The sequence below is a fragment of the Tamandua tetradactyla genome, chromosome 2 (genome assembly GCF_023851605.1).
Source record: "Tamandua tetradactyla isolate mTamTet1 chromosome 2, mTamTet1.pri, whole genome shotgun sequence".
Classification (NCBI taxonomy): Eukaryota; Metazoa; Chordata; class Mammalia; order Pilosa; family Myrmecophagidae; genus Tamandua; species Tamandua tetradactyla.
Genome location: NC_135328.1, coordinates 20,556,383 through 20,628,471, shown reverse-complemented (window position 1 = coordinate 20,628,471; position 72,089 = coordinate 20,556,383). Strand labels below are relative to the sequence as shown.

Here is a 72,089-nt window from a genome sequence, read left to right as displayed (position 1 = left end):
AGCATCTTCTAGAAGTGAGTTTCTTTTAATTTATTGATTTCCAAATATCATTCTCTAATTCAAGAAACCAGGACTACCTGGAGAATTCCTCGATTTCAGATTCATGGCAGAGGAAATATTGATGAGCCCAGAGCAAACTGTCAGCTAAATAAGTAAGAAAGAATTCATGTAAAAATATGCAAGCGTGTGGAAAACACAAAGGAGTTGAACTGAAGAGTTCCCAAGGGATAAAGCTGGGATACTTTGAGCAACAAAATAAATAACCCATAGAATAAAATAAGGGAGGAGTTCTTCCTTAGAGAATAATTAAGTTAATAAATGAAAAATTAATAAAAGACCCATTAAAACAAAACATTGATAATTTTTGCATGAAAGATTCACTGCTGAATCCAAAAACTAGTGAATAAGAGTTTGAAGAAAAGAGGATATTTGCATAGATTCCCAGAATCCCTCTCCCCATGATATTTATTAATTACAAAAATTAAAGCAGCAATTATATATTAGAGAAACAGACAAATACCATATAAACCAAGGGATAGATGTTAACATTGCCATAAATATGAAATACTGACATCATGTACTTCCAATATGATACACTGAGGACACATTCCTTCTTTTGTGTACTTGTTAAATATTCATGCCATGGATCGGTCTAATAATGAGAAATCATGGGACAGACCCAAACTGTGGAACAAAACACATTCTACAAAACAATGGACCAGTACTTTCCAGAAGTGTTAAGTTCATGAAAGCTAAGTAAAGACATAGGAAATGTCACAGATAAGAGAAGATTAAGGTGGCATCAAAATTAAGTGCAATGTAGAATCCTGGATTGGTTCTAGAACAGAAAAATAACGTTAGTCAAAAGACTGGTTAAAACCTGAATGAATTTTGTATTACTTTACTGGCATTATACTAATAGTACCTTATTTTTTATTAGAGGAGTGCAGGTTTACAGAACAATCATGCATACAATATAGGATTCCCACACACCATCTTATAATTAACACCTTGAATTGGTTTGGTATATTTGGGAAAATTGATTAAAGTACACTTTTATAAGTGTATTATTTACTATAGTTCATGGTTTAATTTAATGCAGTTTCATGGATTTAAAAAAAATTCTACTCTATTACCATATATTACAGCCTAATCTTTTCCCTTTTAACCACATTCATATATATTTCAGTGCTATTAATGACATTCATTATATTATGCTACCATGGCCACCATCCATGACCAAAATATTTCCATCATTAAAAATAGCAATCCTTTGTGTTTTAATTCTTAATATCCCATTTTCCAAGCCCACCTTGTCCCTTAGTAACCCATTTATGCTGGTTTGAAATGATGTACATACCCTAGAAAAGCCATGTTTCAATCAAAATCCCATTTCGTAAAGGCAGAATAATCCCTATTCAATACTGTATGTAATTAGATCATCTCCCTGGAGATGTAAACAAATCAAGAGTGGTTATTAAACTGGATTAGGTGATGACATGTCTCCACCCACTAGGATGGGTCTTGATCAGTTTCTGAAGTCCTATAAAAGAGGAAACATTTTGGAGGAAAGGAGATTTGAGAGAGCAGAGAATGCTGCAGCACCACAAAGCAGAGACCATCAACCAGCAACCTTTGGAAATGAAGAAGGAAAATGCCTCCCGGGGAGCTTCATTAAGCAGGAAGCCAGGAGAAGAAGCTAGCAGATGATGCTGTGTTCACCATGTGCCTTTCCAGATAAGAAAGAAATTCTGTGTTTGCCATGTGCCCTTCCACTTGAGAGAGAAACCCTCAACTTCATTGGCCTTCTTGAACCATGATATCTTTCCCTGGATGCCTTAGATTGGACATTTCTATAGATTTGTTTTAATTGGGACATTTTCTCAGCCTTAGAACTGTAAACTAACAATTTATTAAATTCTCCTTTTTAAAAGTCATTCCATTTCTGATATATTACATTCTGACAGCTAGCAAACTAGAACACCCATACTCTAGATTATGAATCTATGAGTTTGCTTATCCTAATTATTTCATTTCCATGAGACCATACAATATTTGTCCTTAGTTGTCTAGCTTATTTCACTCATCATGAAGTCTTCTTCATTCTTTTGCAAATGGAGATCCAGCTCTACATGTTGAAGCCATTATTCTTTTCAATTGAGTGGTCTTTGCTCCCTTGTCAATATCATTTGACCCTAAGTGTGAGGATTATTCTGAGCTCTCAATTGATTTCATTAGGCTATATGTCTGTCCTTATGCCAGAACTAGGCTGTTTTGATTATTAGGGCCTGATAATAAGTTTTAAGATTGGGAAGTTGTGAATCCTCCTACTTCATTCTTCTTTTTCAAAATGGCTTTGGCTATTTGGAGCCCTTTACCCTAACATGTAAACTTGTTGACTGGATTTCCCATTTCTGCAAAGAAGGTTTGTAGGAATCCTGATTGGATTGGCATTGGATTTGTAAATCACTTGGGTAGAATTGACTTTTTAACAATATTTAGTCTTCCAATTCATGAACATAGGTTGTCCTTCCATTTACTTAGGTCTTTGATCACATTTTAGCAATGTTTGCAGTTCTCTGTGCACAAGGGCTTTACATACTTGGTTAGATTTATTCCCAATTAATGGGAAGTAATTCCTGATTATTTTAGTAACTATTGTGAATGGAATCTTTCTTGATTGCTTCATCTGATTGTTCATTGCTTGTGTATAGAAACCCTACTGAACTTTGCATATTGATCTTGTACCCTGCCATTTTTCTGAATTCATTCATCAGCTCTAGGAGACCTGTTATGGATTTTTGAGGATGTTCTGCATATCAGATCATGGCATCTGATAATAAGGAGAGTTTTTATTTCTTCCTTTCCAATTTGGATCCACAGTTGATTCATTTTAAGCCTTTTAGTTTTTCTCATATAATCATTTAAAGTTAAAATATCTGCTGAGAGAACTATTTAAGCTATTACAGTTTAAATTCCAAAATGAATTCTCCTTTAACTTATGTATTATTTAGAGGTATAGTTTTTAGTTTCCAAATTTGGTGGCTATTTTTGTTAGGTTTTGTCCAACTTAATACCATTATGATCAGTAAATCTAGTCACTGAAATTTGCTGAGACTTGCTTTACAGTCTAGCAATGATCAACTTTTATAAATATATCTGAGAAGTATATTCATATGTATACATAGAAAAACACATAGCTGTGTATAAATATTAGAAAAAGCTTCTTAATTTTGCCATTCAAATCCTATATGTTTATTTACTTTTGTTCTTCTTAGTCATTCATGTGTTGAGACGTGTTGAAATCTCCCACTGCTATGGAAGATTAGTTGACTTCTCCTTGTAATTGCCTATTTTTACCATTTATTTATGTAGCCATATTATTGTATATATATATAAGTTTAGAATCTGTATGTAGAGGAACACACTTAGTAAGGTTAAATAAAATAATAAATTTGCTTAGATTTTATAGTACATCTGTAATATATTACTTCAGCTTTGTTTTTAAATGCAATTTTATTGAGATATATTCACATACAATATATCATCCAAAATATATATTCAGTGGTTCACAGTATCATCATATAGTTGTGCATTCATCACCACAATTAATTTTTGAACATTTTCATTATTCCAAAATCAACTACAAAAAAATAAGAAATATAAAAGTAAAAAAGAATACCCCAGACATCACATACCCCCTTTCCCCACTGTTATTTATTTTTTTGTCTTCATTTCCTTCCTCATCTGTCCACATACAGGATGAAGGGAGTGTCAGTCACAAGGTTTCCATGACCACATGGTTGTACCATAAAGCTATATATAGTTATGAAATCATCTTAAAGCATCAAGGCTACTAGATTATAGTTCAGTGGTTTTAGGCATTTCCCTGTAATTACTCCAATACAACAAAAACTGAAAAGGCACACCTATATAATGCATAAGAACGACCTTCAAAATGATCTCTCAACAATTTGAAATCTCTCAGTCACTGAAACTTTGTTACATTTCTCTTCCCCTTTTTGATCAAGAAGGCTTTCTCAATTCCACAATGCTGGGGCCAAGCTCACCGCTAGGAGTCAGACCCCATATTGCCAGCAAGACTTATACCCCTGGGGGTTATGTCCCACATGAGTTTACCTGCAGAGTTGAGAGAGAGGCCACATCTCATCTGAGCAACAAAAGAGGTTCTTTGGGGTGACCTTTAGGTATAATTATCAGTAGGCTCAGCTTTCCTTTAAAGGAATAAGTTTCATAAAGGCAGGCCCCAAGATTGAAGGCTTGACCTAGTAAATTGGTAGTCTCCAATGCTTGCAAGAATATCAGGTCTTCCTCAGGGGGGGATGTTTAACATTGTCACATTTTCCCCCAATCTCTCAAGGGGACTTTGCAAATACATTTTTATCCTCTGCCCATATTTCTCTGGGATGTATGAGGGCATCACTTCTAACCTATAGAAACCAACAAGATCTCACACCATATTCAAGTTTCCATATAATTATGGTATTTGAATAAACTGACTATACAAGTTCAATTATTCTGATACAAAAATGTAAATTTTGTACCAAATAAACATCTCTTTCTTTGTATTCACACAGAAGTTGATGTTTTAAAATGCAGTTAATATCATACACTTTGCCCTTTAGTCTGATTTACTTTAGTCCTAACCAGATCAGCTTCATTCAAATCTCTAATTTAAATCTATCTCTTTTTCAGCTTTTTAAATGTTGCTACATGTGTTAATGCTGAATTTCATAGATGCAGAACTCTAGCTCTGAGTCTCAAGTGACACAAAGATACCCAAAGTTCCAGGGAAAGACCATGTTATATACAAATGGCTCTGGATCTCAGATTGTAAAAATAACAGCTATAACTCAGGAATAAATGTGACTGTTGAAAGAGCTTATAAACTAGGAACCTTTGCAATAAGTCTTCCCCTGATAGCCTATGGTTCTGAACTCAATTCTCAGAGTATGTACATTATTGTTATTCCATATTGGTGAGGCATTAAAATATTTGTCTTTTTGTTTCTGGCTTATTTCACTCAACATAATGTCCTCAAGTTTCATTCCCTTATTTGTATAGTTCCCAACTTCATTCCTTCTTTCAGCTCCTCAATTGTAGGTGTGTGCCACAGTTCTCCCTTCCGTTCATCATTCGATGTACCCTTAGGTCACTCCCATCCATTGCAAATCATGAATACTGACATCATAAATACCAACATGCAATGGTCTATTTGAGTCCCTGCTTTCATTCTTCCAGGTATATACCTAATAACAGGGTTGCAAGATCATATGGCAACACTATACTTAGTCTCCTGTGGAACCACCACACTGCATTTTTTCCACATAAAAGAAGAAAAAATGAAGAATAAAAAATAAATAAAATATTTATTTATGCAAAAACTCAAAAATGGACAGCACAATACTACCTAACTGTAATGTAATTATGTTAAAACACTGAATGAAGCTGCATCTGAGCTATAGTTTTTTTTTGTTTGTTTTTTTATATATATTTTTTTATTTTTTATTTTTATTTTTTTCTCTATATTACATTTTATTTCTTTTTCTGTTGTCTTGCTATTTCTCTTTCTAAATCGATGCAAATGTACTAAGAAATGATGATCATACATCTATGTGATGATATTAAGAATTACTGATTGCATATGTAGAATGGAATGATTTCTAAATGTTGTGTTAGTTAATTTTTTTAATTAATAAAAAATAAAACAAAATAAAATAAATGAATAAAATAAAATAAAAAGGAGAAACAACAACAGAACCAAGAATCCCATAACCCTCCTTTATATTTCTTCCATATCGACATTTAGCTTTGATATATTGTCTTATTATATTTAATGATAGCACATTATAATTTACTGTTAACTATAAACCCTAGTTTGCATTGATTGTATTTTTTCCATATATCACCCCATTTTAAACACCTTGCACTGTTGACATTCATTTGTTCTAACTCGTGTAAAAACACTGTTATATTTTGAACACTTAATCACCATCACTGTCTACTCTAGATTTCACTAAGTTATACAGTCTCAGTCTTTATCTTCTTTCTTTCCTTCTGGTGTCATACATACCCCTAGCCTTCCTCTTTCAACCATACTTAACACTTAGTTTTATTCAGTGTACATACAATATTTTTGTACCATCAGATAGTATTGTGGTATTGATTTTGGGATCTTTAAATCAGTTATCCTTCATGTTATCCTTCAATTCCCTGAGACCCTGCTCAAATTTTTCCATTGTTTTCCCTCTCTTTTCTTTTGTGTGTGGGATTTCACATGTCCTTTCTACTAGTCCATTAATCTTTTGTTCTTTCTCTTACAATCTGCTGTTGCAAGTCTAAATTGTGTTTTTCATTTCTTCTATTGTGTCTTTCATTCCCATGAGTTCTGTCATTTGAATTTTCAAGCTTTCGAGTTCTTCTTAATTGTTGCTTAATGTCTTATTTATATCCTTCATCTTTTTTGCCATATCTTCCTTCAACTCATTGATTTGATTTTTTAATTGATTTAGTGTACTTGTTTGACCATTTTTAATTAGTTATTTCAACCCCTGTATCTTGTTAAAATGTTAAAATGTTAAACTTCCTGTACTCCTCCAGCATCAATACCCATTCTCTAGCCTGTTTATTTTTCCTGATAACCAGTGCTCTCAAATTTAACTTCAAAGTTTGCTCATTAATGTTAGTTTATAGTAATGAGATCATATAATATTTCTTTTCTATTTCTGGCTGATTTTACTCAACATATTATCTTCAAATTTCATCCACATTATTGCATGTGCCATGACTTTAATTTGATATATCATATGTTGTTTTTCTTTTTTTACCCTTACTGATAATCTTCATTTCAACCCTGTTCTCCAGACTTCTTTCTCCTGTCTTTTCCTATCTGCCTATAGTTTTCCCTTAGTGTTTTTGTAGGGCAGATAACTTGTTCACAAACTCTCTCAGTGTCTGCTTTCCAGAAACATTTTAAACTCTCCCTCATTTTTGAAGGACAGTTTTGCTGGGTATGGAGATCTTGGTTAGCATTTTTTCTCTTTCGGTATTTTAAATGCCACTATCTTCTCACCTCCATCGTTTCAGCTGAGAAATCTGCATGCACATAGTATGGCAAGCATCCCTTGTTTTTGTTGGATCACTTTTCTCTGCTTTCAGAGTTCACTCTTTGTCTTTGACATTTGACCACCTCTTTATTAAGTACCTTGCAGTAAGTCTATGCAGATTTATTCTATCTTGGGTATGCTGTACCTTTTGAACCTGTAATTTTTTGTCTTTCATAAGAGATGGGAAATTTTCAGGGATTAGTTCTTCTGTTATTCTTTCTGCTCATTTTCCATTCTCCTTTCTTTCTGGGACATCCATAACCTGCATATTTATACACTTCATGTTATCCTTCAATTCCCTGAGACCCTGCTCAAATTTTTCCATTGTTTTCCCTCTCTTTTCTTTTGTGTGTGGGATTTCACATGTCCTTTCTACTAGTCCATTAATCTTTTGTTCTTTCTCTTACAATCTGCTGTTGCAAGTCTAAATTGTGTTTTTCATTTCTTCTATTGTGTCTTTCATTCCCATGAGTTCTGTCATTTGAATTTTCAAGCTTTCGAGTTCTTCTTAATTGTTGCCTAATGTCTTATTTATATCCTTCATCTTTTTTGCCATATCTTCCTTCAACTCATTGATTTGATTTTTTAATTGATTTAGTGTACTTGTTTGACCATTTTTAATTAGTTATTTCAACCCCTGTATCTTGTTAAAATGTTAGTTTATTCCTTTGCCTGAGGCATAGCTTCATTTTTCCTAGTATGGCTCCTAAGTGTTTACTGTTGTCTAGACATCTGATTTCCTTGATTAGTTTACTCTAGAGGTCATTTTCATTATTTTGCTTAGGGTTTTCTTATTTGTTAGCTTTGTTCTGTATCTTTTATTTAGTTAGTTAATTTGGCATTAAGTTCAACTTATTTTAGACCTCTAGCATAGCTTCTGTTTTACTGACAAGAATATTTCAGCTATTGATTTTCTGGTTCTTGTCATGCCTCTATGGAATATTTTTTGAGGAAGGTCTCCCCAGATATGATCGACCCCAATTAGATTTTCCCAGACAAGACAAGCCAGATTTCAGAAGGAAGGTGTAATCAGTATCATTTCCTTGAGGATGAGACCCAACAGTGTCTGACTTTCCTATGGAACCCCCAGGCTTTGTACTTTTCCCATCCTGCCCAACAGGTGGTGCTTTTCAGCCCTTAGCTCCCCACCAGCATTAAGTGGTATGGAGCTTTTAATTCTCAGCCTGTCAGAGGCGTGATTGAGGTAGAGCCTGTTTCTGATTTCCATTCCTTGGGTCTGAATTCTCTTATGGAGAGCCACTTGATCTGGGCCCCACTCTTTTTTTTTTCTTGGGGAAGATACCTCCTTTAGGGAATTATATCCTTCACTTGTCTAATAATTTTGTCTCTCAGACTTATCTTTACTCCTTTCTTGCCTGGGTCTTTGATGTCAACTGAAAATGCCTGAAGTTTTCCTAATGAGCTACTTAGAATACTTTTTAAAATGGGAAAAAGAGAGAAAGAGAGAGAAAATAAAATCCCTTTTCAGAGCCAGTCCCCAACCTCCAAGGTTCATCAGTCAAAAGCCAGAGTTGCTACCTTACTCTATGTCACCCTTTTCTTGGGGCACAACCCTTTTTCAGTATTCTGAACTTGGCTGACTCCTTTTTTATTTCTTCGTTAGTCCCATCTCCTCTCTGCTGGCAGAAAAGTCAGGGTTATTTTCCCACTTTCTCTGGGCCTATCTGTGTTCAGGGCTTGTATTCAGCAGTTCAAATTTGTTAATGTAACCTGCAGTTAGAGCTTGGTTTGCTTACTTTCCCTTGCTCTCAGCAGAGACTGTGTCTTTTTCTCCAATAGCTTGTCATGCTGGTGGGGGAGAGGTGCCAGCTCCACAGTTTGGGGGATTTACTTACAGTTTCCTGGTATGATCTCAGTCCTTCCACCCATTCCAGATTGGTACACACTGTGTGTCCAGTCTTGGATGTTCCACAAACAGTTGTTCTTAGCTGCTCTAGAGGACTAAGTAAACCCCACACTTTCCTATGCTGCCCTATCTCTTCTCTCTTCAGCTTTCTTCTATTGCTATTCATGGTCTTTTTTAATCATTTTATTTGATTCTTCTAGAGCTTCTATTTTTACATATATTATATTAAAATGTATAGCTAGATTTACTTTTCTTTAATCTGACCATTTGTTTATGTATATTAATTTTATATCATTTAATATTTATTGTGGTTACTAATAAATTTGAATTTATTTCTCCCACCATATATTCTGCTTTGTATTTTTCTCATCTACTCACTCTTCTTTTCTTCTATTTATTTGCTCCTTTCTCACCTTCTTTCGGATTACCTTTATGTGATGATTAAGTTGACATGTCAACTTGGCCACATTATGGTGCCCAGTTGTTTGTCAAGCAAATACTAGCCTGATTGTTAGGTATTTCATGTATTTAAGCCATCAGTAAGTTTATTGTATCTATGGTGGATTACGTCTACAATCAACTGAGATTGTCTTCAACAATGAGACTGGTCTCACCCAGTCAGTTGAAGGCTTTAAAAAGAGAAAGGCTGATTTCAGCAGTCAGGAGAGGGAATTTCCTTCTTTACTTCAGCCAGCTAGAATGTCCTGGGGAATTCATCAAAAATCTTTTCCAGATTTCTCAGCTTGCATCCTGCCCTATGGAATTCAGATTCATGCATCCCCACAGTCGCATGAGACAATTTTTGTAAAACCTCACAATATTTACAGATAGCTCTTGTCAGTTCTGTTTCTGTAGAGAACCCTGACTGATACAGGTGGACTGATGGATATATTGTCAGGGGTAGATACATAAAAATAGATTAATAAAAAGAAATAAACCATATATAGAAAGATACATACATATGCATGTATAGATACATAAACATGTGAATTAATAAAACCATCACAAACCTAGGGTATATTTCAGTTACTTTGATTTCATATGAACATTATATAGCATAGTTTTGCAATTAGATAAATTATTGCAAAATCTCAGGAACTACCTCATGAATATCAAGATCCTCCTTTCTCAAACTTTGTACAGTGTTATTATAAGAAATAAATGAGTTAATATTTACAAATTGTTTTGGAATCTGTAAATCCCTCAATATACATTCTATATTTTGCAACTCTGCAATATTTATATTTGAAGATTTGTTTGTTGATCTCAACAGCTTTGGACACAAAGCTTGTGTGATGATAGGGTTGATGATGTATAAACATTGAGAGTAACTTAGAACATAAAAATAATATATCTGGGGGCAGTGCCACAGTGGCTCAGTGGCAGAATTCCTGTCTGCCATGCCAGAGACCTGGGTTCAATTCCCAGAGCCTGCCCATGCCAAAAAAAAAAAAGTATACATATATATATATATATATACATATATATATATATACATATATATATAATAGAGCTGTAATATATATATATATATTTAATATATAATATATTAATATATTGGATGATATATTTATAATAGGCCTTAAATACTAAAGCAAACTTTGACTCTCATTTTGACTTTGTGGTAGGTAGAATTCTAGGAAAGACCCCCAATGGCTCTTTACTTTGAATGCGGGAACTTGTGAACATGAAGAGATATCATCCCCAGGATTATGCTGTTTCATGGCACAGCTGACCTCAAAATACATGCTCTCAGTGGGCCTAATCTATCCACATGGTCCCTGTGAAACCATTTTCTTCACATGTTAGCAGGAGAGAAAGGCAGAAAAGGTAGAAAGCTGTCGCGAAAGGAGTCAATGCAACATTGCTTGTTTGAAAATGGAGGGATCCACATTGGAGGGAATTTGGGCAGCTTCAATGACCAGAGAGCAACTTCCAGCTGAGGGCAAGCAAGAACCTTGCCCTTAGACCTACAGCCACAGGACTGTATTCTGCCAACTGGACTCAGTTTGAAAGCTATTTCTCCTTGAGTCTGCAGATAAGAGACCAGTTTGGCTTACAACTTTTCAGCCTTGTAAGGCCCTGAGTAGAGGACGCCTGGGTGGCCTGGATGTCTGAATTATAGGACAATTGCATAGTAAACGGAAATTGAAGTCCCTGCCTCACAGAGTTGCTGGGAGGATTAATTGAGCTAATACTTGTAAAACTGCTTAGGCTGCTGCCTAAGTTGTATTGAGTAGCTATGCTTGGATATTGGCATTTAGCAAATATTTCTAAAGTAACTTCAACAGGCTTGTATAGATTATGGGAGTGGGGCGTTTAGGGCATAGATGAAGAGCTGTGGTGCCCAGAAGTAAAATAAACAAATAAATAAATGGATTTTTTTTTAAACCATTATGTTTGTGGTAACTTGTTTTGCAACAACAGGAAGCTAACACTGGTTTATTATACAAAGATCATTAGCTCTTTAAGATTATAAAAGATCACACATTTAACAATGAAAAATTAATTCAGCATGGTCATGATATAAAACAGAAAGCATTGTTGGTTTCCCAATCTGGATTTGGATCTTACTGCATTCTGATAGAACAAATGCATTAGGTATAAGTAAGGTACAGACTATAAAATACTAAATAAAATATCAAGAAATAATAATTTTCTTATTAAGTCACCATCTAAAAGAAAACATCAGCTTCAGTAGTGTTATGTAAGTAGATAGTGAAGCAATTACCTGCTAGAAATCTGGATTCCTGAATAATCTATGGAAATTACCAACTCCCAATGCCCTAAAAATCTATCATGGTCTGAGATATGAGAAAGAATCTTTCATTGACTCTAAACCACTAGAGCTTTTGTAATTTATCTCCGAAAGTTACTGGAGTTTACCCAATACAATTTCTCCTTAATGAGAAAAATCATCTGAAATTCCCTAAATAGACAATGCAAACATGTTCAAATACTACTCTCTCTATATTTTTTATTTATCTATTAGTGGTATGGAGTAGTGGGTGGACTGAATCTTACCTAACTCAGGCTTTTCAGTAACTATATAGTTTTAATACACATTTTGACTTGCTTAAAACTTTTTATCTATGAATAAACCAACAAGTTAAAGTGGAAATAGTCAGTACAAAGTTACAGAAATGATATAAATAAGGACACAAGTGATTTTTTTTATGTAAGCCAATAAAAGCCCATGAAAAATCAAAACAACTATTTTTAAATGTAAAGTCAATTGGTTATTTTTAAACTAGTGGTTTAATTTAGTCTGTGAAAGAAGACACCAATCTTATACTGAATAATAGAAAAGGTAAAGCATAAGTAAAAGTGGCTCCACTTGTTTTTCTCCTTTAACTCTCAGTGCTCTTGGCCTCTTTGTGATGTCACATCTCAACATCACTAGTTTGAACTTAGCAAATGTTAAGTCCTGGTAAATCATAGGTGGGGGAAATGTCTATACCAAGATTGTAAGTCCTCTTCTCAAATTTTACACCTTTTAAAATTACTGAGATAGTCTAATTTGCTTTGCAGTTATTCTCTCTAATGTAGAGATGTGTTTATTATATTATGATGCCATTGATTAAAAAGGGGGTGTGTGTTGTGCAGAGACATATATTCTCAAGCAATATCATAGGCTGCTTTCACTCTAGTTCATTTACTTCAACAAAAGAGCTACTACATAATTTTGATAAGACTTTTCAAATGTGATTCTTCATTTCTTATCACATTGTGTTTTGGGAACTAGAGAATCAAATAATTCACAGCTCTTGTACAGTGGGTGTATCACATCTCTGGCAGATACTTGGAAACCTATGAAAACATTTTTTGTGTGTGTATGTGAATGTCAAAGTGACTGAGGTGAGCTGCTCCTTTAGAATGCATGGCTAAGAGGAGCCAAATATTTAGTAATAAATGGGCAAGCCCTACACAAAGACCAACCAAAATGCTAATTGAACCCCCAATAAGAAACAATATGTGAAAGTATTTTGAAATCTAAAGTAACTTATCCAGACAGGAATGTAAATTTCATTATGTGTGCTGGTTTGAAAAGATGTATGGACTCTAGAAAAGCCATGTTTTAATCAAAATCCCATTTCATACAGGCAGAATAATCCCTATTCAATACTGTATGTTTGAATCTGTAATTAGATCATCTCCTTGGAGATGTAACCCAATCAAGAGTGGTTGTTAAACTGGATTAGGGGAGATGTGTCTCCACCCATTTGGTAGGTCTTGATTAGTTTCTGAAGTCCTATAAAAGAGGAAACATTTTGGAGAATGAGAGAGATTCAGAGAAAGCAGAGCAGAATGACATAGCCATGAGAAGCAGAGTCTACCAGCAGCGACCTTTGGAGATGAAGAAGGAAAATGCCTCCTGGGGAGCTTCATGAAACAGGAGAACAGGAAAGAAAGCTAACAGATGATGCCTTGCTCATCATGTGCCCTTCCAGCCAAGAGAGAAACCCTGAACTTCCTCGGCCTTCTTGAACCAAGGTATCTTTCCCAGATGCCTTTGATTGGACATTTCTATAGACTTGTTTTGATTGGGACTTTTTCTCGGCCGTGGAACTGTAGACTAGCAACTCATTCAATTCTCCTTTTTAAAAGCCGTTCTGTTTCTGATATATTGCATTCCAGCAGCTAGGAAACTAAAACATTATGCTTCCTTATGGTTAATTTGCGTTTTAATGAGGCAGATAAAGAAAACATTTCAATTGTGTAAACTAGACTGAGCAAAAGCCTTCGCATTCTGAAATATGATGGGTAATTGGCTTATCTTTTAATGACACTGTTAAAGAGAAGATAAACACTAATCTTAAGAATAAATGAGGGCCATGGTGGTTCAGCAGGCAAGAACGCTTGCCTGGAATGCCAGAGGACCAGGGTTTGATTCCTGGTGCCTGCCCATGTATTAAAAATAATAATAATAATAAAAAAAAATAAATGAGCAACCTTTCCATAGACACTGGTGCCACTCCAACTCGATCATTATTTTAAGACAGTCTTCGGTAAAAGGTTGAATGTATTTTTCAGCAAACATAATAATCATAACAAACATAAATATCTGTTATTATGTGTCAGATGCTCTTCTAGGCATTTAACATATTTTAACTCTAATCTTTCCAACTTTGTGACACTGATGCTGTTATCATCCCACTTTCACAGATGGGGAAACTGAGACTCAGAAAGCCTGAGTGACTTGTACTATTGTGTACTATTACACATTAATCTGTGTTCAAAGCCAGGCATTCCTGCCCACTTGGTATACACCGTGCACTATTCTGCAGTACAGAATATGAAAAATAAGAAACTTCAGCAATACCAATATATCATCATACCATCATGCTTCATAAATGTTTAGGCATTTATAATCCAATATTCATCACATATATAACCTAATTAATATAATATTATAATTAAATACCACATGGTATATATCATGTTGTGTTATAGATAAGATATAACACAATATTTGATGCATTATTATTGCATATTGATATATAATAAATGAACGTGAATATGTTGTGTTGATATTTAACATACAATAAACCATGACCTTCACTATACAGTATATAGTATACTATAATATATAGCTTTTCATTTAATGATTATATTGTAATAGCATAAAAATCATGAAAAAGTCAATATAAAAATGGAATGCCCCAAATAATTATACAAATGAAAAGATGGTCATCTACAGTAATAATGAAACAAATGACATCAAAACATGAGTTCTCCTTTTAGTATTCTATTTTCTTACCTTTTATTCTTTTTAAAATATTTTAATTGAAGAACATAGAATTATGGAGTAGAAACAACAGAGAGTAAAATGAGCTCTATCCATCTATCTCTTATTCAAAATCAATAAACCTAGACTTTGAACCTCACATCATATGCAAAAATCAACTCACAATGGATCATAGACCCAAACGGAAGAGCTAAAACTTTTAGCTAAAAAACCATTACTTTTTCCCATGCAATCAGAATAAAGTTCAAAGGCCTACAGGGATATTTTCTACCATGCTCCTTTTCTGTCTCTCCTGTTCATTAATACTAGCTTCCTTGCTCTTTTAAGCAAATTCTTAAGAACTTGTATGGCTTACTCCATTTTTTTCTGATCAATGCCTTCTTGGTGGAGAGGGTTTTCTAAAACTCTCTATTCAAATTAGCATTCCTTATTAGACTCTATACTGTTACTCAGGTTTTTCCTGTAATACACACAGTACCTGACATAGGATCATTATCACTGTTTATTTTCTGTCTTTACTACCCACATGAAGAGAGCCTTGTTCACCTGTTTATCCCTGACTACCTAAAACAGTTTCTGACACAGAATTCGAACATATAATTAGTAACTATGTAAAAACCACTACATCCCGTCTTCTTTAAACATGAGGGTTCAATAAAAATGATTTGTGAGGAAATATATATTTAAAGGAATATTTGCAGATTTTGTGGGGACCAGAACTTGAATATGTTGGGAAAAGGGAGAATTTTGAGACATTGGATGCATTTTGATTCTAGGAAAATAAATATACCAGAATTACACTCTATCTTAATTACTTCAAATCTAAAATGTCTTAGCTATCATCAAACACCAACCATACAGATATCATGAGTACTACATGACTTCCAGATAACTTTACCAAAATGGCTGAAAATGTTTTACATTTACAGTCATTGCTTTATGGTTTATTCTAGTGCAATCCCCAAACTCTCCTATTATTATAGAAAGAAAGTGTGGTACACTTCAGAAACAAATGGCCTAGCAGTTAGCTAATGAAACACACAAAAATTCCCTTATGAACATGCATATTTACTTGAGTTCAAATGGCAACTTCTAGTCCATTTATATTTTACTTTTTATTTTTTTATTTTTATTTTTTGTATAAATATTTAGCCATCTCTGTGATATTTTGTTAGTACTCTGCAGCATTAGGAATGAAAGGACTGACCTGACTGGGACAAGGTGAGCTGGAAGCCAAGGCCAAGAAGAGGGGATATAATTGAGTGGGGTTGTTGAGATTTGGTGTTGCAAATCCCAACTGAGGAATATATAGAAAGAGGGAAAAACTGAGCTCAAAGAGGGTGCGCTCAAAGAGGATGATTTTTGTAAAATCAATTCCAACTTGGTAGCCATGGACACAGAAATGTAGCTGTAAAACTAGGGCCCTGTCATTGTTAGTACCAAGAGTAAAGACACATAGAGAATTATTTTCTACATCTCAAATCTTCTGTGTTAAATGGACTAGAAGGGGTGGGCCACAGTGGCTCAGTGGCAGAGTTCTTGCCTGCCATGCTGGAGACCCGGGCTCAATTCCAGTTGCCCGCCCATGCAAAGCAAAAAAGAAAAGAAAAGAAAAAATATATAGAAAAGATACATTTCTATATAGATAGATAAGCATATTATTATCCTAAAAATAAAGTCCCCTCCCCAAAGTCTTCTACATTGTGATTACTCAGATTTTTATCCATGGAAACCTATTTATAGTTTCCCTTTCTCTAGGTAACAAACATAGCATTCCACACTGATGATAAGGAGGAGCCTTCTTTACTTATAAAAGCTTACAGAGATGAAGGTTGATTCCATCACTTCCCAAACATGATTGGAAGTTTGGGCCTGAAGGTTGATTTGTAACTTGTGGGTTTGATTATATTAGAGCTCCTTAAATATCTTGGGACACAATTAAAAATATGGAAGAAAATTTCCATTCATATGAAAAAACACCTTCCAAAGAAGAAAAATAATAACATAATAAAAGAAAAAACTAAAAGTTGGCGATTTATTTTAGTGAGAAACTTCAAAAAAGTGAGTCTTGGTGAAACCTGGTCTAGAGGATTTCCTGAGTGTCCTAAAGAGGCAAGGGGAGTGATATTGTCCTCAGCTGAACCAGTCTTAGGGAAAAGAGTGAAGCAATGACATCTAGTCCTAGGAGATCAGATTGATTTAATTTCTTATGGCTGATACGTAAATTTTTTTAACTTTTTTTATTGTATAGTATAACATACATACAAAGCAAAGAAATAAAAAAAGTAATAGTTTTCAAAGCACTCTTCAACAGTGGTTGCAGGACAGATCCCAGAGTTTGTCATGGGCTATAATATGATCTTCTCAGATTTTTCCTTATAGCTGCTTCAAAATATAGGCAGCTAGAGGGCTTATACTTTTTATCATCACAATCAACTTTTCTTCCTCCTTTCTTTGTGAAAAATAATATACACAAAAAAACTACAAATTTTAAAGCACAGCATCATAATTAGTTGTAGAATAAATATATTTCAGAGGTTGACATGGGTTACAATTTCACAATTTCAGGTTTTAACTTCTAGCTGCTCTAAAATACTGATGACTAAAAGAGATATCAATTTAATGATTCAGCATTCATATTCATTTGTTAAATTCTATCTTCTATACATAACTCCACCATCACCTTTGATCTTTCCATACCTCTCTTTAGGGGGTTTTGGGCTATGGTATGTCTAAATTTTTTGTATTGGAAGGGTCTGTCACTAACATGGGGTAGAGAGATGAAACTATCTGATGTTCTGGAGAGGTTGGGCTGGGTTTCAGGACTTATCTGAACCTGTAACCCATCTGGAGGTTGTAGGTTTCTGAAAAGTTACTCTAGTGCATGGAACCCTTGTGGAATCTTATATATTGCCCTAGGTGTTCTTTAGGATTGGCTAGAATGGTCTTGGTTGGGTGTTGGCCGGTTATGACAGGTACAACAGTCTAACCGAAGTTTGCATAAGGACAACCCCCAGAGTAGATTCTCTACTCTATTTGAACTCCCTCTGCCACTGATACTTTATTAATTTCACTTCTTTTCCCCCTTTTGGTCAGGATGGAATTGTTGATCCCACAGTGCAGGTCTGGATTCATCCCTGGGAGTCATCTCCCATTTTGCCAGGGAGACTTTCACCCCTGGGTGTCATGTCCATTGTAGGGTGGAGGGCAATGATTTCACTTGCAGAGCCGGGCTTACAGAAACTGCAGCCACATCTGAGCAACAACAGAGGTCCTCCCAAAGGAACTGTTAGGCATGCCTATGGGTAGTCTAAGCTTCTCCACTACCTACATAAGCTTCACAAGAGTTGCCTCATGATCAAGGGCATGGCCTATTGATTTGGGTGTCCCTAAAGTTTGACACAGTATCAGGGGATTTCCTGATGGTAGGGATTAATAGTTCTATATTCTTTCTCCCATCCCTCAGGGGACTTTGTCAATACTATTTGATTATCCACTTAATATACTCTAGGATGTTTCCAGGCATTACAATAATCTATACAGGATCAAAAGAGCTCTTTTTAAATTTGTGCTCCCTGTGCTTCAGTTGTTCAAATGAGCTATACAGATAGGTTGAATTAGATTATACACTACAGAAAATTTCAGTTCCAGATGAAATAAACCTTTCTTCCATTGGCCTCAAAGAGTATGTGTGGTTCAAAAATATAGACACTGGCTTCCTTACCCCTGTATTCTGAATTACTTTAGCCCCAACCTGTTCAGCTTCGCTTTATCTCTAAACTGGTGTGTAAATTTATCTAGAAGTTTGGGGACTAGGGTGCTGTTTATATTGCTACTTTGGAGTCTTTAAAATTTCTTCAGTATAAAGGCAAGAAATCTAAATACGTTGAATTGTCGTAGCCATTAACCCTAATGTAACCAGCCTTATGTAGAAGATTTCTACCACGCCAGAACATTCCATCTAGCAATTTCCATTACTCCTCACTACAATAACTGTTCAGTTACTACATATAGTCCTGATTATTCTTGAAATTCGTACAATTGAAATCAACAATATTTTTGGTTTTCTGGATTTTTCTTTCAGTATAGTGATTTTGAGATTCATCTGTGTTGCCATATTGTGTTTTATAAGTAGTTCATTCCTTTCGATTGATGAGTGGTACTCCATCCTATGAACATACCATGCTTAGTTTATCCATTCCTCTGTGAGTGGGCATTTGGGTTGTTTTTAGCTTGGGGCATTTATGACTCACACTGTACAAGTCTTTTTTGTACACTTTTCTGAGATAAACACTTATCAGCAGAACTACTGAAACAATAGAGCATATATATGTTTAACTTTATTTTTAAAATACCAAGGAATATTCCAAATAAGTTGCCCCATTTATAGTCCACCAATGCCAAACATATCAGTTGTTCTATGTTCCTGCTGACTTTGGTGTCATCAGTCTTTCATTTCAGCTATTCCTGTGGTCAAAAAGTGGCATCACTTCATTGTTTTAATGGGAATTATATATTGGCAATTACCGTTGAGGATATTTTCATGTGCTTTTGGACATTTTAATATGTTTTCTGAAGTATTGTTCGAGCCACTGCCGAAGTTATCAATTTGGGACACTTGTCCTTTTGATTATGGGAGCTTTTAAAAAAAAATATTCCGGATGCAAATTGTGAGATATATGTAATGGATATTTCTTACTTTGTCACTTTCCTTACTATTTTTATTTTTACAATAAAGCAAACAAATTAATATTATTATTTCAGTTAATGAGCAGATAAACTTTTTTTTTTCATTTCATGAATCATTTTCTTCTTCGTCTAGTACTTTAGGTGACCTAAGAAATCCTCATTATGGATAACATAATAAAGTATGATTTGTTCTAGAAGCTTTTATTTCATTCTCTTAGAGCTTGAAAGTTTTAAAAATCAAGAGATACGTTTTTGTTTTTTTCTCTCCATAAAATTACCCAGATTATCTATCCAGGACTGTTTTTTGTAAAGACTTTCATTTCCCCATGTAACAGTTTTGGTCCTTTTTGTCAATATACAATTAACCATATAAATAGGTATTTATAGCCTGTTTCTTTGATGTGTCGGTTTATCCTTACTTCTACAACTCTCTGTTCTGATTATATACTTTTTGGAAGATTGAAAATCTGTAATCCATGTTCTCCAACACAACATTATTCGTTTTTTTAAAGATTTTTTTAAAGATGATTTTTTAAAGAATCATTTTTAAAGATGATTCTAAATTCATTAGAATTTCCAACTAAATTTTGGAAACAGCTTATTTGTGTCTACAAAAAAAATGTGGGGATTTGGGGCTATATGAGTCTATGAATTGATTTAGAAAATTCAAAATTCATCTTCTAATTAGTGAAAATATGTGTGCGTTTATATATATATACAGGTTGTAAAGGTTTTGTTTGTATTTCAGTAAATTCCTTTCTAAATAATTTGTTTTTCATTTTATATCCAATTATATTTTCTCAAATTATGTTTTTCAATTTTTACTAGTACATAGAAATATAATTAGTTTATGTAATAAGACCTATCATATAATTAAAAAATCCATTTAGCTGTCTTATTATTTTTGTAGAAGTTTTTTGATCTTTTTAAATTTTTTTTATTTACTTAATGATGCCCTCTGTGAGCAAAGACAATTTTAATTTTTCCTTCCTAATCTCAATGCTTTTATTATATCATACAGGAAAATAGGGACTGGATTGCAATGCAGAATATAAATCGCGATTGGGCATACTCTCCTACTTTCTGATTTATAGGGGAAAGACAGTCATTATTTCACCAATATGTGTGATTTTAAATCTAGGTATTGTGTAGGCCTATTTTACCAGTGGAAAATATTTTTATACTACTAGTTTTCTGACCATTTTTAATTGTGAATGGATTATATTTTATGAAAATGTTTCCTCATATGTTGAAGTGATGAGATGATTATTCTTACTGATTTTTTTTTCATTTTGAGTGATTCCATTGTTTGATTTATTTATATTAAAGGATCTGTACATTCTGGGGATTAAGCTTCAGTGGTCATGATGTATCCATTTTGCATATATTGCTCAGTTAAAATTGTTAAGGAATTCTGTGTTTATGTTTCTGCAGAGTATTGTCTGTGCTATTCATTTCTGCTAATATCCTGGAGAGATTTTAGTGTTAGGGTTATCTAAACTGGCCTTAAAAATGAGTTGGCAGAGCTTTCCCCCTCCTTTAGTTTCTAAAAATTTTGTGTACGGTTAGTATGACTATTTTTTCCCCCGCAATTGTTTGACGTATCCGTCAAACTGATTATGAGCTTTTCTTTCTGGGAAGGTTTTTGGTAATAAATTTAGGTATTTAACATATCTAGGGCTGTGAGAACTCACCGCCTGGCTCGCTGGCCTACTGCGGACAGAGGCAGTCAGGTGCCGTCGCACGCCTGGGTCTGCGCGGGAGTGGGTGGCGGCGGGAAGCAAGCACTGGGCTCCGCTCGATCAATGTGTTGGGGAGAGAGAGAGGGAGAGTGAAACAGGATCCGACGAGGCCACCCAGCCGCTGGCCTTCTGCGCCGCTGCTGCAGGGGGCCCACCCATCTTGGCGCGCGCGCCTGGCGCACCCTGCAGCGGAAGCGCGCGGAGCCGCCTCCTTCGTCCCAGCGGTCACGGCCCCTCTGCTGTCCCCTCCGGGTGCAGTGCCGGCGAGGGTTCAGTTTTTCACTTTCTCGGCTCCAGGCTCTCTCTCTACCGCTGCTGGAGTTTGTGAGGCTGAGGGGCGCTCACCTGACTGCCTGAGTGACCCTTTCCTTAGTTCCCTGCCCTGAGGGCTGAGGGCTGGGCTGGCGGTTCTTCTTCGAAGGAGGGCGCGCGCGCCTAGACTTAGGGAGACATCTCCCTAGGCGCGCAGCCCACGAGGCTGGGGATCGAGGGGAGCAGGGCTTTGCCTGCCCCTGGCACTAGGCACACGGACCTGGCAGCGCTGGGACCCTGATGCGGCCCCTGTCTACTGTGAGGCTGGGATTCCGGCCTCCTCCCTTCGGGGACCCCTCCCAGAGTTGAGGGGTCAGAGACCCAGAGTTGAGTGTCAGAGACGAAAGGGACTTCAGCAATTTCGCCCACTCTTTTTTACAGATTGGGGAATTGGGCACATGGAGAGGGGTAAATTCAGACACAAAGCTAGGCACTGCCTTTTCTGTCACTTCATGTTGCATTCCGATATGGAAGGCTCAGTTGAACAGGGCTTTTGTGAGCTTGGGGTGGGTTGGTGGTGTTAGTTGTAAACCCTTGTACCAATTATGTGGTATTAAGCTTGGTTAAATGGAACATGTAAAGGCCTCGTTCATATTTATCTTTTCTATATAAGCTTTATTTTGTCTGTTACAGTTCTTCTCAGCTGGTCTTAATTCCCATGTCCTGTTTCTGAACCTGTAAATTGTGAAAATAGAAGCCCGTGAATTAAATAGGTAGTGATCTTCTCATTTTGAGTCTATTCTGCCTGTGCTTTGAAAGGACTCCATGAAAATCAAGTGGTAGTAAGACTGGTCAGATCTTGTGATCGCTGGTTCCAGAGGACAGTTTAGGACTTACAGAACCCCAGAGCATCTAAGGGAAAAATCACAAGCTGTTAGTTCTAGGAGGGGTTGAATTATCTGGTCTCTTGTTTGGTAGATAAAAGTGCACCCAGAGAGTTGACAGTTTTGTTTTGTTTTGTTTTTTCAGAAATGTTGCTTTATATTTAGAGTAGCAAGATGGTGTCGTAGCTATGAATATAACCCAAGCTGATTTTGTTCAAATTGCTACCCAGACCTGCTGGCCTGTGAGGGTTGACATGCTTTGAGAATTACAATCCCCTTCTCCCTAGTTTTGCACAAAACTGCTTGGATTATATCTAGGTTTTCCTTATCCATGTGGACTGTCAGTTATAAAAATTCAGTTACCACAATTGAACTAACAGACATAAACAATGGATGACATTGGGAAAGATATCGAAAAGCTACTATCAGGCCCAAATGGTGTCACAGGTTAAAAAAAATCCTTCATGAAGAAGAAACTTCTTAAGCAGCATGGTGGATTCAGAGGTCTGCAAAAAGAGGTCACCGGTATAACATCTTCAAAACAAGATATATCACCTCATATTACAAACGTTTCTGAAATGAAGCATTACTTGTGTGGCTGCTATGCAGCTTTCAACAATATCGCAATCATTTTTCAAATGCAAAAAGTCCTCTTTCAGAAACAGCTGTATGGGATAAAAACCTGGGATGCAGGAAGGAGGGATAGAATCTGTGCTGGTTTGAAGCTGGTATGTACCCAAGAAAAGTCCATGTTCTTTGAAGCCATTCCTGTGGGTGTCGACCTATTGTGGGTGGGACCTTTTGATTAGGTTGTTTCAATTGAGATGTGCCCCTCCCAAATCAAGGTGGGTCTTAATCTTTTGCTGGAGCTTTTTATGAGAATAAAAGACAGAAAAAAGTCCAGACAGCTCAGAGAGAAAGACCCAGAAAAGTTTGGAGACAGCTGAGAGAAAAGCCCAAAGAAACAAGGAAGGACACAAAGAAGCTGAAGGCAAAGTGTGCTGGTTAGAAATGATGCATGTACTTGAGAAAAGCCATGTTTTAATCCTAATCCCATTTTGTAAAGGCAGCCATTTCTTCTAATCCCTATTCAGCATTGTATGTTTGAAAATGTAATTAGATCATCTCCCTGGACATGTGATGTAATCAAGAGCGGTTGTTAAGCCGGATTAGGTGACAACATGTCTCCACCCATTTGGGTGGGTCTTGATTAGCTTCTGAAGTCCTATAAAAGAAGAAACGTTTTAGAGAATGAGAGATTCAGAGAGAGAAGAGAATGCTGCAGCACCATGAAGCAGAGAGTCCATCAGCCAGCACTTTGGAGATGAAGAAGGAAGATGCCTCCTAGGGAGCTTCATGAAACCAGAGGCCAGGAGAGAAAGCTAACAGATGATCCTGTGCTCACCATGTGCCCTTCCAGCTGAGGGAGAAACAGTGACTGTGTCCATCCTGTGCTTTCTCAGATGACAGAGAGAGACCCTGAACTTCATTAGCCTTCTTTAACCAAGGTATCCTTCCCTGGATACCTTTAATTGGACATTTCTATAGACTTATTTTAATTGGGACATTTTCTCGGCCTTAGAACTATAAACTAGCAACTCATTAAATTTCCCTTTTTAAAAGCCATTCCATTTCTGGTATGTTGCATTCTGGCAGCTAGCAAACTGGAACAGATTTTGGTACCAGGAGTGGGGTGCTGCTGAGGTTTGCAGATACCAAACATGTTGGAACAGCTCTTTAAATGGATACGGGGAAGAATCTGGAGGAGTTGTGAGAAGCCTGATAGAGAAGGCCTAGAAGGTTTTGAAGAGACTTTTGGTAGAAATGTGGACTCTAAAGATACCTCTGACCAGGCTCTAAACAGAAATGAGTCATGTGCTATTGCAGACTGGAAGGAAGGCAATCCTTGTTTTAAAATAGCAGATAATCTGGCAAAATTGACTAGTGACTTTGGCTGGAAGGCAGATTTTAAAAGCCATGAACTTGGATATTTAGCAGAAGAGGTCTCCAAATTAAATGTGGAAAATGCATCCTGGTTTCTCCTTGCAGCTTATAGTGAAATGCAACAGGAAGGAGATAAGCTCAGAACTGAACTCTTGGGTACAAAGAAACCAAAAGTTGATGTTCTGGAGAATGTTGGGCTTCCTGGAAGGGACAGCCCAGAGAGCAGTGTCCCACATAAGGACATGACCAAATGTGAAACCAGTCAGCCATTTCAGAGAAAGCCAGAATTGTACATGGAGTTATCCAGGAAGGATTTATGGAAACTCCTTATGTCTGATGGACATGATCCAAGGCTACTGCATAGAAAGCTGATGAGAGTGCTTTGGGACCTGTATAAACAGAGCCGCTGCCAATCTGGACTGGGGGTTTTGGAGGAAAAATAACTTCAGAGGTAGAACCATGGAGGCTGAGGTCTGAAGTCAAGAAGCCTTGGGTCAGGAGTGCAGACACACCCAAGCCCATAGAGGGGGTGAGTTTGCCCCAAAGACAGAGGATGTAGCTTCCACCTTTTGCAGTGAAAGAGTCATGCCACCTCAGGCCTTGAAGAGAGTGAAGCACATTCTTTGGGGTTTGGGGAAAGCCTGGCTGTCACTACATGGAGGGGTTGAGTGTGTGCCCCGGAGATGGCAGAGAGCTTGGGTGCGGCCCCAATGCTTGGAGAGGGTGGAGCCGAGAGAAAGGTGGTCTCCCCAATGTCCCCCAAGGTTGCATTCAAAGAGAAGCATAGGCCCTTGGAAAGGGTGGGACTGCCGCCTTCAGAAGCCCTGAACATAAATTATTCTCAGACTTTGAAATCTAATGGACTTGGCCCCGTGGGTTTTCAAAACTATATGGGTCTGGTGACCCCTGTGTTCTTTCCTCCCTTTGGAAATGCATATATATATCCCATGACTATTCCTCCTTCGTATGTTGGCAGCAAATAACTTGTTATGAGTTTTCAAAGATCCAGAGACAGAGGAGAATTTGCCTGAGCACAGACCACACTTGTACCTAACTCTGATGACACTATGCTAGTTTTAATCTTGTATTGCATTTTATTGTTACTGAAATGTTTCAAAGTTTTCTGATATTGTGATGGAATTAATGTCTTTTGTATATGGGGAAAACATGTCTTTTTTAGGGTCCAGCGGGTGGAATGTGCTGGTTTGAAATGATGCATGGACTCTAGAAAAGTAATGTTTTAATCCTAATTCCATTTTGTAAAGGCAGCCATTTCTTCTAATCCTTATTCAGCATTGTATGTTTGAAACTGTAATTAGATCATCTCCCTGGACATGTGATGTAATCAAGAGTGGTTGTTAAACTGGATTAGGTGACAATATGTCTCCACCCATTTGGGTGGGTCTTGATTAGCTTCTGAAGTCCTATAAAAGAGGAAACATTTTGGAGAATGAGAGATTCAGAAAGAGCAGAGAATGCTGCAGCACCATGACACAGAGAGTCCATCAGCCAGCACTTTGGAGATGAAGAAGGAAGACACCTCCTGGGGAGCTTCATAAAACAGGAAGCCAGGAGAGAAAGCTAACAGATGACCCTGTGCTCACCATGTGCTCTTCCAGCTAAGGGAGAAACTGTGACTGTGTTCACCATGTGCCTTTTTGGATGAGAGAGACCCTGAACTTCATCGGCCTTCTTGAACCAAGGTATCCTTCCCTGAATACCTTTGATTGGAGACTTGTTTTAATTGGGACATTTTCTCGGTCTTAGAACTATAAGCTAGCAACTCATTAAATTCCCCTTTTTAAAAGCCATTCCATTTCTAGTATATTGCATTCTGGCAGCTAGCAAACTAGAACAAAAAGGTAGAGGAACCCCATATGCCAGCAGCCTATCTCCAGAGAAGGCATCATCCTGTTGATGCCTTAATTGGGACATTTCCACAGCCTTAGAACTGTAAATTTGTATAGAATAATAAATCCCATTGTAAAAGCCAACCCATAATTGATATATTTCATTCCAGCAGCTCTAACAAACTGAAACAGCTTCTGAAATGTGTATTGTGGAATCCTTTCCCCATTAATATGGAAGACAACTACAACGGTACTTATGTTTAGTCTGCAGGAGGATTCATTTGCCTTTTCCATAAGCATGTCATCTCCCCGGAGCCTGTAACTCATAGCGTGGCTGCAATACTTTCAGAGATAAAAGAAGCGATGTCACTCCATTTGAAAGAGTTAAAATATTGCTTCAAGACCACAACCATCATGATAAATTTATACTCAGAAGACTTTAAGGGCATTGAAATCTCATGGAATTAGAGAGTACTATCAAGGGTTGGGGTCCATTTTCTTCTGTAATGGACTCAGCAATGTCCTTTTTAACTCTTTTTTGGCCTTTGAGGTCCCATTAAGGAGTATTTGCCTACTGCAAGGACTCACGGTGCTCATTTGGTCAATGACTTGAACTGTGAAGGGCTATTGGATACTATGTTGGGATTCTTGTTTTTTTCCACTTAATGTTGTAAAAACTTACATACAGTCTCAGACCGGTGGGGGATTTCAATTTGTTTCCAAAAAATTATGGCTAGAGTGACATAACAAAGTGACAGTCTTCCCTGAAGTACCCATCTGAATTGCCCTGGGTTCCTCATATCTTGGGGCATAATCAACGCAACCTATGAGTTCGTGTTAAAGTTTACATGAAAGAAATCATTAGTTAAATGCTATTTGTCAACCAGACATAAGAAGAATACCATTTGGCCTGGTTGCTCATCGACCACATACAAGTTGGTAGCATAAATTCAGGGTATAGTGAACTATGGATGTTTTCATTAAGTACCAACAACAGAAAAAAAAAAGGTTACAATAAAAAAAATAGTTGTAGGGCTATTGAAATTTTATTATTTCACCCTGTATTGATGTTGGAAAATAAATTGAGTATATCATCTCAATAGGGTTTTGGTAAATAGTTTTTCATCTCAATGTTTCATCCAGATTGTTGAATTTATTGCAATAGAGTTGTCAGTTATATTCCTCACTACCTTATTACCATTCAAGGGCTTGCTGCCCGACATGCACCGAGATCAATACTATGATTTTGGAAAAGAAAGAGTTCTAATGCAAGGCTGACTGGCATGGAGACAGGAGGCAAGGCTCAAATCTGTCTCTGTGACCTAGGAGTAAGGGGAGATTTTATGGGAATGGGAGATGAGAGATGGGAACAGAAGTGGGGAGGTTTGACTTGGCATAGTCAGGTTGGTTAGTTATAGAGCTATCCACATGTGCTAGAATGAATTTCACATCACATATTCCTTATTGAAGGACTTCTCACATTTGATTTGCTTCTGGTGTCTCCCTGTCCTTGTTAACTTGGTTCTGAGAGAGGTGATCTCTGGACTTGGTATCTCAAAGATCAACCAAAGAAAAAGAGTCAGTGTTTTCTGCTCATGCTAGGATTATATGACCTGCAGTAAAACAAGCTCAGAAAAAAATTTATAGGAACAGAGGATATCCCCACAAACCAGTTTTCCCTGCTCACAGAGTCATCCTCTAAACATATATTGCTATGAACCCTGTATCAGTGCTTATATTGGTAATTTGTGTGTTCCCTTTATTTTTACTTCATTGGTCTTGTTAGGAGTTGGCTGACTTTAATATTCTTTTCAAAAGAACAAAGTTTTGGATTTTTAATTTTGGCTCATCTGTTATTTCCTTGATTTTGTTCATATATTTATTATTCCCTCCTCTTAATTTTGATTTTAATTCATTAACATTTCTGATTTTTTAAGTGGAAATATGAAACTTCGATTTTAAGGGTTTTTGGTATAATTGTGTGCATTTGTTTTTGCTTTTCTAATATAAGGCTTATTAAAGCTTCTTCCATGCACTGCTAGCATTATTCTACAATTCCTATAAATAACGTTATTGTTATAGTTAATTTGCTTTTCTTAAAAAGATTACGTGGTGATTTCTCTTTGGCCCTGAACTAGTTATAAAGTGTTGTTTATTTTTCAAACATTTGGGTATTTTGTAGGTAATTTTGTTGCTGATTTCTAATTCAATTTTGTTGTGATCAGAAAAAATACCCTAGAGGGTATACCAGGAATTAATGGATCATGTCTAAATAACATTCGGAAAATCTCAAGTTTAAAATTGTTTCATGAACCTGAAATATTTCCTCTTTCAGAGCGTTTAGAGCAGAATAGTTCATAACAATTATTGAGCTTTAAAATTTCTTCAACAGTGTATGAAAGTACATTGGCTGGATCCCATGGAGATTCATATATAGTGGGGAAAATATTTTTGGTGCATGTTTTAATTAAGAAAGCACTTGATCAGATAACTTATTGGTTAATGTGTCCCTAATTTTAATAGATTATTTCAAACTTTTATACAGTGATAACTATGTGCCAGATTTATGCTGAGGCTAGGGCTTTAATCAAGATATCAAGATACCTTTTTTTTTCTCCAGCACTTGTATCTTTCTGTTTATTTTTAAACAGTTTTATTAACGCATGCAAACCATTCTCAGTAAACTATCAGTGGTTCTCAGTATAATCACATAGTTATACATTCACCACCACAATCCATATCAGGACATTTCCATTTTTTCTGCAGAGAAAGAAGAGGAAATAAAATGAAGAATAACAAGTAAAAATAAATAAAAAGGAGAAACAACAAGTATCCTATACCTCTCCCTTATATCCCTCTTATTGACATTTAGCTTTGATGTATTATCTTTGTTACATTTAATGGAAGCATATTACAATGTTATTGTTAACTAAACACCCTATTTTTCATTGATTATATATTTTCCATGTACCTTCCCATTTTGAATACCTTGCAACATTGACGTTCATTTGTTCTCCTTCATGCAAAAACTTTAGTATGTTTGTACATTTAATACTTTAATTTTATTTTTACATACTTAAAATTTCAGATCTCTCAATATATAAAACAATGTGTGTGTGTGTGTGTGTGTGTGTGTGTGTGTGTGTGTGTGTGTGAATGCAAAATCATTCATGTTCAACAATGTCTATGTGTCCATAATGTTATGTGCTGTTATGGAGGAATCTTTTTCTGACATATTTATCTGTGTTACATAGGAGTAAAAATTTAGATTTTAGAAACTCTTTATGGGAACAAGCATGCTCACAGAGTAATAAAACAAATGGGAATTTCTAAATGGGAAATACTTTTCAACATAAATTCATTTCTGAGACTTTCCAATAGAGCAAAAACTCAAATTTCATATAAATTCTTATGATGCATGTTCCCCCCCACACACACACACATTCACAGAGGCATTTAATGATTCTGATTTTTTTTAAGTTCTGAGAATGTTTTGCATAGTGTTTTCAAAAGTGATGCTTTTGGTTTCAAATCCAATTGCAAGATAATTTGGAGGATTGGGTGGGGAAATTAATTTAACCATGTTTTCACAACCTTTAAAAAATGTGGTGTATATTTAAGATGGGGCAAATCGGGTTTTTTTTTTCATATTTTGGTCCACCATAGTTTTGTTCTTTTCAAGAGTGTGCTTGAAACACACATTCAGGTGGTGCAAGTGTAGTTCAGTGGTAGAATTCTTGCCTGCCATGTGGGAGACCTGGGTTCAATTCCTAGCCCATGCACTTCCCCACACAAAAAAATAAACAAATGCAAACAAAGAAAGAAAACAAATAAAAATTCACAAATGGTATTGCAATAACAGGATACTCACATAGAAAAAGAATGACACGTGAACCCCGCCATACAGCATACAAAAACAAAACAAAACAAAACAAAATGCATTCACCCATCTTTACAAGGGATAGAATAATCTTACACAATAAAGGAAATCTGAGCATGCAAAATACTTCTCAAGTTGTTGGTAGCAAGGACTTATGCATAATATTGATTATGAAATATATTGATTTTTGTATTCAATCAATTAAAATATTTTCCTTTTCTTTTAATAGCCGAAAAGTAAACCTTGGAACATATGATAATTACGTTCCAGGTAAGAATTCTGACTTCGAGTTCAATAGTCATTTATAAAATGTAGAATTAATTTTAGTGATTATTAGCCTCCATTCAAAGTGATAAAGCAAACACTGCCATGAGATATTATTAAAAACATAACTGTTTATTTCTATGGCACCTTTCTCATAGGCTCTGTGAAACACGGAAATATCTTTTTGTTTTGCTTTAAATCCAGAACAATTTATAAATATTTATGTACAGCAGCATAGGGACGGGCGCAGTTCAAGTTGGAAATCAGACAATCAGACAATCTTGCAGTTGAATGACAACATGGAAATTGGAGAGGCACCTTCTTGCTAGCATCAGGAATCTCTTCTACTACATTCCTGATAGAGTGTATCCAACTTATAATTGACCAAATGTCATTACCCCACAAGGCCAGTCAATCTGATCTTGAACAGCCTCAAATATCACAAAATTTCAATTATATATTGAGCTTATATCTTCATGCGGTTCTGTAAGTTTATCACATTGACCATGATTCTCTCTTTAGGAGACTCTCAGCACAAGTCTAGTTCCTCTCACAAGACAATACTTCAAAGATTTAAATACAGTGATAGTATTTCTTATTGGTCTCATTGGCAGCCTAATTGTCCTGAACTGATCCTATTATCATTCCCAGATAACTTCACCTTCCCAGTTACCCTTCTGTAGCTACCCTTGATTTATGAATGTTCTACATGAAAAACCTGTCACCACAGCAATGCACTTTATGGGTGTGTAGTAGTTACTCTTGTAGCTTGAAAAAATGTTGAATGACTAAGGGGGTCTTAGACATTAGTAGTTAGATTCAGTCATATATTTACTGACTATTTTATTCCAGGCTCTGTGCTAAGTGCTTTGGGCACTACAGAGGTAGAAAACATATTTCTGTTCTCAGTGGAATTGCATTCTAACCCAAAGAGTATAAAGAAGAACATTTAAACAGGAAGAGAAGGAAAGATTTAAAAGGAAGCTGTGAAATTGTTTCTTTCCATTTCTATTATAGGCCACGCTGGTTTTCACAATGCCTACTATATATAGTTATATATAAAACTGGTTGAATTAGAAAAAAAAAGTCTTTTTTTATTTTCTCGTATTGACAGCTGGGAACTTCAATCATTAACAAATAATTCATAATTTGAATCGATTGTTATCCATTTACCTGGTATATAGTTCCCTTACTTCCATTTCAGTTCTGACAAGGTTCTAACTATTTACTCCCAAGTGTATGTTTTGTTCTTTCTTATTTTAGTCAGTGAATTAAGCAAAAAGTCATGGAATCAGCAATACTTTGCATTGGCATTTCCCAAACCACCCCGACCAGGAACAAAAAGGCGATCAAAACCTTCCCAATTACGAGAAAATTCAGTTCCTGTAAGTATTGAAAAGATTATCTAACTTATTGGTAAGAAAATTGTGAAATCATGTACAATTATATATGTTATAGCTCAGTGAAGAGAAATGGAATTTTCCACAGTGAGGGAAATATTTGAGATCTTTGCATTCCACTGTGGCTGTAAACAAAGTGAAATGAGGTTAAGACAACTAAGGGACTAAATTTTACATTTCACTTTAATTTAAACGGTCACGGGGGAAAGTAGAGATTTTATATACATTTTGCTGTCCAACTGTCCCTTTTTTATTTCACATTAGTTATTTGCTCAGAACATGCCCTCCCCCCACGCACATTACAAAAAAATGTGTAACTATGAAGCACAGAAAATTGGAGATCCTAAAGCTACAGTTAGTAAGAACATGCAGGAAATGTTCCCCAGCTGAAGCTGTTCACTGATTATAATGATGGAGTTACATTAAACCCTAACAATGAGTTTCAATGCCTACTCATTTTCTGTAATCTAGGTTTCTGGATTCTGAGTACTGGAAAATAAATATTCCCCATTGTTTCTGTAACATGGAGTCTATCTTACAATGCACAAGAATAATAATTAGCAATCTGAAGTCACCCATGAGATAAGAATAGATTCAAAGAAAAGTATCCATCAGATAATTGTAACATCAGCCTTTGTTCATTTGAGGTCCATTTATCCCACCAGTACTCATCCAGGTTTCTTGTGTTTTCTCATAATTGTTCTTTTTCCTTTTTGTCCTTATTCAAATTATTTATTTCATCACTTGTTAATATTCCTACCCAAATTAATTATTTTTACCATTAGGCTTTAGAAAATATTTGTTAGCAGTTGAAAACAAAATGCACCCTTCTGCACAAATTCATGTGCATTGAATATCGCAGCTTCCATTAGTTCAATTACCTATCTGGTAATACGCATTTTATACCATGCAAATGTAAGAGGAGTTCCAGGCTTTTACTTTTAACTAACGTAGCTTAGAGACCTTGTAGCTGCAAATAGAGACCAGAATATGCCTGAAACTAACAGCTAGGTATTAGAGAACAAATAATTTATGGGCTGGCCTAGGAATGGAGAGTAGGAAAAGTATTCCCAGAATTCGCAAGAACATAGAATTTAAAAATAAAAAAACAAAAAACACTTTCTGTTTGTGAAGATAGATTCTGATATGTCATGAATCACTGTAGGGCTCTACCATGTCTTACATATAATATTTTTAAAAATTTATTTATTTATTAATTTAAAAAAATTAACAACAAACGAATTAAAACATCAACATGTGATCATTCCGTTCTACATATATAATCAGTAATTCACAATATCATCACTTAGTTGCATATTCATCATTTCTTAGAACATTTGCATCAATTCAGAAAAAGAAATAAAAAGACAACAGAAAAAGAAATAAAACAAAAACAGAAAAGAAAAGATTATACATACCATACCACTTACCCCTCACTTTCATTGATCACTAGCATTTCAAACTAAATTTATTTTAACATTTGTAACCCCTATTATTTTTTTTATTCTATGTGTTCTACTCATCTGTTGACAAGGTAGATAAAAGGAGCATCAGACACAAGGTTTTCACAATCACATAGTCACATTGTGAAAGCTTTATCATTATTCAATCATCATCAAGAAACATGGCTACTGGAACACAACTCTACATTTTCAGGCTGTTCCCTCCAGCCTCTCCATTACATCTCGAATAACAAGGTGATATCTACTTAATGCATAAGAATAACCTCCAGGATAACATCTCGACTCTGTTTGGAATCTCTCAGCCATTGACACTTTGTCTCATTTCACTCTTCCCCCTTTTAGTCGAAATGGTTTTCTCAATCCCTTGATGTTGAATCTCAGCCCATTCTAGGGTTTTTCTCAATCCCTTGATGCTGAGTCTCAACTCATTCTAGGACTTCTGTTCCACGTTGCCAGGAAGGTCCAGACCTCTAGGAATCATGTCCCACATAGACAGGGGGAGGATCGTGAGTTTGTTTGTTGTGTTGGCTGGAGAGAGGGATCACATCTGAGCAACAAAAGAGGCTCTCTTGGGGGTGACTCTTAGGCCTAAATTTTAAGTAGACTTGACCTATCCTTTGTGGGGTTATTTCATATGAGCAAACCCCAAGACTGGAGGCTCAGCCTATAGCTTTGGTTGTCCACACTGCTTGTGAGAATATCAAGAATTCAACTTGGGGAAGTTGAATTTCTCCCTGTTCTCACCATTCCCTGAAGGGGATTTTGCAAATACTTTTCCACTCACTGATCAAATCACTCTGGGATTCATTGGGGCATCATGCTGGACAAACCAACAAAATCTCATGTCCTACCCAAGATTCCAAGTACTTATGGTGTTCAATCAAGCTATGTACATAAGTTGTATTAGGAAATGCACTAGTCAAAATATAAATTTTGTAACAAATAAACATTTTTTGCTTTAGTCTCACACATAAGGTGAAATTTTAAAATATTGATTACCATCTATTTTCAGCACCCTGCAGTAATGACATTCCTTTGTTCTTCCTCATGCACAAACATTTTTAAAATTTGTACATTTAGTCACTATTATTATACACTGTAGGCATTCCTAGATTATACCATCTCAATCTTTAATGTCTATCTTTCTTTCTGATTTCATTTATGCCCCCAGCCCTCCTCCTTCTATCATTCTTACATGCAGCTTCATTCAGTGTTTTAACATAATTACATTACAACTAGGTATTATTGTGCTGTCCATTTCTGAGTTTTTGTATTCAGTCCTATTGCACAATCTGCATCCCTTCAACTCCAATTACCCAATATCTTACCCTATTTCTATCTCCTGATGGTCTCTGTTATGAACAAAATATTTCAAGTTTATTCACTAAAGTCAGTTCATATCAGTGAGACTATACAGTATTTGTCCTTTCGTTTTTGAGTAATCTCATGCAGCATAATGTCCTCAAGGTCCATCCGTGTTGCTACATAGTTCATAACTTTATTCTGTCTTAAAGCTGTATAATATTCCATCGTATGTAAATGTCACAGTTTGTTTAGCCACTCATCTGTTGATTGACATTTTGGCCGTTTCCATCTCTTTGCCGTTGTAAATAATGCTGCTATAAATATTGGTGTACAAATGTCTATTTGTGTCTTTGCCCTTATGTCCTTTGAGTAGATACCTGGCAATGGTATTGCCGGGTCATATGGCAATTCTATATTCAGCTTTTTGAGGAACCGCCAAACTGCCTTCCACAGCGGTTGCACCATTTGACATTCGCACCAACAGTGAATAAGTGTGCCTCTTTCTCCACATCCTCTCCAGCACTTGTCATTTTCTGTTTTCTTGATAATGGCCATTCTGGTGGGTGTGAGATGATATCTCATTGTGGTTTTGATTTGCATTTCTCTAATGGCCAGAGAAGTTGAGCATTTCTTCATGTGCCTTTGGCCATTTGTATTTCCTCTTCTGAGAAGTGTCTGTTCAAGTCTTTTTCCCATTTTGTAATTGGATTGGCTGTCTTTTGTTGTTGAGTTGAACAATCTCTTTATAAATTCTGGATACTCGACCTTTATCTGATATGTCATTTCCAAATATTGTCTCCCATTGTGTAGGCTGTCTTTTTACTTTCTTGATGAAGTTCTTTAATGCGCAAAAGTGTTTACTTTTGAGGAGTTCCCATTTATTTATTTATTTCTTCAGTACTCTTGCTTTGGGTGTAAGGTCTATAAAACTGCCTCCAAGTATAAGATTTATAAGATATTTCCCTACATTTTCCTCTGTTTTATGGTCTTAGACCTAATGTTTAGGTCTTTGATCCATTTTGAGTTAACTTTTGTATAGGGTGTGAGATATTGGGTCCTCTTTCATTCTTTTGCATATGGATATCCAGTTCTCTAGACACCATTTATTGAAGAGACTGTTCTGTCCCAGGTGAGTTGGCTTGACTGCCTTATCAAAGATTAATTGTCCATAGATGAGCGGGTCTATATCTGAACACTCTGTTTGATCCCATTGGTCAATATATCTATCTTTGTGCCAGGACCATGCTGTTTTGACCACTGTAGCTTCATAATATGCCTTAAAGTCAGGCAGCATGAGACCTCCAGCTTCATTTTTTATTCCTCAGGATACTTTTAGCAATTCGGGGCACCCTGCCCTTCCAGATAAATTTGCTTATTGGTTTTTCTATTTCTGAAAAGTAAGTTGTTGAATTTTGATTGGTATTGAATTGAATCTTTAAATCAATTTAGGTAGAATTGACATCTTAACTATATTTAGTCTTCCAATCCATGAACACAGTATGCCCTTCCATCTGTTTAGGTTTTCTGTGATTTCTTTTAACAATTTCTTATAGTTTTCTTTGTATGGTCTTTTGTCTCTTTAGTTCAATTTATTCCTAAATATTTTATTCTTTTGGTTGCAATTGTAAATGGAATTCGTTTCTTGATTTCCCCCTCAGATTGTTCATTACTAGTGTATAGAAACACTGCAGATTTTTGAGTGTTGAGCTTGTAACCTGCCACTTTGCTGTACTCGATTATTAGCTCTAGCAGTTTTGCTGTGTATTTTTCAGGGTTTTCAACATACAGTATCATATCAACTGCAAACAGTGAGAGTTTTACTTCTTCCTTTCCAATTTTGATGTCTTGTATTTCTTTTTCTTGTCTAATTGCTCTGGCTAGAACTTCCAACACAATGTTGAATAACAGTGGCGATAGTGGACATCCTTGTCTTGTTCCTGATCTTAGGGGGAAAGTTTTCAATTTTTCCCCATTGAGGATGATATTAGCTTTGGGTTTTTCATATATTCCCTTTATCATTTTAAGGAAGTTCTCTTCTATTCCTATCCTTTGAAGTGTTTTCAACAGGAAAGGATGTTGAATTTTGTCAATTGCCTTTTCTGCATCAATCGAGATGATCATGTGGTTTTCCTGCTTTGATTTGTTGATATGGTGTATTACATTAATTGATTTTCTTATGATGAACCATCCTTGCATACCTGGGATGAATCCTACTTGGTCATGATGTATAATTCTTTTAATGTGTTGCTGGATTCGATTTGCTAGAATTTTGTTGAGGATTTTTGCATCTATATTCATTGGAGAGATTAATCTGTAGTTTTCTTTTTTGTTGTAACATCTTTGTTTGGCTTTGGTATGAGGGTGATGTTGGCTTCGTAGAATGAATTAGGTAGCTTTCCCTCCTCTTCAATTTTTTGCAAGAGTTTGAGCAAGATTGTTACTAATTCTTTCTGGAATGTTTGGTAGAATTCACATGTGAAGCCATCTGTTCCTGGACTTTTCTTTTTGGGGAGCTTCTTAATGACTGATTCAATTTCTTTACTTGTGATTGGTTTGTTGAGGTCATCTATTTCTTCCCGAGTGAAAGTTGGTTGTTCATGCCTTTCTAGGAAGTGGTCCATTTCATCTACATTGTTGTATTTATTAGCATGAAGTTGTTCATAGTATCCCGTTATTACTTCCTTTATTTCTGTGGTGTCACTGGTTATGTCTCCTCTTCCATTTCTGATCTTATTTATTTGCATCCTCTCTCTTCTTATTTTTGTCACTCTTGCTAAGTGTCCATCAATCTTATTGATTTTCTCATAGAACCAGCTTTTGGTTTTATCAATTTTCTCAATTGTTTTCATGTTCTCAATTTCATTTATTACTGCTCTAGTCTTTGCTATTTCTTTCCTTTTGCTTGCTTTGGGGTTAGTTTGCTGTTCTTTCTCTAGTTCTTCCAAGTGGACAGTTAATTCCTTGAGTTTTGACCTTTCTTATTTTTTGATATAGGCATTTAGGGCAATAAATTTCCCTCTTAGCACTGCCTTTGCTGCATCCCATAAGTTTTGATATGTTGTGTTTTTATTTTCATTTGCCTCAAGATATTTACTGATTTCTCTTGTAATTTCTTCCTTGACCCACTGGTTGTTTAAGAGTGTGTTGTTGAGCCTCCACATATTCGTGAATTTTCTGGCACTCTGTCTATTATTGATTTCCAACTTCATTCCTTTATGATCTAAGAAAGTGTTTTGTATGATTTCAAACTCTTTAAATTTATTGAGCCTTGCTTTGTGACCCAGTATAGGGTCTGTCTATGAGAATGATCCATGAGCACTTGAGAAAAAGGTGTATCCTGCTGTTGTGGGGTGTAATGTTCTATAAATGTCTGTTAAGTCTAGCTCATTTATTGTATTATTCAAATTCTCTGTTTCTTTATTGATCCTCTGTCTAGATGTTCTGTCCATTGATGAGAGTTGGGAACTGAAGTCTCAAACTATTATGGTAGATGTGTCTACTTCTCTTTTCAGTGTTTGCCACATGTATTTTGGAGCATTCTGGTTCAGTGCATAAATATTTATGACTGTTATGTCTTCATGCTGAATTGTTCCTTTTATTAGTACATAGTATCCTTCTTTGTCTCTTTTAACTATTTTACATTTTAAGTCTAATTTGTTGGACATTAGTATAGCTACTCCTGCTCTTTTCTGATTATTTGCATGAAGTATCTTTTTCCATCCTTTCATTTTCAACCTATGTTTATCTTTGGGCCTAAGATGTGTTTCCTGTAGACAGCATATAGATGGGTCTTGTTTTCTAATCCATTCTGCCAGTCTATGTCTCTTGATTGGGGAGTGTTTTAGTTTGCTAGCTGCTGTAATGCAATATACCAGAAATGGAATAGCTTTTAAAAGGGGGAATTTAATGAATTGCTAGTTTACAGTTCTAAGGCCAAGAAAATGTCCCAATTAAAACAAGTCTACAGTAATGTCCAATCAAAGGCATCCAGGCAAAGATAACTTGGTTCAAGAAGGCCAATGAAGTTCAGGATTTCTCTCTTATCTGGAAAGGCACATGGTGAACACAGTCACAGTTTCTCTCTCAGGCGGAAGGGCACATTGCAAGCAAGGCATCATCTGCTACTTTTTCTCCTGGCTTCCTGTTTCATGAAACTCTCTGGAAGGCATTTTCCTTCTTCATCTCTAAAGGTTGCTTTCATGTGGACTCTGCTTCGTAGTGCTGCAGCATTCTCTGCTCTCTCTGAATCTCTTTCTCCAAAATGTTTCCTCTTTTATAGGACTCCAGTAAGCCATCAAGACCCACTCAAATGGATGGAGACATGTTATCCCCTAATCCAGTTTAACAACCATTCTTGACTAAATCACATCAACCAGGGAGATGATCTCATTACAGTTTCATATAAACAGTATTGAATAGGGATTATTCTACATTTAAGAAATGCGATTTATATCAAAACATGGCTTTTCTTAGGGGGCATACTTCCTTTCAAACCAGCACAGGGAGTTCAGCCCATTAACATTTAGTGTATTACTGTACGGGTAGTACTTTTTTCTATCATTTTGCCTTTTGGATTTTATATGTCATATCTAATTTTCCTTCTTTTTACCTTTACTCATAGTCTTCCTTTCTACACTCTTCTCCACACTTCTCTCTTTTGTCTTTCTGTATCTGTCTCTAGTTCTCCCTTTAGTATTTCTTGCAGAGCTGGTCTCTTGGTCACAAATTCTCTCAGTGATTTTTTGTCTGAAAATGTTTTAATTTCTCCCTCATTTTTGAAGGATAATTTTGCTGGATATAGTATTCTTGGTTGGCAGTTTTTCTCTTTTAGTAATTTAAATGTATCATCCCACTGTCTCCTTGCCTCCATGGTTTCTGCTGAGAAATCTATGCATAGTCTTATTGGGTTTCCCTTATATGTGATTGATTGCTTTTTTGTTATTGCTTTCAAGATCCTCTCTTTCTCTTTGACCTCTGACATTCTGATTAGTGTGTGTCTTGGAGTACATCTATTTGGATCTATTCTCTTTGGGGTGTGCTGCACTTCTTGGATCTGTAATTTTAAGTCTTTCATAAGAGATGGGAAATTTTCAGTGATAATTTCCTCCATTAGTTTTTCTCCTCCTCTTCCTTTCTCCCTTTCTCTCCTCCTTCTGGAACACCCACAACACGTATATTCATGCACTTCATATTGTCATTCAATCCCTGAGTCCCTGCTCATTTTTTTCCCTATGGTTTCTCTTTGTAGTCAGAGATGTTCCATCCTCCAGTTCACTAATCCTATCCTCTGCCTCTCGAAATCTACCATTGTAGGTTTCCATTGTTTTTTTTTTTGTCTCTTCTACTGTGCCTTTCATTCCCATAAGTTCTTTGATTTGTTTTTTCAGACTTTACATTTCTTCTTTTTAGTTATTCCTTGCCTTCTTTATATCCTCCCTCAATTCATTGATTTGGTTTTTGATGAGGTTTTCCATGTCTGTTCGTACATTCTGAATTAATTGTTTCAGCTCCTGTATCTCATTTGAGTTGTTGGTTAGTTCCTTTGACTGGGACATATCTTCAATTTTCCTGGTGTAGTTTGCTATTTTTTGCTGGCATCTAGACATTTAATTACCTTAACTAGCTTATTCTGGAGATTGCTTTCACTTCCTCTAGCTTAGGTTTTGTTTAACAGAGCAGATTTTTTCAGTTCTTATTTTCTTGTTTCCTGCCCTGCTTGTATGGTGCTCTTCCATCCTCCCCAACCCTTAGGAGGGTCTAGTAGGTATTATAGACCCCAGCCAGATTTTCCCGGGCCAAACTGGCCTCCTATCAGGGGGAAGGAGTCACCTGCATTGGTTTTCCTTGAGGGTGAGACCCAGCAGGTTGAAATACTTTCCTGTGAAGTCTCTGGACTCTTTCTTATCTTGCCCAGTATGTGCTGCTTGTCTGCCTGCATGTGATACCTTTAACTTTGGCAGACTCTCCCTGCTGGGGTCATGGTGGAGACAGAGGTGAGGTTGTAGGCTGGTTTTAATGGTTTCAAATTACCAAGGCCTGGTGTCTGAATTCCTTGAGGGAGGGATTCCACCTGAGTTGGGCTTCACCCCTCCCCTGGGGAAAGCGCAGTCTCCAGACAAGCCCTCAAACGAGCTTGTTTCTGCCTATGCCTGGGGCAGTTGCAGCCTGAGAAGCCCTGCCAGTGAATTCAGAGGCAGTCAAGCCTTTGTAGAAACACAGCCACAAAAACTGTTTCTTTTCTTTTCTCTTTTTCCATTAGCCCTGCCCCCTTGGTACCAGGGCAAAAATGAACCATCTCCACTTTGATCAGGTTCACCTGAGTTGGGGCCTATTTTTGGTAGTCAGAATTTGTTAATTAATGCCACAATTGGTGTTTGGTTTGGCTCAGCCCCTGCTGCTGTTAAAGTCGCTTTCCTTTCCCCTCTGGAAAGCAGCCTGTGGGGGAGGGTCACCGGCCACTGCGGCTTGGGGAACTCACAATTCTGGGGGGGCTCATAGCCAGTCCAGCTGGTCCAGACTGGGGTTCGCTGTGTGTCTGGTCACTGATGTGGCCCCAGGAGCTATTCTGCACTGTTTCTGGTTATTTAGTAGTTGTTCTGGGGGACAAACTGAAATGCACACATTGCTAAACTGCCATCTTCGCCACATATAATCTTGAGGGAATCACAAAGGTGCCCAAACTTGAAATTGGGCCTAAAATGAAGTACTTTATCATTGGTCAAAAAGGAATGAAATTGAGATAGCAGAATAAACTGTAAACTCTACAATTTATCCACTCTATTTTTTTTCTCATGTCCTACCTGAGATTCCAAGTACTTATGGCGTTCAAACTATCTACATAAGTTATATTAGGAAATGCACTAGTCAAAATATAAATTTTGTAACACATAAAAATTTTTTGCTTTAGTCTCACACAGAAGGTGACATTTTAAAATATTAATAACCATCTATTTTCAGTACCCTGCAATAATGACATTCCTTTGTTTTTCCTCATGCAAAAACATTTTTAAAATTGTACCTTGTACATCTCACTATTCTTATACACTCTAGGCATTCCTAGATTATACCATCTCAATCTTTAACATCTATCTTTCTTTCTGATTTCATTATGTCCCCAACCCTCGTCCCTCTATCATTCTCACATGCAGCTTCATTTGGAGTTTTAACATAATTATATTACAGTTAGGTAGTATTGTGCTTTCCATTTCTGAGTTTTTGTATCCAGTCCTGTTGCACAGTCTGTATCCCTTCAGCTCCAATTACCCAATATCTTACCCTATTTCTATCTCCTGATGGTCTCTGTTATGAACAAAATATTCCAAGTTTATTCACTAATGTCATTCATATCAATGAGACCATAGAGTATTTGTCCTTTAGTTTTTGGCTAGACTCACTCAGCATAATGTTCTCTAGGTCCATCCATGTTATTACATGCTTCATAAGTTTATTCTGTCTTAAAGCTGCGAAATATTCCATTGTATGTATACACCACAGTTTGTTTAGCCACTCGTCTGTTGATGGACATTTTGGCTGTTTCTATCTCTTTGCAATTGTAAATAATGCTGCTATAAACACTCTATTTTGAAATTTAAAATATTGTCATGATTGATGTAAAAATGTACTTGTTACCTGGTATTAAGATGGTGTAATTCACATGCAAGTGTTCATCATTATTCTAACCTGTATTTCAGAGATACGATGAAGAAAAATTAAAGGCTGCTCAGAAAAGACCGTTGTGGATGTACCGTTCCTTAATGAACATTTCAGAGAGACCTTCTGTTTATTTAGCTGCCAGGAGGCAGCCCCCAGGCAAACCAGTGCACCCCTCCAAGGGGGATTCTAAAGAAGCAGATGTACAGAAGCGTCTATCTAAAGAAATGGTCAGGAAACGTTCAGAAGATAAGAAAGCAGACAAGAAGGTCATATCAGATTCAGAATCAGAACCCACAGTTTTAAAAAAGGATTCCAAAAAAGAAAAGAAAGAATCAAAAAAAGGCAAGGAGCCTGACAAAGGCACTGCTGGTGAAAAGGGTGCTGCCAAAATCGATGCCAAAAAAGGAAAGAAAGAATCAAAGAAGGGGAAGAGTGCCGATACAGAGAGTGAAAGTGATAAAGGAGGCATAACAAAAGATGCCAAGAAAAGTAAAAAAGATTCAAAGGGGAAGGCTACAGATACAGAGAGTGAAAGTGACAAAGGAGGTGCAAAGAAAGATGCTGGAAAAGGTAAGAAAGAGTCAAAGAAGGCCAAGGCTACAGATACAGAGAGTGAGAGTGACAAAGGAGGTGCAAAGAAAGATGCTGGAAAAGGTAAGAAAGAGTCAAAGAAGGCCAAGGCTACAGATACAGAGAGTGAGAGTGACAAAGGAGGTGCAAAGAAAGATGCTGGAAAAGGTAAGAAAGAGTCAAAGAAGGCCAAGGCTACAGATACAGAGAGTGAGAGTGACAAAGGAGGTACAAAGAAGGGTAAGGATGCAAAGAAGGGTGGAAAAGATGCAAAGAAGCCCAGTGAGAAAGACACTGAAGCAAAGGCTGAAACCAAGAAAGATTCCAAAAAAGATTCCAAGAAGAAGGGGAGTAAAAAGGATGCAAAGAAGCCCAGTGAGACAGACAGTGAGTCAAAGGATGAAGCCAAGGAAGGTGCCAAGAAAGACGCCAAGAAGAAGGGCAGTAAAAAGGATAAGAAAGATGAAAAGAAGCCTGAGGAGTCAGACAGTGAGTCAAAGGATGCCAAGAAAGATGCCAAGAAAGATGCCAAGAAAGATGCCAAGAAAGATGATAAGAAAGATGCCAAGAAAGATGATAAGAAAGATAAGAAAGATGCCAAGAAAGATGCCAAGAAAGATGCCAAGAAAGATGATAAGAAAGATACTGATTCAGAATCTGCTGATTCAAAGGGTGGAAAGAAGAAAGATAAGAAGGGTTCAAAGAAGGGCAAATAGGAAAATGATTTGAACTGAAAGAATAATTTAAAGACATATTTGATGAAACACAATAGTAGTCTGAAGCTGAATCTAGGAGGGAAAAGGTGGGCTCAAATTATTAATCAATTAATTTTTAAAAGAGGGCCGTGAAGAATACAAAGATGAACTCAGAAAGGCTTCATAATAATATAAGACGTTAAGAAAAATTAAGGGAGAGATCCATTCAAAGACTTGGAAGCTACTTATGTTAAATTTGGGGATTTGGAGGATGCGATGAAAGATCAAAGAAACAGGCAAAGAATGTTCAAAGAAGGATGTAGAATGTATGGACTCTGAATCTATGGACACAAAATAAAAACTTCAAAGCAGACTTAAAAAAGAAAAATCCACGGACTCAGATGTTGAATTCATGTGTTCAAAAACCTGCATCCATAGGTTTAAATAAAAATAGAAACTTTAGGATTCCCAGAAGGAAATAAAATAAATTTTGGAAAGTCTACTTTCAAGTGAATACAAATTATAGGTGGCATTCCTCAAAAACTTAAAAAGGAAAAGTAAAAATAACAGCATCATTCCTTGTGAGCCTGTATCACCATCTCCTAAGTTCTAAGAGCACAACTATATTGATGGATGCTGAATGTTCCACCTCTAAATCAAGAAAATCATAACCGGTAAGCTAATTTGGTTTAATTCCAAGACAAAATTGAATAAAAACTAAATTTGAATGGACAATTATCTTCTCATAATATCTCTGTAACTTGTAATTTTGGGTTTTTACTAGAATTTTATCAAGTCTGGGCTTTCTCATTATAAAATATATTTGTAGAACTTGAACAGAACTCCGAAAACATGACTGTTTAAAAATTGTCCAAGAGGAAGCTTCAAAAAAGTATAATTATTAGTGTAAGGGAAAGGAGACTGACTTACGACTTAAGAGACTTTTAAGAATTACTTATCACTTTTGTTTAACAACAACAACAAAAAAACACAGGCCAACATCTCTCCATTTAGGGGAAGATGAAAGTTAAATTATCAATAAGAGCAAATTTAAATGAAGTATATAAAAGCACTTCCTGATAAATTGTTAAAATATTTATGACAATGTAAATTCACCAGAATTTAACAGTGGGAAACTGAGTAAGATTATCTATACAGTACTATTTAAATGTGAAAAGTTATGTCTTTCTATTCATGATAAACTCTCTCATGACCCACAAGTTGCATTAATTTGAGGAAATAAAAAAGTCAATACAAACCAAAACAGCAAAACCCTTGAACTTCCCAATTGCTGGCACTTAATTCATTTCTGATCAAAACATTCTTTTTCAAATAAACCCAGCATTGTCACAGAAGCAGCTAAGCGACTTCGTTTCTCCTTTATCCTTCCGATCATGATCTCTGGATGCATGAGAGACCTTCTCCCGGTATTGAAAGAAGAGACTTCTGATTCATATGCCCCTAAAAACAAACTCAACTGTGCAAAGTGAGGTATAATTATTTTGCCTGTTTGTTAAGCACTTTCTTCTGCTCCACAGCATGACCTACTTAAGGAGGGATGGAACTGTAACTCTGGAGTAGCTGTGACACAAAAGAAAGTCAGATATTGCCCCTCAGTTCTCCTCTCCCCTCTCCAAGCACTTTCTCATACTCTCTCTCCCTTTATGGCTTATAGTAAAAAAACCTTCAGATTTCCAAATGTTTTTGGAAATGCTAGCATCACTCTGTGGATTTAGGGAATCTTTCTATATCTTATTTTTCTCTGAAAAACAAAAACCAAGATGGGTTCTCAAGATTATTTTATAACATAGGAATAAAAAAAAAGTTAGGTTTTAGACTTAAAGGTTTAATGGCTATTTTTGTTTGTTTGTTTTTTCCTACAGATCTTTCGTTCTCCCTCAAACCTGTAATGTAAATGATTAACTAAATAGGATGCCTTTTGAGGAGGAGCTTGGAGGGAAATAATATATATTGAAAAATATTTCAAAACTTATTTTTCTAACACAAACAACAAAAGAACTTACTCTATTAGCACACACTTTCCAAATATAGCTCTTAAAGTTAAAATTCATGGGAGGGGCACATTGAAAGTTGAAATCTGTGACTAATTTAGTTGTGAAAAGTAGCCTTAAGTTTATGTTTTAGGCTTTCTAAATATCAAATTAAAGCTCTTTCATCAAATTTTCATAAGGCATAGTGACAATTAGCATGCACAGTGTGCTTCAGCCTCTAACCTTTTACTAAAATTTAATAGTGGTATCTTTTTCTCTTATCCCCTCTTCTCTTTTCTGTCCACATTATTTTTATAAAACATTCCATCCATTACCATAACTTTGCATACCCTTGTTTTCTCTTAAGTTTTCCATTTTTAATTCAGTACAGCTCTCTCCCCTGATATGTAAATTCATGTATTCAAATACAGAATTAAAGCATCTACTTGACTATCTTCCAGACATCTCAAATTTAACATGTCCCAAAGAAAATTCTTGTTACCCCTCCATGTAAACTGTTTATCCAGTCTTCACCAACTCAGTAAATGGCATGGGCATCTAACTGGTGGCTCAGTCCAAATTCAGTGAATTGTCCATGACTCCTTTTCTTTCTTCATCCTGTAAGCCAGTAAGTTTTCCTGGCTACCCTCAGAATACTTGGTAGATCCACGCCACTCCATTTCTACCACCTCCTCACTAGAAATCCAATCAACCCTTACATCTCAATTGGAAACCTGCAAAAGCAGGTTCCAAATGTCTTCCATACTTCACCTCTTACTTCCAAAACCCCACATCCCTTTCTCCACACAGCAATCTTCAGGCTCCTCTTAGCCATAATCTCCTAGTGTATTTAGACCATAGTAAGTACAAACCTTACTCTTACTCTGACTTGCAAAGCATTTCATGATCTAGCTGCTGGCTCTTCTGGCTCATTTAGTACCACTATCCCTCCCTTCTACTACGCTCTTATCACACTGGAATTCTTTCTGCATTTAAGCATACTGAAATGAATGCAATAGCAGTCTTTCATACTTGTTCCTTCTGTCTAGAGTACTGTTGTTTTACAACTTCACATTGCTTGCTCTCAAATTATTCATTCTCAGGATAAATTTTACCTTTTCCCACAGGATTTCACTGTCCGCCCTCTCTCATTGTTAACTTCCCCATTACAGAGCTATTCTTTATCCACTAACCCACTTTGTAGCATGGTGGCTCTGTCTCTCTCTATATATTGTGGTAGTTAGGCTCAGGTGTCAACTTGGCCAGGTGAAGGTGCCTAGTTCTATTGCTGTGGACATGAGCCAATGGCATGTGAACCTCATCTAGGAGGCTGCCTGCTGCAATCAATGATGTTTGATTTAATTGATTGGTGCTTAAATGAGAGAGCTCAATATAACACAGCCCAAGCAGCTCAGCATACCTCATCTCAGCACTTACAGCTCAGCCCAGGCCTTTGGAGATGCAGAAAGGAATCACCTTGGGGAAAGGTGTTGGAACCCAGAGGCCTGGAGAGGTCAGCAGAGATCGCCCTGTGCCTTCCTGTGTAAGAGAGAACTTTAATTGAAAGTTAGCTGCCTTTCCTCTGAAGAACTATATGTTTTTAACTAAATAAATCCCCTTTTATTGAAAGCCAGTCCATTTCTGGTGTGTTGTATTCTGGCAGCTTTGACAGACTAAAACATATCATCTATCTTTCTATGTTTTATATATTGATGTATCTATATCATTATTTTTTCTTTATATGCTGTATGACGGGTCACAGTTTATTCTTTTTCCATGTGAGTATCCCCTTATTGCAGCACCATCTGTTGAATTTTTATTTATTTATTTATTTTTTATTTGTTTGCTTGTTTATTTTTTGAGGAGGTGCACGGGCGGTTCGAATCAAACCCAGGTCTTCCACATGGCAGGCGAGAATTCTGCCACTATACTACCCTCACACCCCTGCACCATTTGTTGCTTATTGCCTATCTCCCCCACAAGAATAAAAGCTCCATTAGGGAAGAAGAGTATATGATTCTTTACTTCTGTATCTTCAAAACAGTGAACGGTTTCAGACACTTAGCATGTACTCATTAACCATGTGTTACATAAATGCATGTATACAGGTATGAGTTCTTAGTGGAAAGAATGGCTTAGCTGGAATCAGCCTTCCCCAGAATCCCAAACCCAAACATGCCAGTCTTAGCAAAGTCAAACTGAAATGATCTATGATCTTCTGGAAAAGAGAAAATTCCAAAGAAGAAAAATTTGATAGTGGCCATTTGAAAGGAAGGCTAGAGTATTTGCTTATTTTAGTTTGATGACATATGGGAAATTAATGAACAATGAATATGAATCTAAGGCTGTTTCTATATAGGCTGGCAGAACTTTTTTTTTCTCCTCAATCATGATTTTTTTTCCTTTTATATTCCTGCATAGAAAGATGACCACTGAACACTGCTAAATTCTCAATCATGAACAAGAATGTAATTATGCTTTTTATTAAGGTGAGATAATGGATTTCTATATGTTGTGGTTTTGTTTTCTTCAGAAAAGTTCTTATTCTGCGTTTTCTATAGAAAAGTTCTTATTTTGTGTTTTTCTAATTACAAAAACAGCCTATGTTTGTTATAGCTTGTGAAAAACACAGAGCTACATGAAGAAGAGGTTAGCTCTTACTTTCTCTTCACTAATTTTTCCTATGATTAGCAAAGTTAAGAGATCAATATTATTTTTCTACCCCTTTCCCATGTTCACACACATATATACAATACATAAATACATATATTAAAATTGTCATTTGCTTATCTTTACTGAAAAATGTTCATAAATGACTCACTATTTTGCAAGCTGTTTTTTCATAGAGACCCTTAAAATCTTTGGCAATAGATCTAAAGTGATACTTTCCTTAGATTTTTCAAGTACTCTATACCTATAGAGAGTTTTATATAAAGCATGGCATAGCAAACAAGTTTAAATAACTTTTTTTCTCTTCCTCATGTTGCTTGTTTCACCTTTTCTTTTCTACCCCGCAATTCCCAACCTATACATAATCCAAATTTGCTATCTATATATAGTTACCCCAAATAACCCAAATTTACTATCTATACATACTGTTACTCAAAATAACCCAAATTTGCTATCTATATACACTGTTACCAGTGTTTCTTCACGTTCATGAAATTATTTCTAGCTATAAGGGAGGGCTTTCATTGACTGCTTTACCAAAATAAGATATTATGCGTGATTTTTTGCGTTTTAATGATGGTATGATATTTTGTACAAATCCCTCTGAGGCAACAGGAATAGCTCTAATTCATTATTTTTGTTGAGTTATAATATTTCACATATTATGGAAATTTCATAATATTTTCAATCATTTCACTATTCATTGGCATTAACTTTCCTTCCAAGATTTTTGTTTGTTTGTTTGTTTTGTTTTGTTTGTTTTCTGGTCATTAGCCAAGCTATTATATCTCTTGTTAATGGATATTCTTCTATTAACAAGAGAATATCATAATTAGGAAAATTTTTCTCTGTGCATTTCTGTTAGCAGAAGTTTTATTTAAAAGAAATATTATAAAAAGAGCTTTTTAAGTCTCTTCCAAGATTATTGTTGATAATTTATATATCAAAAATTTAATTGGTATCCTTTTCTGAATACAAGTTTATCTTGATTACATTTTTAACTTTTCTCCCAAACATTCTGTATATCATGCAAGCATCATTAGAATTTACCTTTACTTAGATCTAGAGATGGTATGGCACTATATTCAACAGAGGGATTAATTAAAAGACTATTTTTACTTTACTCAAAAGATAAGTTTTTTTTTTTTTTTAAAAAGCCAGTCAAGTAATATAGACAATTCCTTAAAGAAAATTGGTGCTTTTGGTGTTCCTCAACAATTGATGTATAAAATGGGTCTATAAAATCTGAGGTCTTCTGAAACAAAAATTTATTGATTAAAACATAAAAATAATAGGTTTTCTAATTAATATCAATTAAGTAAATAGGAATTCTAGAGTCTTTCTTTTACCTGATGACTAATGATTTTGAACATCATTTCATGTGCTTATGAAATGATGTTTATCTAATTTTATTTTGAAGTGAGTTTTCCAACCTTTTGCCAATTTATCTGGATTCCATGTCATCTTATTGAATTGAAAAGAGTTCTTTATCGAAATGATTAGATTTGCCTTTTTTTTTGAAGGACAAAAGAAGGCAAAAGGGGTCCCATCATCATAAACTAAGTTAAGACTTTTTTTCTTCTAGTTTGAAATACCTTCATCTGCAATATAATGCATCGAATTAAATTATTTAAAGTTGAAGCTGGTGGATGTACAGAGTAAGAAGGGTTAATGGTTTACCAGAGGTGTCCCAAGATGTTCAATGGCATATAAAAGGTGATATAGAAGACTGAAAGCAAAATAAGATAAATATGATAGAGTACAGCATGTTCCCAGCACCATGTTCTCCTGCAACTGTGCAGTATTCCAACTGAATTCAACAGGAACAGGTTAAATCCAAAAAGGAAATGTTTATACTACAGAATTCTTTGCCATGGAGAAGGTGATTATTCCTCTGCAGTACTTTTGCTAATGCAAATATCTAACTGCACATATTCAAAGATATTTGAACAATATATAATCTTGATTTGTGATTTTAAATATCTCCTAGCAATCTGATTACCATATTTTAAATGCTCCAGTTGCTTGAAATTTCCAAATATTTAAGTGAGCTCAGTAGATCTGATGGAAAGAACATCTAGAAGGTAGTATTATTTAAGAACCCAGACTAATAATAAAAAGACACCACATTTACACTTATGGTCATTGGGCATAGGTGTAGTTTGTTGGTCGAGTGAGTATGTCTGCTTTAAATAGGTCTAGCAAGATTAGTCAAATGAAGCAGATAGAAGACACTTGTTTACCATTGAGGACAAATACTTGTCTTGCTTCCTGCTTTCTCAATTGATTAAGCAAAAATCTTATATTTATGGAAGTTGAACAAAACAAACTCTATTTCTGGCTAAATTATAGTTTACATACATCAAGTATTTTGATGTAGTTCATTTACTCCTTTTCTTTGTCTCTTAAATAACTAAGGTGATTTTTTCCCTATTGTTTTTTGGAGTAGTGGTGCACAGAATTACAACAATCATAATTTGGATATCAAAACACAGGGTCATTATTTCTCCTTAATGGCCTGGCTTTGTTTTATTGGTTGTTTGCTTATAATTAACACCCAGAAACCTATCTCCAATGAGAGAATTACAAGATTATGTACCTCCCTTTAACATAATGCTATCCTGAAATTTGTATCATCACTCCTTTGCAGTTTTCATATTGTTGTATTATACATTTTATTTATATATTCTTGTTTTAATTGTTTAAACATATGAAATTAATCATTCTGCATTCAGTTTTCTGAGATTTTCCTCACTCAGTTTTAAACTGTTGCAATCTACCCACGATGTTGGCTAAGGTTAGGGTTCATTCCATTTGACTGCTGCATAACAAGTAATTGAGTACCATAATGTGAACCCTTGTGAACATATAGCAGAGTTTCCTTCAGGTGTATACATAGGAATGGAATTGCTGTGTCGTAGAATATAGGATGCTTCAAATTTAAAGTTATTGCCAAACCAACGAAATTTATATCCATAACTGCTGTATATTATATATATATATATAACTGGTTAATATAGAGCATTTGCAAAGCTGGTATTCACAGTTTTTAAATTTTGTTTCTATCATCACACTATGTGTAATTGGAATATAGCTGTCCTAGTTTGCCAGGATGCTATGACAAATGCCATGCAATATGTTCACTTAAACTACAGGAATTAATTTTTTTTATAGTTTTGGAAATTAGAAGTCCACAATCAAGGCACTGATAAAACTACACTTGTTCTCTGAAGTCTGTAGTATTCTGGTGCTGGCTTGATGTAATCCTGGAGGCTCCCTGGTTTACACCTGTCTTCCATCACATGGTGATTTGTCATGTGTCTGCTCTTCCAGTTTCTGCTGGCTTCTGTCTCCATCCTCCTTCTCTGCCTTCCAATGATAAGGCTTCTATTAATATGGATTAAGGGCCACTGTGATTCAATTGGGCCACACCTAAATAGAATCTTAGAATAAATCACAAATGAGTCCACACCTTCTCTGATACTACCTCTTCAAATTGTCCTATTTCCTAATGAGTTCACAACCACAGGAATGTAGATTGAGGTCAAGAATATGTCTTTGATTTTGGGGTACAAAATTCAATCTACCACAATAACTATGGTCTTCATTTGCATTTCCTTAATCACCCATACATTTGAACATCTTATATTGGTCAAATGTGTTTCCTCCTTGATCTTAAACTTTCGTCAGTTAAATGTTCCAGAAATAACTTCTACTCTATAACTTGTCTTTTCAAATTCTTTAAGTCGTTTTTTGGGAATATAAATTCTACCTATGCAAATGGTAAAGTTAATCAATTTTTTGTTTGAAAAGCCTCATTTGAATCTTAGGAAGTACTTCCCTGGGTGGTGTGATGGTGGCTCAGTGGTAGAATTCTCACCTGCCATGCTTGGGACCTGGATTCGATTCCTGGTGCCTGCCCATGCAAAAGAAAAAAAGAATACTTCTCTAAGAAATGTACTTATGTACTTCACTAAAATGTTACAGAATAGTTCTTTTGAATTAATCCATTGATGCAGAATCATTTGATTTTGCACATTATTTTAGGCAAGGACACTGATTTTTATGTGAATAATGATTTTTCCCATTCTATTTGTTGAATTGCCCCCTTTTCCTCTCTGATTCATCATGATACTTCTATCATGTGACACATTTCTGTATTAGTTTTGACTTGGTTTCATGGCTCTCCTATTTATTTGTTGATAAATATGTCCTAATAAGTCCTTTCTATTAGAGTCTTCAATTCATTCCAAATTACAGTTGTCATTTTATTTCTTCTATTTTATGTTTTTTTTGTTCCTCTGTTTTCTTTTTATTGTCTTTCTTTGTATTAAAATAGAATTTTCTAGTGTACCATCTTAATTTATTTTGCTAATATTTTTATTTTAATATTTTTTTGTTGTTATTTCCTTCCTGGTTACCCTGAGGATTAACATATGCATTTTTTTAATTGTGAAATATAATATATACACCATAAAGCAATAAATTTCAAAGTACATTGTTACAAGTAGTTATAGAACAGATTTCAGAGTTTGGTAAGGGTTACAGTTCCACAATTTTAGTTTTTTTCTTCTAGCTGCTGCAAGACACTGGAGACTAAAAGAAACATCAATATAATGATTCAGCAATTTTATATATTTTTAAAACCTATTTTTTCTGTTATAACTCCTCCTTCTCCTTTGATCTTTCTCCTAATCTTTAGAGGCATTTGGACTATGCTCATTCTAATATTTTCATGTTGGAAAGGGTGTCAGTAATACGGGATGGGGGATGGAGTTAGTTGATGCTCTGGAGAGGCTGGCCCCTTTGGGTTTCAGGGCTTATCTGGCCTACGAACCCATCTGGAATTTGTAGGCTTCTGGAAGGTAATCATAGTCCATGGAACTTTTGCAGAATCTCAGATAGAGCCTTAGGTGTTCTTTAGGATTCACAGGAATGGTTTTGGTTGGGGGTTGGCAAACCATGGTAAAATGGCAATATCTACCTGAAGCGTGTGTAAGAGTAGCCTCCAGAATAGACTCCCAACTCTATTTGAATTCTCTGAGCCACTGATACCTTATTTTGCTACAATTTTTCCCCTATTTGGTCAGGCAGACATTGTCAATCCCATGGTGCCAGGGCCAGGCTTATCTCTGGGATTCATATCCCATGTTGCCAGGGAGACTTTCACCCCTGGATATCATGCTCCACATAGCAGGGAAGGTAATGATTTTCCTTTCAGAGTTGGGCTCAGAGAGAGAGGCCACATCTGAGCAACAAAAGAGGTTCTCTGGAAGTAACTTTTAGGCATAACTATAGGTAGGCTTAGCTTCTCCACTACGTAAATGAGAATCACTAAAGCAAACCTCAAGATCAAAGGCTTGGCCTATTGATGTGGGAGTACCTAATGCTTGAGATAGTATCAGGGTTTTCCCCAGTGTTAAAGCTTAACAGTTTCATTTTTTTTCTCCCACCCCTCAAGGGACTTTGCCAATACTGTTTATTTCTGTTCCACATACTCTGGGATGTGTCCAGGCATTACATTAAGTTATACCGAAGCACAGGTCCTCATTCCCATTCTGGGCTCCTTGCATTTGGGTTGTTTAAATTATCTATACGGACAGGTTCGGTTGGATTATGCGCTACAGAAAATTTAGGTTTTAGGCAAAATAAACTTCTCTTCCTTTGGTATCACTGAGTAGGTAAAGTTCTACAATGCAGACAATGTCCTCCTTATCCCTGTATTGTGATTTACCTTATTCCTGGCCCCATCAGCTTCGTTCTTATCTCTAGTTGAAACTTGATCCTCTTTTTCAGTTTCTGTAACAGTTCTTGCATGTGGCAATGCTGACTTTCATATCTGCAGAACTCCTACTCTGAGTCTTAGGTGTTACACAAGTACCCAAAGTTCCAAGAAAGTACCAGGTGATACCCATATAGCACAGTCTCTCAAAATCTAGAAATAACAATTACATCTCTGGACTAAATGGAACTGCTATAAAGGCTTACAATGTAGGCCCAATTTTCTTATCAACATTTTCTAACAGAGACCATGCAATATTTACTCCTTTGTTTCTTGCTTATTGTGCATCACAGAATGTTCACAAGGTTCATTCACCTCATCACATGCCTCATGACTTCTTTTTTTTCTGTATCTGCACAATATTTCATCATATGTATACACCACAGTTCACAATTCTACTTCTCAGTCCGTGTATCCCTCAGCCACCATGTATAATGTCTAAAGTCAACAATACATGTCTCATATTGTTCTCAGTAGTATAATAATCACCACTCTCAATTTTAGTCAATTTTTATTGCTCTCAAGAGAAAAATAACCAATAAATGCCCTCACCAAATAGAATACCTAAACCTCCCCTTAACCCTTATTTTCCCTGCCTCCAATAATTTGCCCATGGTATTGTGTGGTGCTGTTGATGTCTTCCTGCTTAACATAATCATAGCATGCAATAGTAGTTTTCCTCCTATACCTTGATATTATTTACTTTTTCTACAGGAGACATAACTTTGAAATAGGTCGTGCAAGAACTTATTTATATTTGTTGCATTAATTGGTGGGATACAACCTCTTTCAGTCATGTTTAACCATGTTCACCTTCGGTATGGAAATAGTACTTATAGACTCACTAATGAACTGCCTTCACTTCTCTCCATTCCCTTACATTTAAGTTAAACCTCATTGGGTCACTCACTGTTCACCCCTCTCTAGCTTCCATGTACTTCTATTTCCCCTATATTGTATATTATAAGCCTCGGATTTTACTTTTCTCACGGTCATAAAAGTGAAATAAGACAGTATCTATCCTTTTATGTCTGGCTTATTTCACTCAGCATTATGTCCTAAGGTTTATCCTTGCTATCATATGCCTCAGGACCTCATTTCATCTTCCTTCTGCAGAATATTCTATCATATGTATATAACGCATTTCATTTAACTAGTCATCTGTTGATTGGCACTTGGATTGTTTCTGTCTTTTGGCAATTGTGAATAATACTGCTATGAACATCAGTGTGCAAATGTTTGTTCATGACACTTCTTTCAGTCCTGGTTATGTACTGAGTAGTGGTATTGCTGGATCATAGGGCAACTTGATATTTAGTTTTCTAAGAAACCGCCAAATGGTCTTCCACAGCGGTTGTACCATTGCACATTCCCACCAGCAATGCATAAGTGTCCCAATTTCTCCACATCCTAACCAACATTTGTGGTTTCCTATTTGTTTAATAGCAGCCATTCTTATAGGTGTGAGGTGATATCTCATTGTAGTCTTGATCAGCATTTCCTGTATAGCTAATGAAAATGATCATCTCTTCATGTGCTTTTTAGCTATCTGTATTTGTTCTTAAGTAAAATATCTCTTTATTTATCTCTTTAGCCTACTTTTGTAATTAGGTTGTGGCTCTTTGTTGTTGAGTTATATGATTTCTTCATGTACATGGTATATCACTGATGCTTGATTCCTAAATATTTTCTCTCATTGGGTTGGCTGCCTTTTCATCTGTTTGACAAAGTTTTTTGAGGCACAGAAGCATTTGATTTTGAAGAGTTCTCATTGATCTATTTTTTCTTTAGTTGCTTGTGCTTTGGATGTAAATTTAAGAAGCTACCTCCTATTGAAGATATTTCCCTATATATTCTTCTAGGTGTTTGACGGTGCTTGCTCTTATATTTAGGTCTTTGATCTACTCATTCTTTTGGCTATTGATATCCAGTTCTTCCATGCCCATTTTTGAAAGGACTGTTTTGTTCCAGTTTGGTGGATTTGGAGGTCTTGTTGAAGATCAGCTGACTATAGATTTTGTGGTCTATGTTCATACTCTTGAATCAATTCCATTAGTCAGTACTTCTATCCTTCTACCAGGACCATGCTGTTTTGACCACTGTGGATTTATACTAAGCTTTAAAATCAGAAACTGTTATTCCTCCTACTTCGTTCTTCTTTTTAAGGATACTTTTTAGCTATTCACTGTTTCTTTCCCTTCCAAATAAATTTGATATATAGCTTTTCCAAGTCTTCAAAGTAGGTTTTTTTTGGCGGGGGGGGGGATTTTGATTGCTATTGCATTGAATTTGTAAATCAGTTTGGATAGAATTACCATCCTAACTACATTTAATCTTGCTATCCATGAACAGGAAATGTTTTTCCACCTATTTAGATCTTTGATTTTTTTTTTTTCTTTTACATGGGCAGGAACCGGGAATCGAACCCGGGTCCTCTGGCATGGCAGGCGAGCATTCTTGCCTGCTGAGCCCACCATGGCCCGCCCTAGATCTTTGACTTCTTTTAGCAATTTATGTAGTTTTCTGTGTATGGGTCCTTCATATCCCTGGTTACGTTTATTCCTAGATACTTCATTCTTTTAGTTTCTATTTGAATGGAAGTTTTTCCTTAGTTGTCTCCTCAGTTAGGTCATTGCTTATGTTAACATAACATTTTGACAAAATTCTAGTAAAATACATAAATTTATTCCAATGTAAGTCTATTCCCAACCTTCCTATGTGTGATTAGTGTCATATATATTATACCTGTATAAACATTAAACCCTAAAATATAGTGTTATAAATACTGGTTTATGCATTTTATGTACTTTATCAAAATTCGGAGGGGAGAAAAATATAAATTAAAGTATTTTATACTAACCTACATATTTACTACTTCTTCTACTTCATATTTCTTCTTATTCATTCAAGTTATCATTTGGTTTTATTTCTTTGCTCCAGCATAATCCTGTTCCTTTTCCCCTGCCCCTTTTGCTGTTATGCTTATATTACATCTAGCCAAAAAACTCTCTTATATTTATGGCTTTATGCGAATTTCTTTTAAATCATTTTAGAGAAGAAAAGAAAAAATATATTTGGGAAATTTTAAGCTATTTTTTTCTGCCCCTTTCTCTTCTCTCCTTCTGGTATCCCAACCATGCATATGTGGATTCCCTTGATAGTATCTCATTAGTGTCAGAAGCTTTGTCCAGTTTTCTTCATTCTTTCATCTCTCTGTTCTTCAAATGAATTATCTCTATTAATCCACCTTTAAGTTCTATTTCTTTCTTCTGACAGATCTAATCCACTGTGGAGCCCCTTTAGTGAAATATAAAGCAATGGAAATTGCTTTATTTATCAACTCTAGAATATCCATCTGTTTTTTTAAATTTTTATTTCTTTATCGATATTCTCTAGTTGATGAATCATTGCTCTTGTATTCTTCTTTAATTGTTTAAACATCTTTATTTCATTGAGTGCTTTTTTATTTTTTAGTTCTTGGGTGCTTTTTTTTTAATCACAAAAAATATGAAACGCTTCACGAATTTGCGTGTCATCCTTGCACAGGGGCCATGCTAATCTTCTCTGTATCGTTCCAATTTTAGTATATGTGCCGCCGAAGCAAGCACCTTGGGTGCTTTTATAATAGCTACTTTGAAATGTTTGTCTGCTAAGTCCAGCATCTAGAACCCTCAGAGGCAGTTTCTATTCACTATATCCTTTCCCGTATAGGGGTCGCACATTCTTGTTTCTTTGCATGTCCTTATAATTTTTTTGTTAAAAATTATACATTTTGGATAATACCTTATAAAAATTCTGGGTATGCTTCCCCTCCCTGAGTAGTTGTTGTTACTGTTCGTTCTTGTTTTTGTTGTATAATTGTTTAGTGCCATGTCTGGACTATGCATGAGAAGTGGTCCCCTCCCCCACAGTTTGTAGATTCTGATGTCTATGTTCATAATTATTATTATCTATTTTTTATTCTTCATTTTATTCTGAAAGGCAGTGGTTTCCAGTGCTCACTGCTGGGTCAGCATTCCTTGGTGGTCGGCCAGTGATGGATCAGAAATTGTAATTAAGCATCTTGATCCAATAAGGTTTCCACGCTGTTACATTTGTGACCCATCTACTGGTGTATTGCCTGAAACAGCAACTGATGAAACTCGGTCTAGCTGTGATGATGGTCTCCCCTGATTGTTTTATTTTTTGATAACACTGATGACATGCAATTCACCATGCTCTGCATCAAATAAATCAGCCCCTTCCCGCTGCCTCAGGTAAACTGTATTCTGAAGGTGGAACGATGGTATGGAACCAGGCTGAGGTAAAAATGGCATAGAATCCCACTATTTTTAACAAGCTTCAGTAGATTTTCTTAAATAAGAACTTCTCAACTTGTTGAGCCATTTTCAATGTCATTAAATGATTACTTTTGATAATATTATCTGGTTTTAAAGCTGATTTTGGGGGAGACAGTTTTCTGAGGTGCTTGGTCGTGGTTGTTTCTCTAACCTTTCTTTGCCTGCTCTACTTTCTGGGCATGATATCGAGCACCCAGGTCAAAAGGGGAAGGTAAAACAGGATGGGATAACAATTCAAAGGCAAAGATCCAAGAAAAGGATAATCTTTTCCTGCTCTACGTTTGAAAGTATACATTTTAGAATCTAACACTTTGCAATTTAGACTTCATCTTACAGCTTGCATGTGACAGATATTTTTCCTCTTTTACTCATTGACTTTCCCTTGGGAAAAACTTTGAGCTCTAAAAATGAAATACAGATGTTGAAGAATTGCTGCTTTTGTAGGCTTGTTGATCAGTGAGTGTATGATTACAGATTTTCAGATGTGACTAAGTTCACAGAAGAAATATGATGAACAGCACTTTTCTGTATTTAGAAGTTTATATGTCCTGAAAGAAACTGTGTAAGACTACTTGCCTTCTTATGTGGGAAATAAAATTTTTGGATTAGATAATAACTTAATCAGCCCATATATTATAAAATTCTATAAAGTTAATGTTCTCCAATAAGCCTCATCATCTGCAATAACATGATTATTTGCAAGGTGACCTTGGTTTGATTTTTCTTTTCTTGCATGTGTGTGTGTTTGTGTTAATATCACAGAGTTAAGTAATAAAAAAATGTTAAAATTAGAGCCATGGAATGTGAGAATAAAGCTGACTTGAAACTTTGTGAATAATATATTATGCTTGATATAAATATGATCTGATTTTGTGAAAGCATATGAACCATTAGATATTAACAATTTTCTTTAAGTCCAATGGAACCATTCTCATCAGTAATTTCAGTACAGAAATAAGAATCATTAATGACTCTACTTTATCGCATTTGAAACAATAATTTCCACTTCTATTTTCAAAGAGCCGAAAGCTGTCACTCCTTTATTTTAGAGGTAAGACTAGTTCAATACTTGTCCTAGACGTTTTAGCATATTAGTAAACACTGAAAAATCTAGTCCCTTCTAATATTACAATCCATGCTATAGCGTGATGTAGATATCTTCAGACTGAGAGGTTCTCTCCATATTATTCACCATCTTTCTATGGGAATAATTATGAGCTACAAATTCAAAGTATCACTCTTTACATTTTGGTGCGTCCTCAGTAATTTCTATATTACAATAAACATGTTAACTCCTTAAGAAATGTTGCTCAAAAAAAAAATGGAGTGAATGAATTAAATGTCTGATTTGGAAATACTACTTTTTTCACTAAACCTTATGTTATTTCCACTCTCTTGGAAAAGTACTTTTCTGGACTTCTCAATTTTTGCTCGGTCCTTTTGTAGCTCCTTTCAGATCTATTGACTGTAGGGAAATAAATTAGTGTTCTAACTCAAACATTAGAAATGCACATATTTTAATTCTACTCATGCAAAAAAACATATTTGATATAAAAAATACAATAGGTTTCTTTGGTAACAAATATTTCCTTTATAACTCTTTATTGATATGTGTTTGATGATTATCAACATTGTCTTTATCATTTCTTTTGCTTCATAGAATATTGATTTTCTATCCTGAATATATAAACTCTTATACATGTAATATAAATTTAATGCCAGTATTTATTTAAGCAGAATGGAAACAAGATGTGTAAACATGAACGAAGATGTTAAAAGTATTTAAATTAAATTCTAACTTCCAAAAATATAAGATAGTCTCATAATAAACTTGGATGAGTTATACATCCTGTCTTGTTGCTTTCATTATACACTTGTAATTGTCAGGTAAAATGTTTTTCACATTATTAGACATGATAAATAATGATTACTTGCTATGAAAAGAAGTAATAAAAACCAAGGTCTTGCAACCTTCTGAAGTCTGAAATTATGATGAAATTAAAAGTTAAAAAAAATTAAAAACAACAAAACTACTATAAACTATTATGTTTTGAATTAGGCATCATTACCATTAAAATATTACATTCTATGTATTTGAAAAAATATTGACAAAATACGGTGACAAAACTTTAAAAGTTTTCATAAAAAGTTCATAGTTTCATATGATTAACATATGAATGTTATATCCAATTATTTAGTCAATTCCTTTAAACAGTATCTACTCCTTTCCCGATTATCAAACTATGTTCATCCTAGCTAGTTCACAAAATTCCAAAATATATAAAGAAATCAAAATAACTTCCATAATCATACTTTGTGTAAGTTTTCTGGAGGCAGATAGTGCCACTCATAAGAACTCTTTCTTTTTTCTTTTTGACAATGAAGAGCACCCAATAAAAATTTAAGGCATGGCAAAATTCCATATGGCCAAATATCAAGGAAAGAAACCAGGTAATATAAACAGCTCCACAGGAGATTCATAAATTGAAGTTAACTGGAAAGCCTTAAAATAGATGACAAATATATTTGAGAAAATAGAGGAAAATATGAAGAAAATACATGAAAAATTAGGGATTTTAGCCAAAAATTACAATCTGTCAAAAGAAATAAAATGTAATTCTAAAATTGAAAAATAAATATCTGTAGATATCTCATTAGATGTACTTAATAACATTAACAGAGCAGAAGACAAGATTTGTGTACTGGAAAGCAGGTCAATTAACATATGCCCATTGATGCATGGGAAGTCAAGACTGTGGAAAATCCGGACAAGAGAATTACATATTACATTTATGTATTGGGTAATTCACTGTTGTAAATACATAAATTCTCTACAAATGTCTCTGTACATTCATTCAATGCAATCTCAAACAAAATCCCAAATAAAATTTTGGGGAAGTGAAAAGACCCCAGTGCAAAATGATAATTATTGAGCGTTTATGTTTATTATGAGGCATTATTAGGCACATTTATATTTTGTATGCTATTTTGTATATGTTATATTTCAAAATTAAAAAGATTAAGAAAGATATAAAAGTTAACATACCTGATATGCTAGGAATACACTCATATATAGAATATCTTTGTATTGATTTAATTTAGGTATTTAAAGGCAGTGATTTTTCAGATTGGATAAAAACAAAATCCAGATTTTTTATCTGAGTTCTTTCATTTACACTAACGTTGATTTTTAAAAAATACATATATATTTTTTTATATTAGAAAAGTTGTAGGTTTACATAAAAATCATGTAAAAAATACAAAGTTCCCATATGCCCTATACTTGACACTTTATGTTGGTGTGGTACCTTCATCACCATTGATGAAAGAATATTAAAATACTACTGTTAACTATAATCCAAAGCTTGCATTGGATGTATTTTTCCCATATACCAGCTTATTATTAACACCTTATAATAGAAATATATATTTATTATAATTCATGAAAGAACATTCTTACATTTATTCTATTAACCACAGTCATAGGCCAAAAGAGATTCTCTGTGTTATATAGCCTGTTTTCTAATTTTCCTTCTAGTAACATACATGAACCAAAACTTCCCAATTCAACCACATTCACAAATATAACAGCACTGTCAGTTACAGTCACGATAATGTGCTAACACTACCACTATCTCTTTCCAAACATTTACAATCAACCTAAGTAGAAATTCTGCACAAATTAAGCATTCTTTCCCTATTCTCTACTCCCATTCTAACCCCTGATAACCAATATTCTAGATTCTAACTCTATGAGCTTTCTTAATTAGTTCATATCAGTAAGATCATATAATATTTGTCCTATTGTATCTGGCTCATTTCACTCAACATAATGTCCTCAAGGCTCATTCATGTTGTCTGGTGCATCCAGGACTTCATTCCTTCTTATAGCTGAATAATATTCCATTATATGTATATACCACCTTGTGCTGGTTTGAAAGGATGTATGTCCCCTAGAAAAGCCATGTTTTAATCAAAATCCCATTTCATAAAGGTAGAACGATCCCTATTCAATACTGTATATTTGAAACTGTAATCAGATCATCTCCCAGGATGATGTGATTTAGTCAAGAGTGGTTGTTAAACTGGATTAGGTGACGATTTGTCTTCACCCATTTGGGTGGGTCTTGATTAGTTCTGAAGTCCTATAAAAGAGGAAAACATTTTGGAGATTGAAGGAGACTGGGAGAAAGCAGAGAATGCTGCAGCACCACAAAGCAGAGAGTCCATGAGCCAGCAACCTGTGGTGATGAAGAAGGAAAACACCTCCCGGGGAGCTTCATGAAACCAGAAGTCAGGAGAGGAAGGTAGCAGATGAAGCTGCCCTTCCAGCTGAGAGAGAAGCTCTGACTGTGTTCACCATGTGCCTTCTCACTTGAGAGAGAAACCCTGAACTTCATTGGCCTTCTTGAACCAGGGTCTCTTTCCCTGGATGCCTTTGATTGGACAAATCTATAGACTTATTTTAATTGGGACATTTTCTCAGCCTTAGAACTGTAAATTAGAAACTTATTATCTGTTTCTGGTATATTGCATTCTGGCAGCTAGTGAACTAGAATACACCTTTTGATAATTCCTTTATCAGTTGATGGACACATTTGGGTTGTTTCTATCTTTTGACAAATGTGAATAATGCTGCTATGAATCTCATGTGAAAATATCTATTGAAGTTCCTGCTTTTTGTTCTTCTGAGTACATACCTAGCAGCAGACTTTCCCACATCATATGGCAATTCTATACTTAGCTTTCTGAGGAACTGCCAAAATGTCTATTCAAATCTTGCCCATTTTTTAGAAAATTAGTTTGTCTTATTAATATTGAATTATAGGATTTCTTTACATAGTCTAGATATTAAACCCTTATCAGATATATGGTTTCCAAATATCTTCCCCCATTGAGTAGATTACCTTTTTGTTTACTTCCTTGACAAAATCCTTTGATGCACAAACATTTTTAATTTTGAGAAGGTCCCATTTATCTATTTTTTTTTCTTTCATTGCTTATGCTTTGGATGTAAATTTAAGGAACCATTTTCAACCACAAGATTTTGAAGATGCTTCCCTTCATTTTCTTCTAGGAGTGTTATGGTCTTGGGTCTTTGATCCAATTTGAGTTAATTTTTTCATATGGTGTGAGAGAGTTCCTCTTTCGTTCTTTTGCATATGGATATACAGTTGGCACCACACCAAGTATTGAAAAAGCTATTCTGTCCCAGTTGAGTAGACTTGGCAGCCTTATCAAATATCAATTGGCCATAGATGTGAGGGTCTATTCTGAACTCTCAGTTCAATTCCCTTGATACATATATCTATCCTAGTACCAATAAATACCATGCTGTTTTGACCAGTAGCTTTGTAATGTGCTTTAAAGTCAGGAATTTTGAATACTCCAATTATGCTTCTTTTTCAACATGTCTTTAACTATTCAGAGCCACTTACCTTTCAAATAAATTTGATTATTGGTTTTTCATGTTGAGCAACATAAGCTGTTGGAATTTTTGTTGGGGTTACATTGAACTGTACATCAATTTGTGTAGAACTGACATCTTAACAATATTTACTCTTCCAATCCTTAAACGTGGAATGTCCTTCCATTTATTAAGATCTTCTTTGATTTCTTTTAGCAATGTTTTTTAGTTTTCTGTGCACAAGTCCTTAACATTCTTGGTCGAAGTTATTTCTAGGTATTTGATTATTTTAGTTGTTATTGTAAATGGATTTTTTTGTGTGATCATCTCAGATTGTTCATTAGTAATGTATAGAAACACTACTGATTTTTGTATGTTGATCTTGTATCCTGCCACTTTGCTGAATTTGTTTATTAGCTGTTGTAGCTTTATTATAGATTTTTCAGGACTTTCTATGTATAGGTTCATGTAATCTGACAAGAGTGAAAGTTTTACTTTTCCTTTCCAATTTGAATGCCTTTGATTTCTTTTTCTTGCCTAACTATTCTAGCTTGAACTTCTAGCACAATACTGAATAACAGCAGTGACCACGGGTATCCTTTTGTCATTCCTGTTCTTAGAAGGAAAGCTTTCAGTCTTTCACCATTGAGTACAGAGTTACCTGTGGGTTTTCCATCTATGCCCTTCATCATATTGTGCAAGTTTCCTTCTATTCCTACCTTTTGAAATGTTTTTAACAAAGGATGCTAGATTTTTTAAAATGCTTTTTTTCATCAATCACGATGATTATGCTGTTTTTCCCTTTAGATTCATTGACTTGTTGTATTACATTAGTTGATTTTCTTGTGTAGAAACACCATTGCGTACATGGGATAAAACCCACTTGATCATGGTGTACAATTATTTTAATTATAAAAATTCAACTTGAAAGTATTTTCTTGAGGAATTTTGCATATATATTCATTAAAGAAATTGCTTTGTAATTTTCTTTTCTTGTAATATCTTTATTTGGCTTTGGTGTGAGGATGGTGTTGGCTTCATAGAGTGAGTTACATAGTGTTCCCTCCTCTTCAAGTTTTTGAAAGAGTTTGGGAAGCGTTGGTATTAATTCCTCTTAGAATGACTGGCAAAATTCATCTGTGTAGACCTGGGATTTTATTTATTGGAAAGTTTAATATGACTGCTTCAATCTCTTCATTCACTTGTGAATGGTCTGTTGATGTCTTCTATGTCTTCTAGAGTCAATGTAGTCTGTTCATATGTTTCTAGGAATTTTTCTACTTCATCTATTATTTTTTTCTAATTTGTTGTCCTACAGTTGTTCATAATATCCTCTTACAATCCTTTTTATTTCTTTGGGGTCAGTAGAAATGCCTCTCATTTCTGATTTTATTTATTTGTATCTTTTCTCTATTTTTCTTTGTCAGCCCATCTAAGAGTTTGTGAATTTTATTGATATTAAAGAAACAACTTTTGGTTTTGTTAATTCTCTTTGTGTTTTTATACTCTCAATTTCATTTACTTCTATAATTTTGCTTTGGGATTAGTTTATTTTTCTGTTTAATTAATTAATTAATTAGTTTGACTCTTCTTTTTTTAATGTAAGCATCTAGAATTATGAATTACCCTCTCAGCACTGCCTTTGCTGCATCCCACAAGTTTTGTTATGTTGTGTTTTCATTTTTTTTAGGCTCAAGATATTTACTGATTTCTCCTGCAATTTCTTCTTTGATCCACTGATTGTTTAAAGTTATGGTGTTTAATTTCCATATACTTGTGAATAATCCAGTTCCCCACCTGTTATTGATTTCCATCTTTATTCCATTATGGTCAAAGAAAGTACTTAATATAATTTCAATCTTTTAAAAATTTATTGAGACTTGTTTCATGGCCCAACAAGTGGCCTTGTATGATCCATGACCACTTGAGAAGAATGCATATCTTACTGTTTTAGTGTGTAGAGTTCTGTATATGTCTCTTAGCTCTAGTTTACTTCTCATATCCCTCAAGTTCTCTTTTACAAAGCTGTTATCTAAAGTAAAGAGAACTTGAGGGATATGAGAAGTAAATTTGTCCTAGATGACAAATTCTGGGAGGAGGGTCACCCAGAGAGGACGTTCCCAACATAGTGTTTCCCACCCAAAGCAGGACCACGGACCCATGAAGGGCGCACAGATCAGCTCAAAAGAGCCCTGGGGAAAGGGTCAGGAAAGACACCAATTTTAATAATTTTAAAATATTAAAATTATATCAAGTATATATCTGTAGATAGAAATGATTCATTGAAGTCTCCAACTATTATTGTAGAGACATCCATTTCTCCTTTCAGTTTTGCCAGTGTTTGCTTCATGTACTTTGGGGCTACCATGGTTAAATGCATAAATATTTATGATTGTCATTTCTTCTTCGTGGATTTTCCCTTTTATTAATATATATCATGTCTTTGTCTTTTATGACAGTTTTGTATTTAAAGTCCATTTTGTCCAATATTAATATATCTATCTGAGCTCTTCTTTGGTAGTTTTTGTGAAATATCTTTTCCTAACTCTTCACTTACAACCTATTTTTGTATTTGGGTTTAAGGTGAGTATCTTATAGACAGCATATAGATGGACTGTACTTTTTTATCCATTCTGTAAATCTGTATCTTTTGATTGGGGAGTTTAATTCCTTAACATTCAATGTTATTACTGTAAATGCAGAACTTACTTTAACAGTTTTTTTTATTGGTTTTTATAGTTGTGTTAATTTGCAAACTGCCAGAATGCTATGAACCAGAACTAGAATTACTTTTATAAGAGGGAATTTAAAAAGTTATAAGTTTACAGTTCTAAGAAAGTGAAAGTGTCCAATTAAGGCACCAACAAAGCAGTTACCTTCACTCAAGAAAGGCTGATGGGTCAGGAACAGCTCGATAGCTAGATAGTCATGTGGTTGGAATCTACTGTTCCCTTTTTCTTGGGATCTGTTGCTTTCAGCTCTGTTTTTTGGGGGTTCCTCACTTTACTTCTCCAGGGCTGGCTTTCATCTCTTGGCTTTCCTTGGCTCTCTCCAGGTTCTCACTTGTTTAACATCTCTTGGCAATGTCTGCTGGGTTCCAGGAACCTCCAAATGTCCATACCTCTGTCCTCTGAGGCAACTGTTCTCCAAGCATCTCTATCTGCTCTCTCTGTTGACTCTGAGGCTTCTGTCGTTTCTGAGGTTTCTCTAAACTGTTTCCTATTTTAAAAGATTCCAACTTTAAAACTAATCAAGAGCCACTTAGAATAGGTGGAGCCGCATCTCTTTCTAATCATAAGATCAGACTCACAATTGGGTGTGTCACATCTCTGTGGAGATATCTAATCAAAAGATTCCAACCTACAGAATTGAATGAGGATTAAAATAAGTGGTCATTCTCACAAGATTGGATCAGGATTAAACATGCTTTTCTAGGGTCATAATACTTTCAAACTGGCACATATGTCATATCTTACTTTTGATTCTCTTTTTATACTTGTAGTTATCCTTATTGATAATCTTCATTTCTTCACTCCAAGTGTCTTTCTCCTGTCTTTTCCTTTCAGTCTGCAGAGCTCCCCTTAATATCTTTTGAAGGGCAGTTCTTTTCTTGACAAACTCTTTCATTTTAAATATCACTTATTCTGGAAGGGCAGTTTTACTGGACAAACAATTCTTGGTTGGCAGTTTTTCTCTTTCAATACCTTAAATATATCATACAGCTGCCTTTAACCTCCATGGTTTCTGATGATAAATTGACACTTAGCCGTATTACAGCTACTCTGTGTGTGAAGAGTCACTTTTCTCTTGTGCTTTTAGGAGTCTCCCTTTATCTTTGGCATTTGAAATTCTGATTATTTTCTTTTGTGGTATATGTCTATTAGGATTTATTCTGTTTGGAGTGCATAATGCTTCTTAGACATGTATATTTATGCTTTTCAAAACAGTTGGGAATTTTTTTGCTATTTCCTCAAGTATTTGTTCTTATCCTTTTCCTGTCTCTTGTCCTTCTGGGACACCCGCATGTATATGTCTGTGCTTCAGGCTGTTATTCAAGTCCCTGAGGCCCTGCTCCATTTTTTCTATTCTTTTCTCCATCTGTTCTTCCCTCTGTAAGATTTCAATTGTCTTATCTTCTAGTTCACTGATTCTTTCTTCTGCCTGTTAAAATTTGCTGTTTTGTGCCTTTAGTGTACTTTTAATATCTCTATTATGCCTTTCATTTCCGTAATTTCTGTTGTTTCTTTTCATACTTTCAAATTCTTCTTTACATTAATCCAGTGTCATCCTAATATCCTATAACTCTTTATCCATATTTTCTGTGACCTCCTTGAATTGATTTAGATTTGTTTGCATATCCTTGATTAGTTCTAAGTTCTTTGTGTGTCCTCCAAAGTTTTAATTTTTTCTTTTGACTTGGCCTTATCTTCCTTTTCTCTTAGTATGGGTTGTAATTTTTTGCTCATGTCTACGTATCTGCTTACCTTGATGAGTTTACTCTGAAGATCAGTTTCTCTCTTTTGCCTGGGTTTTATTGTTGAATGTTTTTGTGTTATGGCTTTTCTTTGATGCTTCTTGCAACTTATTCTAGATCTTCAAAATTGCCCATTTTTAACTGATCAGATATTTTAAGCTCTTCTTCATCTGAGTCTTGCCCTGGATATGTGGTACAATTTTTAAGATTGTACTATTTGTGCAATTGTTTCTCCCCCAGGAGAAGCCTTCATTTCCTCTGTTCCTTCTTTGGGAACTTTGATCTATTCTTCTTGTTTTTGTTTTGTTTCTATAGTTCTTTTCACTCCATTTTTACTTCTCTCTGCTTTTGCCTAGATAACAAATTCTGGGAGGAGTGTCACCCAGAGAAGACTTTCCCAACACAGTATTTCCCACCCAAAGCAGGACCACGGACCCATGAAGGGGGCACAGATCCGCTCAAAAGAGCCCTGGGGAAAGGGTCAGGAAAGACACCAATAAAACCTTTTTCATGGCCCCTTGATGCTGTGCATTTTTGGCCTGACAGCAGTTGGCACACTTCAACAAACTTTTTCCGCAGCCCTAAGGCAGTGCTAGGTCTTTAAACTTCCACCAGCTCTGCCTCTGTTGGGGGTCAGGTTGAAACAAAGGTCATAGCAGTCCCTGTGAGGACAGACTAAAATAGCAACTCAGGATAGGGTCCCCACGATCCAAATGTGCTGGTCGAAAGCCATTATCAGTACTTAGCTGTGCATCCCCCCACCCCTGTTCTTGGGGAAGAGGACTTTCACAGTGTTCTCTATCTGCATCAGCCAGCCAAAACCCAATGTGGCCCACCTTGAGAGTGAGAGATGGGTATCTGCAGTCGCATAGAGCAAACGACTCACAGGTCTTTATCACTGTTTCTTGGCCTCTCCATCCTGTTCTTCCCTGGATGCTCTACATTTCTCCCCTAGCCTCTAGAGCCTCAGAAGTGTTGTATCAGACAGTTTCTGCCTGTCTGCTAATGCTTTTGGAGGAGGAGTGAGTACTGTAGCTCCCTGTTCTAGTTTGCTAGCTGCTGGACTGCAATATATGAAAAACGGAATGGCTTTTTAAAGGGGAATTTAATAAGTTGGTAGTTTACAGTTCTAAAGCTGAGAAAATGTCTCAACTAAAGCAAGTCGTAGAAATGTCCAATCTAAGGCGTCCAGGTAAAGATACCTTGATTCAAGAAGGCAGATGAAGTTCAGAGTTTCTCTCTCATCTGGAAAGGCACATGGTGAACATAAATCAGAGTTTCTCTCTCACCTGGAAAGGCACATGGTGAACTCAGTCAGGGTTCCTCTCTCATCTGGAAGGGCACATGGTAAACACGGCATCATCTGCTAGCTTCTTCTCCTGGCTTCCTGTTTCATGAAGCTCCCTGGGAGGCATCTTCCTTCTTTATCTCCAAAGGTCGCTGGCTGGTGGACTCTGCTTCTCATGGCTATGTTGTTCTGCTCTACTCTCTCTGAATCTCCCACTCTCCAAAATGTTTCCTCTTTTATAGGTAAGACTAATCAAGACCCATACAAATGGGTGGAGACATGCCTCTACCTAATCCAGTTTAACAACCACTCTTGATTAAATCACATCTCCAGGGAGATGATCTAATTACAGTTTTGAACATACAATACTGAATAGGGATTAGAAGAAACAGCTGCCTTTACAAAATGGGATTAGGATTAAAACATGGCTTTTCTAGGGTACATACATCCTTTCAAACCAGCACACTCCCTGTTCCACTATCTTCCCAAGAAGTCCCTCTAGTGCATTCAGAATCCAGATTTTGATATGAAAAAAATATTAAAGTGAAAATTACAGAAATTACATAAATTGAAAGCATTTTTTAGAATGTTTGAAGCTTACATAATTTGTAGTTATTAGGTCATAAACTAAATCATGAAAATACATTTCCTTTTTACATGACAAAGCTGATCCTAGTTTTACTAAAGATTTATAACCAATTGTTAACAATATCTCTCGATATGTCTTAGCCCTCTTTTTATCATTTCTGCAATGTTTGTGTGTGCTTATTAAATATTTACCACTCATGGATATCCTATGACAAAGCCCTTAATTTAAAAAGTTGGGTTTCATCCATCTTGTAGAATCAATATCTTCCATTATATATGTAATCATTTATCAAGTAAAACTATTATCGGAATAAAATGGACTGTGTCTTAAATGCACTGAATTCCTAAATACTACCGTTAGAGATTTAAATTTAATTTTGCTGTTTTAGAATGATGTTTGCATTGCACTGACACAGCTATTGTAGTGAACATTTGAAAATAGGGATGGTAAGTTTAAGGAAAAAATGAACTAACAGTTTACTTTCCAGGCACATCATGTTCTAAATTTTAAAATATAGGCCTAGTGTTGGAAATGTAAATTTCCCTTCCATTACCACTGGCTTAAAGCTAAGCACCAATCTTGCCACTATGCTACTCTATCGTTCAGAGAATGTCATAAGAAGGTGTAAGAGCATAGAAGATGAGCATGGGGAAAACAGGCAGACATGCAGAAAAAGGAATTTGTAAAGGTCATATCTGAAGCACAACAGAGCCTTTGTAATATAAACTTTGCAAGATTGTGCTATGCAAGGTCTATTTCATGTACTGAACTTTTATTTTGCTGAATTTTAGCAACATTTATTGTGAGGATGGTATATAGAAGTCTATCGCTTATCTTTGTCTGCTGAGCATTCAAATTACATCAAAATATTCTCCTTCCCATCTTTGTGACTATACATTGACTTTTCTCTCCCTGTAATTTATGCGTTTAGTATATGCCAAAATGCAGTGACTTTTGTAGGGCTTAAAATGGCCTTGCAGATTTTGGAGTATTCTTATTATTTTCACTTCAGAAGTGAACTCAATGCAGTGAGGCTATTTGCATGGAAAACATTTTCCATTATTTTAAAATGCTTTCCATTATTATTGTCATAATTTCATATAACTACTTAGAGTAGGGGATTTTCACATCATTTTCCCATGAATGTCTTCCTGAATATTCTGACAAGGCTAAAAGTAGCAGGGATACTAATGAATCTGAATTTTTACTACAAAATTTATCCCCCACTGCTGAAAGGGACTGAAACTTTTTAACCATTCTCAAATTGCATGTATAATGACGTTTCCTAAAAGAAAAACAATTCCCTAGTTCTCTCTCTACATCAAGCATTAATTAAAATACATCTGTAATTCAGGACGACTTATATCACATAGATAAAAAATATAAATAATTTACACTATTAACATGATTTATTATTATATTATACTATGCAATATGTATTAAATTGCCAAAATACTATAATTAGTGATAAGAAAAAAGCTTCATTCTACATATAATCGGTATTGAATTTAACGTGACTCATTTAAAGGTCTGTGTCATTATATATGAAAAACAACATCAGTCACATTTTGAATGAGTAAATAAACACAATAAGTTGGATGAATGGCCATTTACTTATTTTATTAATTAAACATTAGTAAGACTACAAGAAATCTCTTTTTATATCTGTGCTTTTAGTTACATATCAGAAACATCAATTTGTGTTGCTCTCCATTAAATAAAATGAAGAAAATTTGCTAAATTGAATAACGTAGCTATATATTTTAAATATATATGACTACTTGGTGTCTACTTGTTCAGTTGCATTTCTATGCAGAAACAAGAACCTTTAATGAAAAAAATGGCATTCATTGGAAAGGGATTGAAAAGTTAAAAGTCAGGTAATATTCTGAAACTTCAGATATATGGTTTAGGAGTTTTATGTAAAAATGACAATAATCAGGAAAATACTTTAAAAGCAAGGGCAAAAATATAAAAATGTTTATAAAGTACAATCATATTTCAAGTCATCTCTCAAATGCTTAATATACAAAGTATTTTTGTTGAAATAACAGCAGCATCAGTTACCATTTCATGTTTTTTGACAATTCACTATCAGCTAAACACTTTTCTTGTATTGCCACTTACTCCTCACAACAATCCTTATATGTTATTTCCATGTAACTGGAGCTTAGAGGCATTAAGTAACATGAATAAATTTAGTTAAGTCAGGAT

The 72,089-nt window shown here is 35.5% G+C and overlaps 1 protein-coding gene, 1 non-coding gene and 1 pseudogene across 2 annotated transcripts; 2 read left to right on the top strand and 1 right to left on the bottom strand.

The window, feature by feature from the left end:
• The first annotated feature begins 22,799 nt into the window (after nt 1–22,799).
• LOC143655684 (mitochondrial nicotinamide adenine dinucleotide transporter SLC25A51-like) lies at nt 22,800–26,956 on the top strand (annotated as a pseudogene).
• A 2,444-nt stretch (nt 26,957–29,400) lies between these two features.
• On the top strand, nt 29,401–49,877 carry CYLC2 (cylicin 2). Its single transcript, XM_077127023.1, has 7 exons — nt 29,401–29,411; nt 30,214–30,254; nt 31,512–31,633; nt 42,108–44,008; nt 44,677–44,825; nt 47,747–47,814; nt 49,581–49,877. Exons 1-4 carry the CDS (start codon nt 29,401–29,403, stop codon nt 43,353–43,355), a joined length of 1,422 nt encoding a protein of 473 aa, XP_076983138.1. The 3' UTR covers nt 43,356–44,008; nt 44,677–44,825; nt 47,747–47,814; nt 49,581–49,877.
• Nucleotides 49,878–57,278: 7,401 nt separating this feature from the next.
• Nucleotides 57,279–57,385, bottom strand: LOC143675140 (U6 spliceosomal RNA). The gene has a single exon (XR_013171384.1). It is a non-coding gene; the product is annotated as a U6 spliceosomal RNA (small nuclear RNA).
• Nucleotides 57,386–72,089: the final 14,704 nt, after the last annotated feature.

What these genes read in the sequence shown, in the direction of transcription:
- CYLC2 (XM_077127023.1), top strand. An exon ending in ATATGATAATTACGTTCCAG is followed by an intron (nt 30,255 to 31,511) that starts GTAAGAATTCTG and finishes TTCTTATTTTAG; the next exon opens with TCAGTGAATTAAGCAAAAAG. An exon ending in TACGAGAAAATTCAGTTCCT is followed by an intron (nt 31,634 to 42,107) that starts GTAAGTATTGAA and finishes CCTGTATTTCAG; the next exon opens with AGATACGATGAAGAAAAATT.